The 62196-nt window shown below is 41.3% G+C and overlaps 2 protein-coding genes across 6 annotated transcripts in view; both read right to left on the minus strand.

The window, feature by feature from the left end:
* cica (capicua transcriptional repressor a) overlaps positions 1 to 1708 on the minus strand; it is a 32746-nt gene extending 31038 nt beyond the window's left edge. For 2 of the 3 annotated variants that reach the window (XM_017708509.1, XM_017708506.1), the window contains exon 1: positions 1539 to 1708. The gene's annotated coding sequence lies outside the window, so the exon portion shown is untranslated. The remainder of the gene's footprint in view (positions 1 to 1538) is intronic. The other variant, XM_017708507.1, reaches the window with a different exon arrangement.
* Positions 1709 to 17126: 15418 nt separating this feature from the next.
* Positions 17127 to 57861, minus strand: erf (Ets2 repressor factor). 3 transcript variants are annotated; one of them, XM_037540915.1, is made up of 5 exons: positions 57842 to 57861; positions 26863 to 27097; positions 22080 to 22195; positions 20905 to 21824; positions 17127 to 20804 (listed from the first exon to the last, which is right to left on the minus strand). In XM_037540915.1, exons 2-5 carry the CDS (start codon positions 26892 to 26894, stop codon positions 20244 to 20246), a joined length of 1629 nt encoding a protein of 542 aa, XP_037396812.1. In that variant the 5' UTR covers positions 26895 to 27097; positions 57842 to 57861; the 3' UTR covers positions 17127 to 20243. The 3 variants fall into 3 exon arrangements, with proteins under 3 accessions (XP_037396812.1, XP_017563994.1, XP_017563992.1); XM_017708505.2 differs by lacking the exon at positions 57842 to 57861 and adding an exon at positions 48695 to 49223 and having other exon boundaries at positions 26863 to 27082; XM_017708503.2 differs by lacking the exon at positions 57842 to 57861 and adding an exon at positions 48695 to 49223.
* Positions 57862 to 62196: the final 4335 nt, after the last annotated feature.

Genomic DNA, 62196 nt, shown 5'->3' on the forward strand with positions numbered 1-62196 from the left:
ATATAACAATCATATTACAAGTGATGTAAGACATTGTAATAATGTCAGATGTCACTGACCTTATTGAATGAACTGTTTAAACACTATGTTCCTATGTGCGGCTGTGCTACAGAACTGCCCCATTCTGTTGAGAAAACCACAATAACCACCCTGTTCACGTCCCAGAGCTTATGCAAATAAAAGATAGGATGTATACTGGCGCTACTAATAAAAGCCTGCCATAAAGTAATTTAATAAGAACTGGAGATTACAAAACAAACAAGGAGTGAAAAGGAGGGTTTGTATATACCCAATAACCTAGGAAATAAAACACACTAGTACTAGTCAGGCATAGAATAAAGACAGATATTTAGGCAATGTCTTACTCATGTAACTTGTTATTTCCCGTACACTGCAATGCACAGTCCATTCACCCCAACTCCCCTTCTTGTACTAGGAATCAATAACGTAGAACAGGGGAGTCCGTACATCTTACGCAGACTAATACACCTTCGCACGCAAGAACGCCTTTAAACGTTCCCAGGCAACAAGGCGAACAAAGATAAACAAGTGTAAAGTAGCCTAGCTTCGACTGAAACATGACAAAAACCACTGTTGAACAACCAAACAAAGGCAAGGCCGAGGGAAGTTTTGCTGAGTAGTGGACCGCCTGTATGTGTGTCAAGCACTTTTATTGGCCGTAGTGCCCTACTCTGCGCTTACAACCACCTACTACACAAAGAGTGAAGTCGAGTGACGCAGGCCTCTCTCCACAACACAAGGCCGCAGAGCGGCTCAGCTCTCTCAAAAAGCCGATAAATAACGACCAACACGGTCCACAGCATTACTGCGTGGAAACCTGAGGTGTGTCGCTCGAAGCCCTGCGTATATTTCAGCTGGGAAAATAACAGAATAAAGCCCCAAATTAAAACACGTTTCTGAAAGCTTTGCACGGAACCGTTGCGTGAGACAGCGGTCGGCAGTGATCGTAAGGGTAATCCAGCACGCAAAAACTGATCAACAGATATGTGTGGCGACTGAACGACGCACGGCTCTCGTCCGTCAAAAGAAAGAGACGAGGGCCGCAAGTAAGAGCACCGAGTGGGAGGGCGAAACTGTGTCACAGTTACGCCGTATTATGGAAATATCGAAGTTTAAAAGATGAGAAATCTGTCCTGGACTCGCCAGAATCACCACAGACCTACAATGTGCGAGCAATGAAAGCCACATAAAGAGTTACGCCCAAGTTTGTCCAAATAGTCGCTGTTGTGTCGTTCGAATATTTTCTGGAAAAAAGTTTTAGGCTGACTGTGCACCCCCACCCCTCCCTGTCTATGTGTGCCTGCTGAAATGCTTACTGCCCTCCCTCCCTCGCTCGTCTCACTGCCCTAAAAAAAAAAAAAAAAAAAGATAATCATTTGCGAAACAGATCATATTGAATCTTAGTCGCTAGCAACTGTTTCAGAAAACACCCATCGGCGTAAAGCTGAACACGGCAAGCGGGCAGATGATCACTGCAGTGCTGCAGAAGAAAGATTTGTAGCAAGCTTTCAACTCACCCTCGGAATATTTACAATGACGACCAAATGATACTGAACAAAAACACAAATGGATATAAGAACAGAACCTTCGCGGGTGCGAGCAGGCAGGTTTACAAAATGTTTTCTTCCGCAAAGCCGCCCGAATGAGGAAAAGTATAGCCGCTTATGTTTCGGGCTACACTACAGTCGCAAAATGGTGAATGAAGCCCAAAGCCTTGACAACTACTCAGCTCCACCAATCAGCGCGCACAGTGGCTTACAGTAGCCAATGGCAAGGCGAGTAACATTAGACGAGGCGGAGCGAGCTGTCAAAGTACGGCTGATAGACAGCGCGCTCGGACCAATCAGATTGTGGGAAAACAAGAAACAGCTGGTCAGACCTGAAACTGTACCGTCCAATGGGGACGCAGGGAGCGCCTAGCGAGAGGGAGTGGGAGGGCGAAATGAAGAAAAATAACACTATTCACCAATCTACGGCTGCACACGTCCAGCGCTGACGCCGTGCACATACTTATAATACGGGGCACGTTGTAAAAAGATGGGTTTGCAGCTCAGTATTTTGAGGCGTTGTGTCCAAACACCTGTTGGGGAAACTCAACTTCATCTGTTGAGGATGTTTTGCTTATAGGGAGCTATTCCGATATCCTTTAATATGGCACCGGGCATTAAGTATCAATTATCATGAGTCATTATCATTTTCAGGCTGTACATATGCTACAAACTTTATTACGCAGGCGTGTGTGTGAAATAGTAGCTAGCAGGAAGACGCTAGCTTTCTTTTTGACTCGACTTCCCATGACCGCTTCTACCTTAACGTATCTAGCCAATCACAGAGAGCCGTGTGACGTCGGCGCGCCGTAAATCCCGCCCCCGTCCAACCCGAGTGAAGAATGAGCGCTAACGTCACCAAGACGATGCGGGATTGGTCCATGGACTTGGAGTCAGCGGGCCAATGAGCGGCCACTACGACGAGCTCATTATGCTTGTTGCCATCACCGAGACCAAACGGGAAGGGCTGAGAGCGCGAGTAAATTAGTCTAAAGCAGGGATTACAGTTTAGTACCTCAGAGTGTGACCCATATACATCCCCTACACTGCAGTTCACTTAGTACTTTGGCCCTTTTTTCTTACATGCTTATTCGAGGCTGACTGAGCCTGCATTTGAATGAATGCTAGAGTGTGTGTGGGAGGGGTGGATGTGTGTCGTTTGAGTACACAGTATATGTAAGACATGGAAAATGTTTGTGGCAAGATAACGGTGTGCTAACGCGTGATGGCTCACAGAATAGTCTTGGCGATAATCAGTGTGTGTATATGTCACATCTCAGCTGCATACCGTGTGCAGTTATTACATGCATTGGAAGGTTACATAACTGATGCACACACACACACACACACACACACGCACAGTCACAGAAAGAGATGTGTGTGTATGCACCACGCCCTGGCATAAGCATACATTGCTGCCTTCGCCTGCCTTATTTTGGTCACAATCCTTCAACACCCAGTGGAGGTGGGACCTACATGAATAATGACATATCTGCAATTGCAAATTGCAAGGTGACTGCAGGGTATGAATATTAGCTTGCAACATTTTGAAAGTACATTTCGCAAAACTGTTTTAATTTACTTCATGTCACACACATACTTCATGTACATGAAAATATATAGGACACATGCACTCACAGAGCGCTTTATTAGGAACACTTATACACCTACTCATTCATGCAATTAGCTAATTAGCCGACCTTGTGGCAGCGGCACAGCGCATAAAACAATGCAGATACAAACCGGCAGCTTTAGGTAATGTTCACATCAACCAACAAAATGAGGACATGGGATTCCAGTGACTTTGCTTGTCACATGATTGTGGTGCCAGATGGGCCGGTTTGAGTATTTCTATAACTGCTGATCTCCAACAGCCTCGAGTTTACTCAAAGACAAAAAAATCCAGTGAGCAGCAGTTCTGCGGACAGAAATGCCTTGTTGAAGAGAGACGTCAACAGAGAATGGCCAGACTGGGTTGAGCTGACAGAAAGGCTATGGTTACTCAGATAACCACTCTGTACCACTGTGGTGAGCAGAAAAGCTCAGAATGTACATCAAACCTCGAGGTGGACAGGCGACAACGGCAGAGCACTACGTCGGGTTCAACTTCTGCAAGCCAGGAACAGAAAGCAGAGGCAGCAGTGGTTACAGGCTCACCAAAACCGGACAGTTGAAGACTAGAAAAATGTAGCCTGGTCTGATGAATCTCAACTTCTGCTGAGGCACAGCGTTTGGCACCAACGGCAAGAAACCATGGAGCCCACCTTTCTTGTGTCAAGAAGGCTGGTGGAGGTGGTGTAATGGTGTGGGGAATGTTTTACAGGCACACTTTGGGGCTGTTAATACCAATCAATCATTTCTTAAATATCTTGAACTGTCTTTTTATGTACTGCTGCTGGCCATGTGTATGTCTTCATGGCTGCAATTTACCCATCTTTTAATGATTACTTCCAGCGTGATAATGCACCATGTCACAAACTGGTTTCCTGAATGACAATGAGTTTAATGTTCTTCAGTGGCCTTTCTAATCACTGGTTCGGAATCCAACAGAACACCTTTGGGATATGGTAGAGCAGGACATTTTCATCGTGAAAGTACACCTGAAAAATCTGATATTGCATGATGCAAGCATGTCAACACGGAGCACAATCTTAAAGGGAACGATTCCAACATTTTGTGGAATCCATGCCATGAAGAATTGTGTTTCTATTAAAAAAACTTCATCAACTAGTATTTTTTTTGTATTTTTTCAATATTTGGTGTTCCCACCCTTTGCATTTATTACAGCTTCTACTCTTTTCAGGAAATTTTACTCTTTAAAAATAATCTGCAGGGATAGTTTTCCATAGTTCAGTTTAAGAAGTTTCACTTTCTGCTTCTCACAATCAAAGTAAACCCAAAAACATTCAGTGATGCTGAAGTCTGGACTGTTCTGTGGTGTCCAGTTCATTGTTCTGAAAACATAGCAGCAAAGTATTGAGTTGCCTTCTCACAGTGGAAGGATGGACAGAAATACTTGTGGATGTTTTCAGATCTGAAGCAAGAGTGGAGCTTGACTTTCTTCTGTCTCTCAAAGATGAAAGCTTTAAGTACTGTTTATCTATGGTAACAGTTTTGCTGGTCCACCAGGTTTCCTCAATTGTTAGGAGTCCCATTTTCTCTGTACCGTTTGTTAATTTTTTTAACTCCAGTTTTGGAAACTCCTGCTTTTCCACTTATTTTCCTTTGATTTTCTCCTTCATTATGCAAGTGGATTATCTTAAATCTAATCTCCTCACAATTATCCCTGGAAAATGATTACTGCAAATTAATTAAATGAAGGGTGGTCTCTGATTGTTGCCCAAAACGATCTGTTAAGTTGTAGGTCTCATTATCACTAAAAGTGTAATAGAAAATTGAATAATGTGGTTTAATCAGAGGCCAAAAGTGCTGATTTGATTTGCAGGGAAGTTGACAAAAGTGAAAATCAAAGTAACAGAAGAACCTGATAATTGGTTTATTCATACATAACTGGTTTATTGTTCATAGTGCAACGCTGAGGTGTTAAAGCACACAACTGAAAATGAAGTGGCAAAGATCACTTGGTCATGAAGGAGAAATAGTTTGTGCAATAAGAGCAGCTGAGGTGGGAGATTAAAAGTTTGAGGAAAGAATATGAAGGGGCGCCTTCTGTTTTACAGTGGAAAAGCCAAAGCAAGCAGAACGTTCCGAATGCTCGGGCTAAACGCAGGACGCTCCAAACTCACATGACACTCAGTAACGAAAACCAATCATGGAGGACTGACTCATACACACACAAGCACACACACACATGTAAACAAGCAGCCTAGCTCACATAAAGTAGCAAAGGTGTTAAGAAACCTGGCTTAAAAGGTAAGTAGTTTTTAATGCATAAAAGGTCAAATACATATAATAATAATAATAATAATAATAACAATAACATAAACCAAATACCACATACATGGCATTTAACTACAACAAACACATTCTGAGTTTAGTATTAAGAGCTCTGCCCTTCGGAGGTCTCCTACTTGCATGCATTTTTATGAACAAATGCACATAAAGGGAACTACATGACTGCTGGGATAGGCTCCAGCACCCCCCTGCGACCCTGACGGAGAAGCGGCTTGGAAAATGGATGGATGGATGGGAACTACATGCAAAAAATTGTCCCTGCACATATATGTTAGCTAGGAGAAAATGTTTTGGTCACAAGACTCCTCACATCAGTGCAGCAAAAACAGTTTGCAGGTTATACTCTCCCAGTGGATTAACCACATGACTCTCCTGAAACAACATGTTCAGACTACCCTTTTACACACAGTGTCTATGTCAGACACAGAGTCATTTTTTCCCCCACTAAACTGAACCATATAAAAAAAACATACCTTCATAAATAACCTCTCTAAAAAATGTAGTTTCTATAGACCATCGCTTTGTATTAGAGAAATTATGTTCTACAACCTACTGTACTTAAATTAAAAATGATATTTCCATATCTAAGCAATTCAGGTGTAGTCTGATGGATACAAATGTTTAATGCGATACTATTTACAGATGAATTTTGCCTCAGTGATAAATAATAACAGCCTGTCTTCCATAGTGACTATAGATTGTAAGTAAATACAGCATCATTGACCAGCATCTTCAGCACAAAAAGAGAGCACAAAAAAGAGAAAATGTACAACTGATCTCAGACGAGCAGCTAGAGCAGCATATATAAACATGAGTGAACTAGGCCTTAAATGGTTATGCATGCAGGTTGTAATGTCCCTCTTTGTCCAGTGGAGGGCAGACAAATGCTTGTTCTCACAGAATCAGATCAGTTCTCATGATGAGGAGTATCGAGAGAAATCAACACAGATATTATTGGCCTTGTTTTAGCAAATGAACAGAAATAAAATATGCTGAGTTGCTGAATTAGAAGTAAAAAGCAACCTAGTCAGTTAACCTAGTCAAAAACAGTACTTTAATGGCAGAGGTCAGTAGAGCAGCCTAAGCACATACACAAGTATAAGAGTGCTGCTACTTGGGTGACATAATGACTCAAGTAAAAGGAAAGTAGCAGCTGTAAAAACAAGTAACTTCTGAGTGGAACTGCTTAGCACATTCAACACCTATCAGGCTTTGGAACTGAAGTTTGTTGTAAATAAATCAGTCAGACATGTTAATCACAGAATAGTACAGGTGTTGTCATCAACGTAAAAATAAAATGAAATATTAATAACGAATTAGTAATTACACATTATACAACAGTTTGTTCTGGCCACACAAGCTGACTGGTTGAAAAGCGTTCTAGCTGTGCTGATATAGACCACTGTAGTCGTGTCGTCATTTTGTAGTCGGCGCCACGTTGTTATGCCCATATTAGGAACTCCGGGTCTAAGCTCTCTCTATGGGGAGAATGAATAGTGTTTTCGAAAATCTGCCTCTATCGCACCCTATGTTAAATACAAATGTTCAGAACCTGATACGTTTACTCCTCTGAACATTCTTCCCTCGAATACCACTGAATCCTATGAATTACAAGGTAGTTAAAGAGTTGAAATATAAATTTTGCTAATGTGAGCTAAAGCTACTGCACACTGAGTTCACGCCATTAGACTGGCAGCTTCCTTAACTGATTTCGGCCATAAAGATTTTCATGTTCAGACTGAGGGCAGGTGAAAAGGAGTCAGAACTAAATCACCAGGTTTCACTGCAGTTCTTTAATCTTCATCTGATGCTCACTGAAACACGGTAGATCTCTCCTTTTAGCTGGATTTGAAATTATCTACAAATGGACCTGCACTCAGGCGGATCCAGTACAGACTCAGCTGAATAATCACTGACCTGATAAAGTGATTTAGGCTCTCATAATATCCTACATTATTATTTTTAATACCAGTAACATTTTTCTGAGGACATTTTCTCCGGACATTCGGCAGCTTTTTGTTCCAATTTTCCCGTTCCACCTTAAAGGTCACAGCAGTTCAGAAACGGACTACTGCGACATTTAAGGTGTAAGGTGAAACTTCGAACAAACAGCCGGTGAAAAAGAAGCTGACTTCAGCTTCATGGAGCGTTGAAAGGCCTGATATGAGGATGTTTCTCTATTTCTGCTGAACAACTGAGTGACATTAACTTATTTTGCTGTTTAACAGAACCGACAGGTCAGTATTTTGTCTAGTTTGTTAATGTTTGTGATGGTTAGTCACAGCTGCTGTACCATTTAAGGTGGAACGGGAACATTCAAACAAGAAGCTGTGAAAAAAGAAGCACCATTCAGCCTTGTAGTTTCAACACGGGTAGTATAAGGAGATTTAACCCATCAAAATATCCCACCTAGAGGTTTTATTTACGAGTATGCCTGTAAATATGCGCTACTGTAGAACGTTTCGATAAGATAGCACAGCTCGTCTGAGCACCAGCGCAGCCCGCCTTAGTTTCGTGTAGCATAGTGACATCAAATTGATGCCCAGTAGCTTTAGCTTGTGTTTAGCAATGTTAGTATTATAGCTCTTCAGAGCCTTGTAATTCAGAGGATCCGGTGATACTCTGGAGAAGAATGTACACAGGACAAAACGTATCGGGTTCTGAACATTTTTATTTAACGCAGGGTGCGATAGAGGTGATTCATTCTGGCCATAGAGAAATGCGGCTTAGACCCGGAGTTCCTAATATGGGCATAATGAGGACTACAGAATGACACATGACTACAGTGGTCCAGAGCCGTGTAGAGAGAGAGTCGCGTCAACGGAAGTTCAAAATGCTTGATGGTCACGTGAGTCACGTACGCTTCAGATAGTTCCAGGGAGTTCTTTGCAGACAAATTAAACCCATAAACACAAAGCGACAGAACCGCATCTTTTGCTACTTAGCAGTCAATACATGCATTGATTTGCAATATTTATATAGAAAACCAACATGTGTGTATGTAATTACAACAATATGATATATTTTAAAGTAAAATTCGCTACTATTTGACGATTAAACAGTAAGTTTGGGTAAATGTCAACATGGTTTCAGAGTGTGTTGTCATTGTTTATTGCTTTGAGTTTTTAATATTATAGATATTATGTTCTTAAACTTGTGTGGTAGTTAAGATCAGCCATTTCCTAATGTTTATTGATATACTTAGAGGGAGGGGAAGGAAAGCAATGTTTCAAAATTGGGATCAGATTCATTTTCTAACATTAACACATCTTTAATTAATGGTTGTTTTAGTAATCCCAGGGCCTAGATCATCTTAATGACTTGATGACTACTGTAAGCTCTATGATTTTCCGAAAGGACAGAAGGAGAAGGAGCCAAAGAAATGTATTTGGCTTGCATATGCAAAAATCTACTATTTAAAAGGGTACATTAAAACACATCACACCCAGACAGGACAGGACATCATAAAACACATCTATTTATATTTGTACACATATAAACTTATTTTATGTGTTTTGTATTTTTACTATGCACATATTTACTACAATGGATTCATTAAGTAAAGGTAACTAACTCAAACATGAATAGCCTGGCAGGCAGTTTGTCTGTGCCCTTTTCTCCACGTTGTCCTTGCATATAGTCCACAGCATGGTTTGCTCTGCTGCATGGAGATGGTTCAGTCACTCGGAGAGGAGTAAAAATGTTCGGTTTGTTCACTGAAACAGAGAAGAAAAACTGCTGGCTCAAGTCAGCAGGAGCAATTATTAAATTACTTACTGTCACTAAAGATTACAACAACAACGACAATGTGATGTTACATATGTTTCACAAACAGAAGCCACACCACTGGGAAGCTTAATGCTTTGTTTATTAAAAATAAGGAGCAGGTAAAGAATTGCAAAACCCAGGGAGTTGAGACTCAGGGTGCAGGGTGGGGGTGCTGTCTTATTGTAGGGAGTCTTTAGGCTGAGATGAATCCCCTCGTGGTTCTTGCCATTAATCCAAAATCAGCTCAACTGTAACATAATGAACAGATAATAGTCAACAGAATCACCAAGCCTACAAACACTCAATCCATAAGTCTTATATTTGTTTACTCTTTAAGGTCTCCAATATGCGCTATAAATCCATATCAATAGAGACCTATCACAAAAATAGCTTTGTTTTTACTGTGTAACTTACATAAGCTCATACTCCAAAATGGATAACGATATCCTAAATTTACCTCCTTTACCATCTCTCTACAAGCTCCTGCCCCAATATTATATTTAACTCATATTTAACTCCCACTCACCTGTGAAAAATCACGTTTAGAAGGCATTTTCTAAGATTCGACAACGGTGGGTGAAATGACACTAAGAGCAGGTAATAAACAGTTACTAGGCTGTTTCTGGTTAACATTATGGGCTGCTAACTTTACTCAGTGCCCCAGCCTAATCTGTTATCTGTTAATATTCCCTAAATCTACTAATTTAGTCGGGGATAATCCACTGACATGCTTTAATATACATGTTCATTTAATTAAATGTGCTTATTATGTAAAGTGATTCTTTAAATGTCTTATGCTTTAAAAGTGCATCACAACTGGTCTATTCTGCTGTAGCTCTGCTGCGCTGCTAGTATTGGCTGCTGACTTCAGGGAACTATTGAGAGGCACCACGATCCGCTACAGCAGGAAAAAAATGGTCTCTACGCTACTCTTTCTCTCTCTCTCTCTCTCTCTCTCTCTCTCTCTCTCTCTCTCTCTCTCTCTCTCTCTCTCTCTCTCTCTGTCTGCCTCTCTCTCTCTCTCTCTCTCTCTCTCTCTCTGTCACTCTCTCTCTCACTTTCTGTCTCTCTCTCTCTGTCTGTCTGCCTCTCTCTCTCTCTCTCTGTCTCTCTCTCTCTCTCTCTGTCTCTCTCACTCTGTCTCTTTCTCTCTCTCTCTCTCTCTCTCTCTCTCTCTCTCTCTCTCTCTCTCTCTCTCTCTCTCAGTTCAATCACATAAGAGGAAAAATAGTAAAAGTAGTGGTTTGGAGTGAAGGGGGAAAAATCAATAAATAAAATAAATAATAGAAATTTAAATAACTATAAAAACATTACAAACAGGGCAGTTTTTGATATCATTTGTTTGTTTGTGTGTGTGTACTGTATTATATTTATCACACTCAGTGAGGTAGTGCAGCTCCGTCTCTACAGTGTTACTGTCGCACTGCTGGCAGAGTCTCTGCTCTTTAGGCAGCCAAGATCTCTTATAGCGGCCAGTCTGCGTGGCCAGGCTGTGATCACTGTGGACTTCGTCAGGGTGGTTCTGTGTTTAGTGTCAGTCACTGTGTTCAGGTAATCCGCTACAGTGTACTGATGTTTTAGGGCCAGATAGCACTGCACTGTGCTCTGTGCATGTGTCTGTGCTTTCGAGTGGGTGATGTAGTTTTGTTTTTGAAGAGTTATAATTTGGTTTGATCTGATTTTGTGCATTACAGGCTGGTCCTGATGGGTAACAGTGTTAGTGTCTGTTAGTGAACTCAGCGTCAGGACCAGCTGTGTGAGGGGGCTCTTCTTTTTGCTCAGCTCTTGGCATTGCAGGTCCTTGAAGTGGTAGGAGTGGGGGTCACTGTGTTTTAAGTGTATTCAATATTTAATGGTTCTCTTTTGGATTTTGAGCAGCAGTGATAATTGGCCTAATTCAGCTCTGCAGGTGTTGTTCGTTGCTCTCCTGTGAACTTGCAGGATGTTTTTACAAAATTCAGTGTGCATGATTTCTACTGGATGTTTGTCCCAGGAGTCAAAGTTTAGGTTTGAGAGTGGCCCCCCAGACCTCACTGCCATACAGGAGGATGGGTTCTATAACTGATTGGAATAGTCTGAGCCAGATCTGAATTGGTATTTGAATGTGAATTTGTCATTTGATTGCGTAAAATGCCCTGCACACTTTCTCTCTCAGCTCATTCACTGCTGGAATGAAGTTTCCAGTTGAGCTGAGCTTCAATGCTAAATAACTGAACTCTTTACAGTTTACTAATCTGTGTGTCCCTAAAGTGAAGCAGGGTGTCTTTCCCTGAGATCTGGATCTGTTTTGGAAAATGATTGTTTTGCTCTTTATCAGGTTTACTGCCAGGGCCCAGGTCTGGCAATACTGCTCCAGCAGGTCCAGGTTCTGCTGTAGGCCTTGCTCTGTGGGGAACAGCAGGACCAGGTCATCTGCATAGAGCAGGAACTTGATTTCTGAGTCGTGCAGAGTGAGACCGGCTGCTGCAGAGCACTCAAAAGCTGTGGCCAATTCATTAATGTAAATGTTGAATAGAGTTGGGCTTAAGCAGCAGCCTTGTCTCACTCCGCGCTCCTGAGAGAAGAACACCGTCCTTTTGGTGCCGATCAACCAGGGTGTGTAGGGTGTAAATATGATCTGATGTGCGGTGATTTGGTATGAATCCAATTTGACTTTTACTCAAGACACTGTGCTTCATAAGGAAGTCTATAAGTCTGGAGTTGATGACGCTACAGAGCACCTTCCCCAGATTACTGTTCACCCAGACGCCTCGTTAGTTATTAGGGTCCAATTTATCTCCACTTTTTTAGATGGGTGTTATAAGACCTCGACTCCAGATGTCAGGGAAATAACCTACACTCAGAATCATGTTGAAAAGTTTGAGAAGGGCCATTTGGAATTTTTTGCTTGTGTTCTTAATCATTTCATTCAATATGCCGTCAGGCCCGCTGGATTTTTTAGGTTTTAGATTTGATATTTTATCTCTAAGTTCCTGCTCAGTAATGGGGGAGTCCAGGGGATTCTGGAACCCTTTTATTGCCAATTCTAATGTGTTTAATTTTTCAGTTATGTTGTTTTGTTCAGGTGTGATTGGTATTTATGGACCCCTGTATTAGTGTCAGCTGTGCCTGTGTGTGTTGTGCTTTTTTGATTCTGAGTGTACGTTTGCAAAGTCTCAGAGTCTCACAGTATTGAAGGCATAGATCTGCGTTATTTGGGTCTCTGTGTTTTTCATTTGATAATTTCCTTAATACTTTCCTAATTTTCTGACATTCAATATCAAACCATTTATCATCCGTTGTTTTTGGGGGTTTGTTTCTTGATTGTTTCAGTTTACTTGTTTGAGCAGCTGTGGTAAAGATGTGACTGATATTTCTGACTGCCAGATTAACACCTTCTTTACTGTGAGTGTATGTGGTGTCCAGAAAGTGGTCTAAAAGTGTTTGAATTTTGGGGTCTCTGATTGCTTTCTGGAATTCCTCTGTGCTGTTTTGGGCCCATCTGTATAGTCTCCTGATACTGTACAGCTCGCTGGGCTGAGTGTGTGCTGTGCTGTTAGTCTCTGTCCTTTTAATGAATGCAGTAATTTGGCTGTGGTCAGACAGAGGGGTTAGAGGTTTAACAGTGATCGCACTGAGAGAGAAAGGCTCTAAATCTGTTACCATCTCTCTCTCTCTGTCTCTCTCTCACTCTCTGTCTCTCTCTCCCTCTCTTTCTCTCTCTGTCTCTCTCTGTCACTCTCTCTCACTCTGTCTCTCCCGCTCTTTCTCTCTCTCTCACTCTCTCTCACTCTCTGTCTCTCTCTCTCTCTATACATGGCTCTGCAGTGCTCTGTTTCACCATAACATCACGTTTTTTTCACAAACACTGTATCACTCGCTGAGATGCTGTTGCTAAGCAATGGCTTTGATAGGAGACGCTCAAGCTATTTGAACGTTTTTACTTCATACTTTGCGCCCAAACAGAAAATGGGCACTTTCAAGATTCCGTTTGACCGACAGCCGATTTGGTCAGACTCTGAAGATGAGACGACACTAACACTGAACATTAAAACACATTAAACGCCACATTCACAGCCCAATTTATTTATTTCTTACTTTATTAATTTAACTGCTGTATAAAAGCAATAGAACACTCGAGGTCGTGTGTTGTCGCTATAACATCACTTTGCCTGCAACTAAATCACAGCCGTGATGTTATTTGGCCATAACACGCCCTCTCTGGCTCTGTTATAAAAAGCTGATTCCATTTCTTACCAGTATACTTGAGTGGAGTAAACGTAAAGTCATTTGAAAAGGAACTTAGGAAGGTGCCAGTCCATCAAAAGGTTCTCGAGGACATGTAACTGGATGAATGTAACTAGTCACTGCATGCCTCTGTTTAATGGTGGGGAAATGATGCAAGAATGAATGACCCTGGGTTTCACGGAGTATTTAGGAAAACCTTAAAATGAGTATGTGAACCCCCTCTCCAAACAATAATAAACAAAAATAAAGCAATGATAAAAGACAACAAATGACAAAACTAAGACAGAATGGGCTGCTGAAGTCAGCCTTATTGTACTAGTCTGGATACAGCATCTGAAAATTGAGCAAAAATCCACAGACAAGCCATGATCATTTTATTTGATCAAATATGTTTTATAAAAATAAATACATTTGATTCATTCATTAGGTCATAAATACCTTAAAAATAATGAATAAGCCGTTATAACAAATAAAAAAGGACAATAGTGAGTTATTAGGTCTGTTGAACAAGAATATCTGAAGGAGATGAGGAGGTATAATGCTGACTGATGGTGAAGACAAAGTAAGCGACAAGCAAGATCTGAGGTTTAACATTATAGATGTAGGTTTACTATTTGATAAGCAACATTCATTTATAACTGCTTATTAATGATTTTAATGATAAATAATTAGTGTCTATAGCCAAATTAACAACAACTGATGAAGTCCCTTTAAACCATTTCATAAGGGCAGTCGTTTTGTAATGTAATATCAATAAAAATTTTCCCCATATAGGACCAGTGGGTCACTTTGACTCTACCTTGACTCTTATTATGAAAACCAGCCTTTTTAACTTCTACAGCTTAAACTCAATCCAGTGCTGGTGAGAGCGAATGGGAGACGGGGAAGATGAAATCACAGGGAGATTCAGGGTTCTGGTTCAGGTCGTAGGCCCACATCATGACTTCACACACAATGGTTGAATTAACAGGGAAAGTGGGTGGCTGTCAATCAAGCTGTGCACTCAGCCATCTTAGGCAACTTAGGCACTCTCACTCTGTCCCTTGCACACACGCTAATTAGCCCCCTTTGTTACTGCCCATTGCTGGCCTACGACTCCCCTTTCTCCCCCCAAGCCTTGACCTTTGGCCTTGCCCCGAGCAAGTCAACAAAATCTTCCCAGCATGAGTCTCAACCCCCTCGTCACTCCCGCACTGAGAGAATGACTCCTGCTGAGTGTGATTGGTCATGAAGTGTCTGATTGACAGAGCAGGGTTACAGAGGCCTAGAACAGTGCTCGGATTGACAGATAGACACTGAAGAATGCTAACAGCTCGACAGTGACAAAATGCAGAATGCGTGCAAACTGGACTTGTTTGTTGGAAGATGGGTGGACACAGTAAGTGCTCTACAGCTGTTGTGGCGTGCTGTGATGGGGGGGGGGTCTGTGGTTTGGGAGACAAAGTTGGATTTGTGACGACGATGGATGCTTTGTATTACTCTGGCGGTGAAATATAATTACTCATATGCCTGCAAAAAAACTCCAGCATATGATGGACCTTGGACAGCGCAAGCCGCCTCACCGCTCATGAAGTGAAATCCAGGCACCATTTAAAACTTGATTCTAAGGAACTGCTTCTAAAACATCTCAGTCATCAGCCACCCCTGTTTTCTCCTCCCAGTGTAAAATGAAAATGCATCACTGAGTCTTTGAAGTACCTCAGTGTGGGGCCACACTCTCTAAATCTCTCAGTTGGAAACAATGAGCCAAACACACGTAAAGCCTTCACACAACCCTGCCGGAAAACGGACGACACACAGGGGTTACCTGAAGGTTTCAAATTCACAGCCCCGTCGAGCCCCTGGAACCGACTTCTTGGCTGCCCTGCGATGATGACCAGACTTCGCGACAAAGGAAGAACAATGCCAGTTGGCTTCAGCAGGTGGCGCTGTTTTCACAGCAATGGCGAATGGCAGAAAGGGCATAAATAAATTCTTTGAAAAATGTGTTTTTTCTAGACAAAATCGGTTTAATGCAGTTTCTGGTGATACATTTAGAGTTTTACAAGTAAACCAATCATTTGTGACCGTGTAAAAAAACGTTTTAGGAAAGTTTCCCGAGAACTTCCCGTCCGATAGGTAGACTTCCTGGTTCACAGTCTCGGGCTACACCTACCGACGCCTGGTTGGAAGCGCTGATGGAGGCTTTGCTGTGCTCGCTCACTCGAGCACCGGTGATCACCTACTTTCTGATCCTGTATTAATGTAGCTGAAGAAAAACACTCCAGGTTCTCCGCAGACCCAAACCAACGCGAAGCAACTGGATGAAAATCTTTCACTGTTTCAAACAGAAACGATAATCGATTATTATTCTTAACAAAGCGTGGCGTCCGAATGTCTCCGTGTGGAAGTCTGCATGCTCTGCAGCCACACATTTACACCTGAAAGCAGAAGTATTTTTAAATTGGGACACTCTGCTCATCTGAACATTTAAAAAGCAGCAATGTGGCCAGTCCAACGCTTTCGTTGAGATCCTGTTCCTGACACACCTAAGCCAGGTAATCAACAGTGATTCTGGCTCAGAGCCGCTAGGAAGTGCAAACGAACAAAAATGTGGACTGGCTAGAGGTGCCATGGCTGTCTGGAAGTCGTTTTCTGCATTAGGACGCATATAAACCTATTAATAAGCCAGTAAAACACTGGTCAGGGTCATTGCTCCTTTATGAGAAATTCGCCTGCATTTTCAACCTGTTCTAAAATAATCATTTCCATGGACAGTGATTTCAACATGTATTCAGGAAACCTGTTGACTCAACAACAGGCAGGTACTTAAAATTACTGGCCAACTATACACTACCGTTGCAGGAGGTATAGAGGTTAAGCTGGAAAATGCTGGACTACTCTTTTAATGAAATCTCCCCCTCAATACCCATCATCAAACTCTAAACCAGTAACCACAGAGGGACAAAAGCAGGGTTTATCTCCGTCTGCCTTTATGTACTGTAGTCAGTGTTTGGTTGCAGACCTGGTAATGACCAGGATTTATGACTGCTTGAGACCTAACCAGCCCTGGGGGTAAGAAAGGTGAGTGTGCAACACTGCAGCAGCTAAGCTGCTTCAGGCTGGTGTCTTTAAAAATTGTTACAAGGGAGGTTCTCGGTCAGATCCTAGTAGAATCTACACAATTGACCATATTATGAAAGAAATGCTTGTCAGACAACAACCCCCCCCCCCCTTAAGGGGCCATCAAGATGAAAGCTTTAAGTAGTTTATCTGATGGTTACAGTTATAACATATCTAGATCAGTGGTTTTCAAACTGGTCCTCTGGGTCCCCTAGACAGGCCACAGCAATCGCTTATTTTGCTTTATCTTTCCCCTTTCCAATACAAGCGGGTTACCTTGAATTGAATTTCTGAGGAAATATCTCACGGAAAGTGGAAAACTTAAGAGGCTGTTTTGAAAATCAAATAAATGGAGGGTGGTCTCTGACTTCTGCCCAGTAACACACAGCAGCTGCTAATAATACAGAGAGAACGCAAGTCAACTTTGGCATGATGCAAGGTATCCGACCAGGTCTGAATGCAGAAAAGAAGGTGGCAGTTAAAAGGATTTCAATTGTAGCCTATTATTACACGTAAGTAAATGCAAGAGAATGACAACGGAGACAATTTGATCCACATTTACCGGTTTTTAATGAACCCTGATTACAGTTTTAATTACAAGAGGGGAAAAAAAAGAAAAACTAGAGTATACACGTTTCCTCTTGATGTCAAGTCTCATCTCTTTAGAGTGTTACATAACCGCTGAGAAAGTGTGTGAGTGTGTGTGTGTGTGCGCATGTGTATTAAAGAGAGTGATAAATGGATAGAAAAGGAAGAGACCTTATACACAAAGAAATACAATGTCTTTTTCTTACATAGTCCCCAAAAATGGAAAAATATATGTACACAAAAGAAAAAGAAAAAAAAAACATTAAGGTAAAAATAATGTGATAAGATAATGTTACCCCTTCCCCTTTACCTGTTTTCTTTTTTCCATATAATTACAAATAAAACCAGCATAGATACAATGCCAGAGAACGGTATTTGCCGTTATGTAGTTTAAAGGAACAAAAAGACTGGAATATGCCATTAAAAGGTTTTAAATCTGGTGAAGCTAATCTTCAGGAAAGGGGTACAAAAAACAGTAAATCACTGTTAAAAATAAATGGTAATATTAACAAGAATAAGCATAATAAAAACAGCAATGTTTATACTGAAGAGAGGAAAAAAAATATATGTATATATGGTATTGTTTACAAGTACGAGTAAGGCAGTTGTCAGGTTGAGTACAGACACTGAGCTGGTTTAAGGCTGTACTGAAGAACGGAATCCAACAAGGAGAAAATAAGAGGAAGGTGAAAGAAAGTGGGGGGCACTAAGGCTGTGGGCAAAGCTTGTTCTTGCTGATTACTCACAGTATGTACTCAGCATAATGAACACTTTTTGGTGCGGACAGTTGAGTGCGAGATATGCAGGGCTGCAGTGGGGGGGGTGGGGGTCAGAAAAAATTTGACTCGACTCGGACTGTATTGTAGAAATTGTTGCAACTTGCCTCTCGGTGACTACAGGCAGTTCGATTAAATGATCAATTATGTCAAATATGTTTGCTAGCTCAAATTCCCATCAACTTTCTGAAAAATATTTACACCAAGCCTGTGAACGAAGGTCTAAACTAAGGCCATGGCTGGAATGGTCCTGCGCCATTTCCTCTGAAGACGGGTGGATGCTCTGAAAACAGTCCATGACCAAGTTATGTTGAGACAGCACTAGAGACGGACATAAGCACTGAGCTGGAGTTCCAAACCAAAAAGAATCATGTCAATTGCCTTCATCCAATTTTTTCCCCTCCTTCACTCCCTGGGAGAAAGCTCAATCTGGAGCTCTCCACAGAGACCAAAAAAGAATAGGCATACGTGTGAACACAGGTGAGTGTGTAAGAGGACGTAAAAACAAGATTCAGCTCTGATGGATTGATCATTTACAGTCATGTTGCCTTTTCTCCAATAACACTTCATTCTAAGTAAAGCACTGTAGGATCCCAGTAACTAAATATCTTGAGGTCACCTTATGTATATTCTCCATATATTCTTATTTTTTGAAAAATAAAAATCTTATCAAAACCAGAGTTTTGAATATAGATCATCTGTATCAAATATATAACTAATATTTGCAATACATAGAGAACATGTGGGCTTTATAGTTTATCTAATTTAGGATATTTCCCTCTATGCTAAAAAAAATATAAAACAAAGGCATAACAGCAGTGTTTGAGGTCATGTTTCTAAGGCTTCTGTGGGTGCGTTTGACCACGGGAGAGTACTCAAAAGCTTAGGGCAGTAAGTCTCCTATATGGTGTACAAAAAGGCACAGTCTCACTTTGTGTTCTTTAAAAGGCTTTCTGAAATACAGACTATATTCTAAGTGAACCTATATAGTCGAGGTTAGGTCATAGTGAAGTATGCCTGAGATTTTTGCTCTCAAATCCTCCTTTTGTTGTTTTTTTTCTATTTTTGTTTCTCTCTTATTTCCCCTACAAGGTAGCCAAGAGCTTCAAAAAGCATTTGCTAAAACCTTTCATTCATCACTATCATCCTCAGGTTCAAGAGCAACTTCTTTTACGGTGCACTATTATTTCTTTCAGCATTAGAACTGCTCACAAACACGAGAGATGGGAGAAGAAGCAGTCATCATATGTGATCCATACTTTGTTGCAGCAAGGGTTCATGTCCATCTTAAATGAAGTGAGAAACACACAGACCACAAATCTCTTTTGCTTCAGGGATGTATGTACATGTGGGTTAAAAGGTCTAGTGGTCCCTTTAACAGGCTGATCTGACCAAATAGGATTGGGACCCCTTGTTGGACCCAAAGGGCATTAAAAGGCAGTGCTTAGCGGTTAGCATGTTAGCATCAACAGATCAGAAGGCAGTGACTGTACGTGTAGGTCCTGTTTTGGGAGCAAAGGTAATCTTGTTCAACAAAAGGCGAGACTGTTCGGCAAAGGTCTCCAGGAGGACCTGAGTCTTGGTTAAGAACTGCATGCTGACCGGAGACGACCATTTTACAAGTTCACATCGGTGAAAGTGGGCCATCACCCTCTGACTTCCCAGAGCGTCTAACTTCTAATGAAGTCTCACCCACTGTAACTCCAGATGCCATGAACACAGGAGAAAAGGTCAACAGGGTGAGAAAAGACATTTCTCAATTTGTTTGGAGAGTGCCCACCCCTCCTTCACTCATTGCGCTCAGTACTGTAAACAAGTGCAATGACTTCTAGTTCAGGCACTTCTATTTTATCTTTAATCCATTTCGAGAAGGCATTGCGAGTGTCCCCATGTCCCAAATGATAGGGTCTCTGATGACAGAGGTGCAGAGGAGTAAAGACATCCATTTTATGGTACACATCTGTGTCTATGAATGGTCAAGCCAGTGAGTTGCATCGGTAATGTGAACAGAAGGGTGTGTGAGGAGGATTTTGTAATGGTGGCAGGAGGGGTCAGTATAAGCTATTCTTAGTGTCTCAACACCTTAAAGTCAGAGAAGCTGTGTTTCTGTCATGTTCGACTGAGCACATGATACTTCAGACATTCATGCTAGGAAAGCTGATATGAGTGACCGTGTAGAATTGTTCTGTTTTCAGCCAATAGTTCTCAATGCACTTTAGTTCGTATCCAAGTCAACATGAACTAAACAGAGGCTTGTGGGAGCATCTTTCTACGACGGAGAGCACGCATTTATATCTTCTCAGCAGCCATTATTCTCTAAAGACAGTTGCGCCGTCGCTCTCTGCAGCTCAGAGCTCACTCTCCTCTGGCCCGTGCCCAGGGGCGCAGCCAAACTTACAGGGCTCTTTCCATCTCTGTTCTCTTCCACCCTTTTAGGCTCTGCCTCTTGGACAGGCTCCTCCTTCTCAGCACGGCTCTTCTTGTCCTCAGCTTCCTCGGCTTCAGCTTCCATGCGTTGGTCCTCGCTCCAGCGTCGTTTGAAGCGAAGCTTCAGAGGGATGCAGCGTGTTCCCCCGGGACTGCTAGGAGGACCCTGGCCCAGGCCCAGCTCTCTGGGCTCAGCTTTGAGGCCCAGCAACGCCAGGCCAAGGCCAGGGCCAGCACCAGAAGTCGGGGCAGCTGGGGTCTTGAAGACATCTTCCTCAAGATCGTCGTCGTCCACAATGCCGTCATTACAGGGCAGAGGAGCAGGGCCTCCATTGGAGTGGGGTGGGGCAAAAACATCACAATTATCATCTTCCTCACTAATATCGGTGACTTCCACCTCTTCCTCAGATTCTACGTCTGAGATGGGCTCAACCTGGAAAAGAGCAGGGTGGGGTAAAAAAGAATAAGTTAAATTATCTTTAGTCTTTACCTATGCTAAAAAACTGTCTCAGAAAAACACGATAAATACAAACCTTTATTTTTGGTGGCCCTCCTGAGCTGTTCACTAGTCCAGACGATGCAGAGTTAGAACACTGGCTGGACGAGGAACCTAGTCCCGAAGTGGTGATCGAAGGGGTGTGTCCTGCCCCAGAAGCCGGGAGGCCTTCTCTTTGTTTGCGGCCAAGTGGTGGTGGTTGTAGCTTGAATTTGAAGGGTGAGAGGTGAGGCTCCTCAGACTGGTGGTGGTGTAGGGGATGGGTCGGGGGGTGTGGACCTGCTGCTGCTGAGCCTCCAAGACCCTTGTCCGGGCGCTGTGGCTGAGGGATGACTATGTTGGGGTAGTGCAGAAATGCGCGTGGGCTCAGGTGGTAGTTGTAGACGCTCTGGGTGTGAGCCTGCAGGTAGCGCTTCATGTCCTCTGGATTGAAGGAGAAGTGGGAGCCCAGCATAGGAGATAGGGATGGGGAAGGGGTGTAGGGAAGGTGCGAGGTAGGGGTCATGGAGAGGGCTGGGGAGAGAGGCGGGGCCAGTAGACCTCCAGGACCAGGGAGAGGGGACACCGGGAAAGGGGAGAGGGGCTCGGGGTGCACCCTGTGAGGGGGTGCATGAGGGCCTCCGCGTGACAGCCCCGGTGGATTGGGAGGGGCACCATAGACACGAAAGAGGGAATCATGGGAGAGACGAGGGTGGAGGAGATTCCTGAACACACGGTCAGCTGGGCGGTCATCGCCTGCAGCCACACCAGCTTCCTCCAGCTCAGAGTTGGTAGAAGTCCCATCACTGCAGTCTGAGACAGAGCCACGTGCCATTCGGCGGGCCACAGCACTAAAGACACCTGGACTACGCAGCTCCTCGCTGGGGGAAAGCACATCTGATGGTGTGGATGGAGGAAAACGGAAATGGGTGCCCACTCCTGAGGGGACAGGAGGAGCACTCTGGGGAACTCCTGAGCCTTATAGTGACAGGAAGAGAGAGAAAGAACGAAAGAGAAAAATAAGCCAAAAGAAAGGAAACCACAGAGGACAAAGAAAAAAAAAATATATATAAACGGGTATGTACACACACACACACACACACACACACACACACACACACACACACACACACACACACACCAGTTGCATAACAAAGAAAGAAAAAAAAAATGCTTTCCCCAAAAATATTTTGTTTATACACAACAACTACTTGGCCACAAAAATCTATTTACCTGCAGATCCCATGTCTATGAATGGATAGTTGACCAGCACCAGCTTGTTGAAGTTAAACTTATAGGTGAATCTCTTCCCTTTGGTCTTGTGCAGAATCCTTTTGTTGTAGTAGTATCTGGGGGAATAACGTTGGCATGGTTACATATCTGTGAAGGACATCTAAATTCAGTGCAGTTTACCTGAGCTTCAACTCAAGTGTCAGAAGACATCTGCAAAGCTAGGGGTAGTATTAAACAGTGGAACTTGCAGCCCAATTGTAAGCAGAAAAAGTAAAATCATCACCGACAGGCTCCCAACACTTTGACCTCTCCTGTAACAATCAAGTTCTTTTTCCTCTGTGATGAGGTCATGATCCTTTTTTTCTATTAGTGGTCACAATGTTGAGTTATTCTGTACCAAGTCCAAACAGGCACTCTCAACTTTTGCTGATGGAGGGTGAGAATGAGCTCAAAGACTACTGGGCTGAAGTATAAAAAAGGTATAAAGGTATGAAAGCAGTGATTAATTAAAAAAAAATAAAAAATAAATAAATGTAACGACACAAAATGCGTAGCATCCCAAAACAATTTGATATAGCAAAATTAATAAGTACCTGAATATGTGCCCTGTTTGTAATGTTAGTGTGTATCACATGCACAGCACACATACATGGATGTACATATTTTCAATCTGTTGTGTACAAAGTGTCCTGTTTTTGTGTGTCTTTAGCTTTAAAACATTCCTGATGCACTAAGCTGCATTTGTGCAGTTGAGATGCATTTGGATGCATTGTTACACTGTTAAGGGAAGCAGAGGTTTTCAACAAATACATACTGAGTCAGAACAGAGTAAAGGGCACACATGCACACACAGGTCAAACATGCTGAGGCACACAGAAACACACTCTTTGAAGTGCATTTGAACTCACTTCAAAAAAGGACACAAAGAGCTCAAGCATGTCTGTTCTCATGTGTGTGCTGCTGTACAGCATTCACTTCCAAAATGTACATAGTGCCAATGCAGCCTAAGCACTCAATCCATCCTTTTTCTTTCATTAAACTCAGTGGAACACAGAATAACATTATCATGGGTTATGTTTGCCCTAGACAGAAAAAGACAGGGATAAGAACATGACTAAAAACACGATTTAAAAACTTTATGGAAGGCAGGGGTCCCGTTACATCCAAACATAAAGCTAACAAAGCTTTCCACAATAAGACAGTTATACCAACATTCAAATACGTAGGTGGTTCTATGACTGTGTATGGGGATTGCTTGCTGCTACAAAGCCTGGGCAACTTGAACCATGAATTTGCTCTTTACCAGAAAATCCTGCCTTGAAGCGCAAATAAGGTTACGCAGCAAGACAATGATCCAAAGCACAAGAATAAGCCCATATGTAAAAGTCTCAAAAGAAGCAAAGGTTCTGGAAAGCCCTGACTTGAACCTGATTAAGATGCTGCAGCATGACAAATGGGCAGTTCTGGCTTGAATGCAGTTGTTACTGCTAAAGTTGTTAGCAGTTGTTACATAACCAGTTAAGTTTAGAGGCAATTTCTTTTTCACATGGGTGATATAGGTGTTGCATTTTTTCTCCACAACAAATGAAATGACAATTTAAAAACTGTTTTGTTGTCTCTTCACGTTCTCCATGCTGTGTCTTACATTTTATGTGAGGATCTGAAAGCTTTAGAGCGACAAATATGCAAAAATAGAGGAAATCAGAAGGGGACAAATAGTTTTTCATGGCACTGCATGTTCAATGACAGATGTTTTGTGGTGGCCACTCAGCTGTGAAGTGTGATGTGACTTTGTTAGCTAATCCTAAATTGTTGCTCACCCACATGCGCTATAATTCAAAGCATGTAGAGTTTGTCCCCACCTTTGCTTCTATACTTCTGGGAAGGCTCTAAATTAAGATGCTGGAACATTCCTGTGAGGATTTGACTGCAAACAGTCACAAGATGATGTTATGGACCACAAACGCCACTCCAACTCTTCCCAAATATTATGCAGGTCTAATGCTCCACAGGTGCTCAGCAGCTTTGAAAGCGGGTGCTTGAAAGACTCCCCTCCTGAGTAATTTGTAACTTTGTCTCAAAGGTAGAGAAATGTGCGAGTGGTTGAATAGAACAGGGTATGCTTAGCTCCTAATGCATTTCACATTCAAGTACAGTTCTGAAACAGACACCCTTCCCTTAATTTATTAAACTCAATGAAGTAAGCACAAAACAATGCAAAGACTAATGTAAAGAAAATCTACATCTCTGAGCTCCAGAAAAGTGAAGAATTTCCCCAGAATCTCCAAAAAGGAGTCAATCAGCACTATCATACTCATTTTCATGCTTTTCCAAGCTTGTTCAACTAACGTAACTATATATATATATATATATATATATATATATATATATATATATATATATATATATTTTTTTTTTTTTTTTTTTTTTACCAGATTCTCTCACCAATTTAGTATTAGGACTCCCCCAATCACACTATACCATCAACGCTAGGAGGATGAAGGCAGCACAGGCTTCCTCGAGACCTGTGAAACCAGCCACCGCTTCTTTTCCAACTGCCACTCACGCAACGCCACGGGACAGCCGAACGCGCTCGAAGGAAAGTGCCAACCGCCAGATCTGTTATGTCAGCTAACAGACGCCTGCACTGACTAGCCTCATGTTGAGTGATGGGGGGGAGAAGGGGGGCCATCCTACCCACCCAGAGAGAGCGAGGCCAATTGTGCTCTCTTGGACTCCTGGCTGCGGATGGCTGTAGCATCACCAGGAATCGAACTCACAATCTCCTGATAGGGCCAACGCTTAGACGGTTGCCACTCGGGAGCTCGAGATACATTTAGTAATATTAACTTACAATTGAAGGTAGCTTCATTTGGTCAAAACAACTGGACACTTGTGTACCAATCCAAGCTGTCTGTCTGTTTGCTTCTTTTAAGAGACTACTGAATATCATGAAACTAAAAGTCTAATTTCTGGTAACTGTCCCTATGTAATTATTAAATTTGTGTTGGCCTCTTGGATAGCAAAGTGGTGGAAAAATATAGTTTTCCTGACAGCGCAAGAATAGGTAACCTGTTTAAATATGCAAAGAGGTATACTTTATTTCTACTCTTATATTTGCGTCTACTTTAATTTCTATTTTTTTATTTTCAAAAAGTGGACTGCATGTTAAATGTTAATTAAAATTATAACAAGGCTCAAGTTCAACAACTAATTTTTTAATTTCACTGCTGTAATCTGGGTCACGTTCACTACAATAACCTACATTTTGGGGGAAAGGTTACAGTTTGCTCTGGTCTGCCATAGTACCAGAGGCACAACTTAATGCAGCACACTTTTTTCGTTTTTTTTTTTTTTTTTTTGGGAAGTACAACTTCTACACGGTGAAGTTAGTTTTACATCTAAGCCTCCCCGAATAAACAACAAAATGAGCATAAACTCCATTTAAACTCAAAACAGTTCATTTAAACCATTTAAAAATTATTTTAAAAGATTGAAGTGTATAAAAGATTTATAGTGTTTATAGTGTTTGTTCAGTTTGATGCATATATTCAGGTTGGAAAGCCCACGTGATTTAAACAGCAAAAATTCTATTAAATTTACTGTGTTCACCTAAATTTACAGTTGTGTTGGTTACAACTAGCCAGTCTGTTACAAATAACCCTGCCTTAGAGGTCTACAGTAACACTCACACTGTTTATGGCTGCGCTAGAAACAAAGTTTATGCTTTATCTTATAGCACAGATGTCACGTGTATATTAGAAACAATATGTTTGGGATGTGACTCAACGTTAGGCGTTTTTACTGGTCAAAAGAAACATGAACCTAATCGGCTAACTTAAACTGTCTAAAAGAAAATCCAAAGGACCTTGTACACAAAGTACAAAGGGTAGAGGGAAGAGAGAGTGAAAAATCTTAAAGATGTAGTATGAAACATTTGACTGACTACAATGATACTATGTGCCAAGAAAAAAAATCTCATTATGTCACAGCCATATGCAAGAAGCAAGAGAGATTTGTTTTAAGGAAATTGACCTCTGTAACTGCACGTTTTAAGAAGATTTAAGGAGACTGAGCATCAGGAAAAAATTTTAAAATAAATTGCGCCTAATGTAAAACTGTGCCCATGTGTGTTTGTGAAAGTCACCAAATTAGGTGATCTGCATTCCATGACAAACATAGACACACACAGACATAGACACATGGAGCACAGGCGAGATCCCTCTGTTCTTCAGTCCTCTGTGAAACTTCAGAAGCTCCACTGCCACATAAAAGAGCTGCCAAGTCCACAACTTTACTACACTCCCTATGATGGATCGGGTCCCTCTTTTTTCTCTCCATCGCTCCCTCCTGCCTCTTTGAAAAAGGGAAAGAGTTCTCTTCTCAGAAGCAGCGGAAGTGCGCTCATCCTGTTAGAGAAGGCTGATGCGATTTTGATTATTATGGGATGGCAAGGACAGGTTCAGCGGGTTTGAGTGGGCATTTGGTGTTGCCGTGGAGACTAGTGCAAAGACCTGAATAACATGTAGACAGTCAGAAGGACTGCGGCGCAGAGCGAGAACAGTGAATGTGGATAGGGAAGGAAAAAAGAATTAAGATTGAATTAACAAAAAAACAAAAGTTAAACTTGCCCTACAGAAAAGGTTCTCACCATCTGATTTTCTCTTAGTTTCATCTCAGTTTTAAAACACCATAATATTAGAAAAGGGAAGTTCAAGTCAAGTGGAATCATTCTACTCATAAGCATCTTTCAGATCAGAACAGATGACAAATACATCCTCACCTGAGTGCTCGGCTGAGCTTGTCATAGTTCATCTGCGGTTTGCACTTGCGGACTCCCCACAGTCGTGCCACCTCATCTGGATCCTTGATCACAAACTCGCCATAGTCGCCCTGCCAGGCAATGACATCGTGGTACTCCTCTTTCCTCAGCAGCTCCAGAATGAAGTGCCAGAGCTGGATCTGTCTGGAGCCTGGGCTTGATTCAGGCTTGTAGGCCCATTCTGGGAAGGCAAACCCTGGGAGGTTAACAAGAACAGTTTGGCACAATGAGTACATGTATCTAAATTAACTTCTTAATCAAGCAAGCTGCCACCAAATGTACCCCAAGCGCTATTATCTTTTTTCTTATGTACGAGATGATTGGTGAATAGAACCCATTTGATCTCTAAAAGACACTGACAAACAGGAGACTAGATTTCTTCATATTAATGACTGGCATGTACAGTTACTTGACACAATCATCTAAGTGAAATTAAGTGAATATTTGAAGGACATCAATGTGTGGGAAGTGTTCATTTCACTGTACTTTATCCTCATTTTTCAGAAGATCAAATACGAATGGCACAAAGTCAACATTCACTTTCTGCTTCTGACTTGATCTCCTCAGTTCAGACTTGGTTATGGTGAGCTGGTTTTCAATAGCCATAAAAGAAATGCACTTAGTGTGAATGAAGCCATCACTGGAGTGTGCATTTAATATCTATGTAAGACATATGTTGTTTAAGTCACTAAGTCAAGTGTGTGAAGAGTAGAGCGGTAATGAACAGTCAGTAGAAGCTGACAAATAAATTATGAACTAAATCCAGTTTTTAAATCAGTCTGGTATCTATTGCTGATCAGAAACATTTTTTTGGGTTATTAGGCTAGGTCACCACTAGCATGCAGATATAGGATATCCAAGGCATCAAGAAACTTTCACGCAAAAAACTGTCAGTCAAATTTCAGTCAAAACCGGCAGTTCTTGGCAATGTCAAGTAATGAAGCTCACCAGTGACAGATAGTTAGGAATCTTCACAACCACACTAAACTGTTTCAGACCTCTAATTTAAGGTGACAGTCTTAATTCTCTTGTCCAGTCCAAATACGTTTTCTACTGCTCTGGTTTGCTAAAGAGCCAACAGCAGCTAGCGTCAGTTCAATTTAATTCCTGACGATGCTAGTTAGGAAACTGTGATGCCAGATTGGAAGGGATCCCCCTGATTATCAATTCATTAGTGATGCTTTTTCATTATCTTGTAGTCCTTCTATAAAGTTGCATAAATAAAAAGCAACATAAGGGAATAGAGTTTATGCAACTGACAAACAGCAAATCAATGATAAATTATGATAACACAATAATAAAAAAAAAAAAATACTTTCAACAATTTCTAATAGCAAATATAGGTAGTTTTATAATACAGGCATAGAAGTCTGTTTTTAAATGGTTTTAAATAGGACTTCCAGACAATAGTTCATGAGTCAAAGTATGTCTATTGGCAGTGGCTTAATTAACGACAGCCTTATGAATTTGTGCATCACACACATTCTGGAGCGCAAAAGCTTTTCTGTTGTTTCTGAATACATGTTGATGACACAGCTTAAAACAGGAGGAAGAAGAACTCTAGTGTAGATAGTTGATCTTGGTGAAAACTTCAGTTTAGTTTTTCAGTTCTAGAAAGAACATGAGAAAAAGAGAGGAGGAGAGAAAATACTACTACTAAAGCACTACTTCCTTAAATTATAAAACATCCCAGTCTAGACATTGAGACAATTCTTAAGTTAGTAATGACACCATATAAGGAACCACACACAGTAAAGAACAATGACCGGGTCTTTAACTTGGATCCTATCACTTACCTCACTGTGTGGCTAGTGGTCCAAAAATAAATAGCAAATCTGGGTAGTTTTAGAATATGGGCATAGAAGTCTGTATTTATGTTTTTAAATAGTTTTAAACTGAGCATCCTTGAGGTGGCAGTCAAAACAAAGCTTAAGCCCACAGTCACACAGGGGTGGTAGAACAGAAGTGTGTTCTAAACTTGTAATTGACACAATACTTAGAGTAGAAGGTCACACTGAACTTGAAGCAACTCTGCATTTTCAGCATTGGCACTGTGTGTTCCGATCACACACAAAAAAACTAACCAAATAATAAATAAATAAAACCACAACAACTACTTTTACATACGGTGTGTCTCAAGAGACAAAAACACCTAGAAGCAGAAACTGTACAGTATTAAAAAAAAAAGCTCACTATAGGATTTAGAAGTTCTCATGCTCGCACAATTTAGCCTTCTAATATATACTGCAATACATTCTCAACCAAGTCATTATTTCTGTCAGTCACATCTAAATCAGCCCAATTGCCATCAAAAGAAGAGCACAAGGTGCACGTATCACTGGACCAAGGTGCCTGAAAATGTCTGGCACAGTAGCTAAAGGGAGTGCAGGCATGCATGAATCTTCAATGAGCATAATACTGCAGTAATACAGAACTGTGCCTCATAAAAGTTAATTGTTAATTTGTTTTGGTTTTACACATCCTGTCTATTTAACAGCATGCATTACTCTTTCCTAATGACTCCATAGAAAACATTGCTCTGTGCTACATGATGCTTAAGGACGGGAGAGATTATGTCCTTGTGATGCAAGTGTATGCTGTTGTAATCCTGCTTCTGAAATGAGGACTTCCCAGACAATAGTTCACGAGTCAAAGTACGTCTATTGGCTGTGGTTTGATTAACGACAGCCTTATGAATTTGTGCATCACACACATTCTGCAGCGCAAAAGCTTTTCTGTTGTTTCTGAATACATGTTGATCACACAGCTTAAAACATGAGGAAGAAGAACTCTAGTGTAGATAGTTGATCTTGGTGAAAACTTCAGTTTAGTTTTTCAGTTCTAGAAAGAACATGATTTTTTTTTTCCAATCACACTACTTCCTTTAATTATAAAACATCTCAGTCTAGACATTTTATCATAATTCTTAAGTTAGTAATGACACCATATAAGGAACCACACACAATAAAGAACAACGGCCAGGTCTTTAACTTAGATCCTATCACATATCTCATTGTGCGGCTAGTGGTCCAAAAATAAAACAAAATTCCCACACTTAAAATAATAATGAAAAAAATAATTACCAAGTCCTGGCACACAGTGTGTTTTGCTGACTGCGGTGCCAGGTGTTGCAGTGTTTTTGGTGCTTGACTACTTATAAAGCCCATCTCAGTGTTAGCTGGATAAAGCAGAACAGCTCGGCTTTACCATCAGTGCTACCACTTTGCCAACCTCATGGGCTGTAGGGAAACACAGAGCAGGGGCAGGAGGCTGACTGAGGTGCCACAGGCCATTTCTCAATGTCCACGAATACTGTTCTGCAACCGATGATGCAGACTGACACTCACTAAAGGTTGTAGCGTTTGGCCAAAAGAGCTTAACCTGTGTAAAGGCTATGGCTGGACGTAAATATCTGACCGTTTTAGGATTCAGTTTTTTGTTTTTTTTTTGGCAAAATGTAGGCCATCAATAAGGCAAACTGTAAAATACTGTAACGTTCGGCATTCTTGCAAGAAACTTAGGTGATGCATGGTTACGGTCCATGATGCAGCTTTATTTTTAATTTGCGGAAAATGGCACTAAAACACAATGAGAAGAAGAAGAAGAAAAAAAAAACAAACAAACAAAAAAACAAAACAAAAAAAAAAAAACACAGCTCTCTGCTCTAAACTGGAAAACAACCACTCCGGCCATATTCATGTTCATCATCATAAAAGTCTCTGTACAAATGAACCTAAAACAGCCCAAAAGTTTATTTAAAAATACAATGTTGCAGCAATGCCACAATATATTTTGTCAACTGTACTATATACACTTTTTTAGCACAGTTTGAATATGGAAATACACTATATTGCAAGTATTCGCTCGCCTGCCTGCCTTCTCTCTCTTGAACTTTAGCAACATCCCATTTTTAATTCATAGGGTTTAATATGATGTTTGCCCACCCTTTGCAGCTATAACAGCTTAAACTCACTCCTAAACCTTGTGGAAAGCCTTCCCAGAAGAGTTGATGGTCAAATTCCCATTCTTCCCAAAGTGCATTTGTGACGTCAGGCATTGATGCTGGACGAGAAGGCCTGGGTCGCAGTGTCCGCTCTAATTCATCCACAAGGTGTTCTATCGGGTTGAGGTCAGGTCTCTGTGCAGGCCAGTCAAGTTCTTCCACACCAAACTCGCTCATCCATGTCTTTATGGATCTTGCTTTGTGCACTGGTGTGCAGTCATGTTGGAACAGGAACGGGCCGTCCCCCAACTGTTCCCACAAAGTTGGGAGCATGAAACCAAAATCTCTTGGTCTGCTGAAGCATTAAGAGTTCCTTTCACTGGAACTAAGGGGCTGAGCCCAACTCCTGAAATACAACCCCACACCATAATCCACCCTCCACCAAACTTTACACTTGGCACAATACAGTCAGACATGTACCGTTCTCCCGGGCAACCACCAAACCCAGACTCATCCATAGGATTGCCAAACGGAGAAGTGCTTTACACCACTGCATTTGATGCTTTGCATTGCGCTTGGTGATGTAAGGCTTGGATGCAGCTACTTGGCCATGGAAACCCATTCCATGAAGTGCTCTATGCTGTTCTTGAGCTAATCTGAAGGCCACATGAAGTTTGGACGTCTGTAGAGAGTGACCACACTATGTGCCTCAGCATCCACTGACCCCGCTCTGTTTTACGTGACCTACCACTTTGTGGCTGAGTTGCCATCATTCACAATTGCTTCCACTTTGGTATAATACCACTGACTGTGGAATACTTAGTAGTGAGGAAATTTCATCACCATTCTTTTACAAATGTCTGCAGAAGCAGTCTGCAGGCCTAGGTGCTTGGTTTTATACACCTGTGGCCGTGGAAGTGATTGGAACAACTAAACTCAATGATTTGGATGGGTGAGTGAAAACCTTTGGCAATAGTGTATACACACCATCTCATTGCTTTCTCACAGCAGTGAATGTCACCCTAATGCAGTGCTAGAGAGCATGTATTCCCAGGGTAGTTGCAAACAGTGCCCTGCCATACTGGACCCTTATTAGGGTTAACCCATGCACGCCTATCCTTAAGCCCACCACTAAGATAGACTAGCAGGCCTGACAGAGCACTCTACAAGGAAAGAAGCTAGCCTGGAGATTCAGATTTTACAGCAGATGAAACCGCAATGCACCTGTAACACAGGTGACAGATGTGGATTTTCTGAACAACTTTTTCTGCCCCCTTCCAAGGATCAGTACATCCCTACTTCAGCGTATTTTAAATATCAAATGACCACTTTTTTTTTACTATGTTTTCAGAGCAATCTAGCTGATCAGTACAGGTACAATTCGGACACTGGGGCTTCGCTAATCACTCTATTGATGTTCACATAGCAGCAATCATTCTGCTACTTTCATAAGCCGAGATCAGCTCATCTTATGTTTGAGAACTGATGTGTCGATGCTGGTCATGAAAGATTTCCCACTTTTTACTGCCAAAATCCGACAATTTTATAATGCAGTCTTGACTCAAACACAGTGTGGGTGCTTTAAACAACTAAGAACCACATATTTTGATACATTTGATATTCTATAAGTCCGAAACTGGCAAGACCGCATAATATTTTATTTCCCTTACCACCTGAACTTGACTATTTGGAATTTTAATTCAATCTGGCTTCTTATTTGGGAAACAAGTAAATATTACAAAAAAAAGGTTGGGACTGAAGCAGGTATTAGAAATACTACATTTTAGACCTGACAGAGCTTAGGTTTTGACAATTATTAAGACTATTTGGGCAAAAGGAGAAACACTGTCGGCTTAGGTGGCCTATTATTGTGCTGCACAACTGCGGACTGTGATTCTAGTCTTTCTGCTGCGTTACCACTCTGTAATTTAGAACTCTCCTGAAGTTCAGTGCACTTTGTAATTTTACGTCAGATGCCAAGTTTTGTGGAACAGAACATCAAAACAATACCCAGAGATGTAGTTAGAACTGGCCTCACACCTACAGTACATTTTGTTTGCTCGCTGTAATTGACAGACAAGTCACACCACACAGATGGGGCTCATACATGACTAGTCGAGTGTGTGTGGGACAAGACCTCGAACATGTGAGTGGGCACGCAAACACACGCAGCATCCCACTGTGAGTGTGCGTCAGTGCTGACTCATGGCGTATGTGCGAGTGTTTGTCATTCAGCTTTCACAAGAAGTGCACCTTTTCCCTCCGCTCTCATCCTTTTCTCTCTCTCTCTTTTGCTCCCTTGCTCCCACACCATCTCCTAGCAACAAGACACTTCAGTGCTATAAATACACATGTAGCTGAAAAAAGGCAAAACAAAATTCAATTAATCCAGAAAAAAAAACACTCATGAACTGGAACTAGAGGCACCGTTACTGATTTTTGAAGACCGCTACAGATCCCAAATACGTTGTTGCTGGCAGACACTGAGCAAACAAATTTTCCCCAAACTGTTTGCATTCAGGCCTTTTCGATTGTGTAGATGCCCTCAGAAGTATGCAGTAGCCGTCTTCAGCTTTAGCAAGTAAAATAAAAATAAAACAACAGACAAGCTCCATAACTCCGTACCTTGAGCCACTTTGTGGGGAAAAATTAATTATGGTGTCTATATCTACTAGACATACTCTAGGGCTGCAATGGCATGGTGCTGTAAGGTAGAATCGACAAACTGAACTGAACAAACTAAACAGGTGAAAGAGAAAGAAGTGAAGAAAATCACTGAAAGTAAAGATCAGCAGACATGTGGTTATTGACAAAGAACACACCCCTATAATAATAATAATAATAATAATAATAATAATAATAATAATAATAATAATAATAATAATAATAATGCAATACAAAATTATTCAAGTACACAGTTGCACAAGCTTAACAGAGGTCTTTTGGGCAGAGTTTCAGGAAGAGCTTTATAAACTACCTGAAGAAATTCCAAACAAACTAGTGCACCATATCACACCTGGCTTTAACCTAAGACCACAACGCAAACTAGAGCGTACACAAACATGCTCAAAGTGCAATAACAGCTATAACGGGCATGTCCCCAATGTCTGTGGGCTCTGCTGGGACTGCCATTTCTCAGATGGTTACTGTCACCAATGGATATACAGAGTTGATAGACCACCTGACAAAACATGTACACACACCCACCCACACATTCACACCTCACCTGGTAAACATACGCGTAAACACCCTGACACAATCCTTACCTGATACAAGTAGTGCAAACCCGACTTACTGGTATCAACTGCGTAGCTGACTAAAATATGATCTGCAGAATTAACAGCATCAAACAGTGTTACTGTTGGATGCCTCAGGTACTTTGTTTTGGTTGCTTCTCTCTAAACAGTAGGCTGATTTTTCTGGTTTGCACAGCTTGCCTGCCTCTGTCCAATTTACACACTGACCAGAAAAATTCCTATTAAAAGGAAGATGTATTAAATTACTATTTATCAGTTACGATCTCTCACAACTTTTTCAAATACATAAAGAATTAGGGCTGAATGGTCAGTTGTTTTCTTTTAAATTGTGAATTTAGTACGCATGTACTTGTTAAACTGCAAGAGTTGCAATTACTTTCTATCATTGTATTAAAGTGTTAATCTTAGTTTTAATTGGCCTTTAATTGGCCAGTTTGTGAAGTGGCAGTCTGGGTCATTACATTCAATTCTCAAATCTGAAAGAAAGAAAAAAAAAAAAATGGACGTGCCGATTTTCTTGGTTTAATTAAAAAAAAATTTTTTTTTAAATGCACAGCTTAATTTACAATAATAATTACATTTTATATCACAATTTTAATATTTATAGTATTCAACTATGTCATTAAGTTGACCACTTCTCCATGTTGGCAGGCAAGCTTTAACTGCGATTGAACAGATCCCAGCACAGCAAAGTCAATCGGCCCCTGGAGCTGCTAAAGTCGTCCCTATGGCTGATCTAACGCCATGTCCCAAACTACATACTTCTGTTGCTGCGTAGCTACTACACAAATGAAGATGCATCTAATTGTACAAGCGCTATTTTTTGCATACTATTCAGTGTGCTAGTATGCAGTTTGGAATGTGAAAACACCACAGTTGGAAATTTAAAAACGTGTTCACAAAAACGTTTTACTGCCTTTGCTGGATTGGTTATGGGTTAGAAAAAAATTATTCTGAAAATAGACGCCACATACAAATAGTTAATTTTCATTTTATATGGGCAGTTACAAAAATCAAAACAACTGGAGCATTAGTAATACCAATTGCTAAGCAGATAACTCAGAAGTTAGTCAGTATTCAAGCACTGAAAATGACTCTGTGGCTGAGGGCGTCACTAAAAACACTGTACTTCTATACAAAGTTGGGCTGTAAAAACAAATTAGAAAATATTAATGTATACGCATATTCAAATGTAGAAAGTTACCATGCGCATGTTTAAAAACTGGAACATACCTGGACAGAAATTATGTGACCACTCCCAACAGCTACCAAACGCAGAGAAGAAGAAGAAGAATGTTACTGTCCATAAACAGCTATTTTAGTTTTGAGTTTAAAAATGTAGGGATACTTTCAAATCTCGCAGCTCTTTGACAGCTCATTTTGAACAAAGCTGTATGTTCACTTTATAAGCTGAATAGTACTAATAGGCAGACATACATTCTTATACAAGGTAACTGGAGGGTCTGTGACGAATGGCAGACGTTTTCTGACAACACTCCAAATGTGCCTGCTTTGCAGCAGGCAGCGGAGTGAGCTGCTAGCTCTGCAGCAAAAAGATCAGGCTTCAATATGTACAAATATTTGACAAACCAGCTGACAGTCCTAGTACACATCGAATCTGTCCCACACTGTTGTGATCAGTGTTTCATTATAAAAGATTTCTTTATGGAAAAGCTGTGTGACATCAGCAAGAAAGGGAGGGGGAAAAAAAACCATAACATTGCAACTCTAGTGTGTGTACCTAATGGCTCCAACATGTTTAGGGCCCCCACACTCATTTGCGCTTTCTATCTGTGTTCCCTCTATCCATTCCCCACTTCCCTCCCTTCCTCCCATTCTTTGTAAGGTCTATATTTAGCCAGAGGAAAAGGTCGGCCTCCATCTGCTAATGATGGTGGCGACGGGGAAAAAGGTAAGGTAGGTGTGTGAGAGAGAGAGAGAGAGAGAGAGAGAGAGAGAGAGAGAGAGAGAGAGAGAGAGAGAGAGAGAGAGAGAGAGAGAGAGAGAGAGAGAGACTGACTGTGTGTGGGATGAGTAATACAAAGAGCCAAGAGCTGCTGCTCCCCCTCAATGTTCCATTTACAATTTACTGCAAAAGTTCTCTGCTCAGTTTTGGAAAGTGAAGGAAGAAGTTTTGTGCAGTTTATACACAGGCAGCATGTGTGTATAAATGACTACTTTCAGAACTGACCAATTTCCAGATTACACTGACAACACCTTTAAAGCAGTGGGTCCTCGCTACAAGCCAGTGTACAGCTTCCACAATAATAATAATAATAATAATAATAAAAACCTACCATTTAAAATGCAATGAAAACATTTCTATTCGTGTTGACCTGCTTGTTCATCAACAAAAATGAAAATCCAACTTGCGTCTGCTTTTGTAAAATCAAAACACATAGTTCAACTAAGTGGCTGTCACCAAAACAGATCGAATTTTATGGCTACTGTGGAAAGGGGTGAAATGCCACCACGTACTGTACATTTTCCAAATGTTTACAAAATTTAGCTAGCAAATCATTACGGGTGGAACTCTCAGACTACAAAAGTTAGATTAGAGTTCACTAAACACATCATGAAGTCAATCAAATTTAGGAAATAAAATTAAGATATAAATGTTAATAACTAATATTATGTTATTAACATAATATGTTAATAACTTTATAACAGTGTTAGTAGCACTGCACAGATTGTCAGTGTCTTTGCTCAGTGCATCATTTTGAATAACTTTTTAATTGTTCATGGACAGAGCTGTCTGTAGGGGTTGTGTTTCACATACCATGGACAGTGTTTTCTACAGTGTGAGTATATAAAATCAAAGGCTTTGTTTGTACATGGTGGCCTATTCAAACATGCAGTGCAACCAGATATCAAGATTTCTGAGAAGAGAGAGAAAAAAAAAAAAAAAAAAAAAAAAAGTGTATGCCTGGCTTTCGAGGACATTCAACTACAGCTTAACCAGCCAAATAAGAGACTTGAAGACAGATGAAGAGCATGAGAGCAAAACTATGAAATGTACTTACAGCTCTATTCTGGCATAGAACACTCAATCTCCACTGCAATTCCACAATGATCCAATGATCCAAGGTAAATAATGTAACAGTCTTTCGAGTTTCAAATCAACTAAATTTAATCAATCTAACCATTAAGGTACATTGCACTCATTTACACCAACAACTACTAAATTCCAAAATAGGTCATTGGCTATCAGGCGCATTATCGGCGAGTACTTATAAAATAAAACAAAATACATTAATTAATTAATAATAATAATTTTAAAAAAAACACATTCAGTGTGAACAAAATGGCATCAAAGCTTCACCAACATTTTCATATGGCGGCCCCACTCTGCTGACAACACTGTGCTGATCCCAGATTGGGCATAGTTGGGCAGCAAACCGACAAACTTCCATGCTAGGACCAATAAAATATAAGATGCAATGTAATCAATTCAAATCAATTCATTTCAAACTCACTAACTGTACATCCATTTTCAAATCGACCCATTATTACATCCATGCATATTTAATTCTACTTCACAAGAAAAAGAAGTACCAGATGAGAACAACACCAAGAACAAGAGGACAGCTAAGCAGAAGGTACCCAAACAAAGGTAAACTGGGGGAATGAGAGAGGGAGGAATGGTAAAGAACAAGTGCAGCAGAAGAGAATTAATGCAAGTTGAGAGGATAACATCAAAGAGTTGGGCAGTCAGCTGCAGGTGCACAGTGCCAACCTTCAGCCCTCACATGATCCGTGCAGTGCACCCTTACATAACAAACAGACTGTGTTCACAGTGCAGCCGTGCCCACCTTTGCCAACTCTAACAGCTGAGGTCCAGGGTTGTAGCCCCAATAGACTGCACAGAGTTCCAGAGATGCAACCCTAATGGCTTGGCATACACAAACGTGTTATATTTGTTACACACACACACACACACACACACACACACACACACACACACACACACACACACCTCCGAGTGCCCTCATGAGTGATCTTGCTGTGCTCAAGAGCCCACCATGGTGCCAACTGGAGCAAGCATGCAGATATGCTGTGGGCGAGTCTCCAGTTACCAATAACACTGCCAGGGTGGCCAGTCAGAGACTATAGAAGAGCACACTGATGGGGTAATAAGAGTGGACCAACAGCAGACAAAGATGGACTGAGAATTCATGACCACTTTTCAGTATCTGAAAGATGTGTTTGTGCTTGATTACATTCCTAGGTGGACGATTTCAGTTGTTCAATTTGCAAGCAGTCATCTTCAATATAAAATAATCACCTTATCCATCAAATGAACACCCTTACCACTCAAAAAGACCACCGTTAAACCTACATCAATCTAAAAGAAGAAAAAAAAAGGATACAACTAAATGACAGTAAATTGTTACTTTATGCTCACAAACATTTAATTCAGGAAAGACTGGAGGTCTTGCTTGGAGTGGAGGAAAAGTTTCAGTAGCCTGAGGCGGTGGACTGGCATGTGAACCTTTTGTTTTCATGGCAGTAGATTACACTGGCTTGACAGTACAAAATTTAGGCGCACTGGACTCCAGATAAGTCCTAGTCACAACAGCGACCATGTGTAGCCTGGTCCAATGTGCTTGACCCTGGGAACTGGGAAAGCTGTTCAAGAGCATTTTAACTCGCAGTGAGAGACCTGAGGTCAGAAGACAACAAAGGATTCAGAGAGTGACCTGGCCTCCTCAGCAAGTCAATTTGACATGTATGCCATGCCATGTGAGTACCCAAGATGCAGCAGAAGAGTGCTGTATCTAAAGCTAAGGCCTACGCCTAATACTTTTATAACTGTACCTGCTAAAGCTAAACATCAAGGAGCAGTTATTTTCACATCTACAATCTTCATGTCAACACCAGTGAAACAAAAACTCCAGTTACCGGCAAACGGTGGTGGAGACGAGGCTCCAGATGTCCGGGACGCCACGGTGCGACAGCCAACTCTGCCCAGACAGAAACCAGACGCATCACAGGGGAGTTCCTCGCAGGGCTATGATTAAATCAACCATAGATGGTCAGGCAGGGTGCGTTTCTGGGCCAATTTTCCTGCTATGTGAGGACTGCTGAGCATGAGGAGCAGTCTGCAACTGCAGCCTGCCAAACAACTCCACTAACAGGCCTGCGCAGGTCCATAGTACATTCAACACGTTCAGTAACAGCACATCATAACACTCTGTGCTCTACTGTGTATACTAGAAACTATCTAAAAAAGGCCACTTCTTGACTCCATGTTCAAATAACGCACAACTGCCACCATTATCTTCAATTCATGATCACATGGTATTTTTTTTTACCATCATCAGGAATATTGGTTTACATTAGTCTTGAGCTGTGATGCAAGTAAAAGCAACTTTTTGGCAGTTAACTAAAAGATAATCTAAGATATATTTAAAAATTACTTAATTCAATCTTCAGTTTTCACAGCTGTTCATCCTATACTTCAGTTACTAGACACTCTGGTCATATATGGGTAGCCTTCACTCCTGATATTAAGCAAAAGTCATTAAAAATCAGCTTAAGACGCTGGGTGATGATGCTCCAAATCTTCCCAATAAAGCTTAAATGCTACTAATATCTCACCATAGATAACTCATCAACCTGATCTGGTGTTGAGAACAACTCCATGTGTGAACTAACTGACTCACTTTTTCTTTCCACAGAAAACTGAAAACATATGTTCAAGACTCAGCAACTCTTGTGAGGTAGCCTGTAAAATCATGACCTGTCACAACCATTTGCTTGAATCAACCAGTGAATTTCAATTTTTTTGTAGGACAAGGCAGGTATGGGCTATGACTGTATTTTAATCATCCCTTCACTAATTGCCCCCCAAAATTAAGATGCCAACATGTGAAGGCTGAGACTCTGTTAAACACTCTCATGGAAGACCTTTTAACACAGCTCATAGCACTGAACCTAAGTGGACTCGGTTCAGGACTCTCTCTTAGAGGGTAGATGGAAGTCAGCCAGGTTGAACCTTGCTCAGGTCAAGCTTAACTTTTTCTCCTATAAAATGATTCTGGGAGTCTAATTTTAACTGTCACTGCCCTGTCTGTGTCAGTTTATAGCAAAACTGGCTGAAGAGAGTGTGTCTCCAGAACTGCTCAAAACAGAAACACTTACTGTAGTCATGTAAGACGGCCAAAACAGTTTTGTGAGCAATAAACATGATCCACATATAATCTACTGTCTTGGCTGCTCTTATGGCCTTCACTTTTCGGTCCATTTTGAATGTAGCAATCTCACTAGATTTCCCTCCCTGTTGTGGGCTCTGACTTATGTTCTTGTCTGCCATGTTAAAATAACCTATGTTTATCCCTTTGATTCTGTGACTCCACACAGAAACATTTCATTTCTGCTGAGCCACGCTATCCTGAAGAGAGGATGAAAGACCCCTAAAGGAACTTAGTTTCATGAACAACTGAACTGTTTCTACTGAGAAAATTTGCACAAAATTTTATATTAAACTATTTGAAGAGAGGATCCAAGTAGCCTATATCGCTGAAATTTTGGGCAACACACACACACACACACACACACACACACACACACACACACACACACACACACACACTTTCAAAGCCACTTCTCCCTCAGGGTCACAGGGGGGTGCTGGAGCCTATCCCAGCGGTGACTGGGCGGAAGGCAGGATACACCCTGGACAGGTCAATTTTGGCCAATAGTGTATCAGGAAATAAATTTACAATAATACTAAAAACATTCTAACCTACAAGCCTCTTAGTTTATAAGCCATGATAGAAAGCAACAAGTGAAAACTGAACGGAAAAACAATTTGCTAGTTTGAATACTGTCGTTCCTTGTTTTGGGCATATACAGCAGTGTGAAATGTCCTTTCAGATACTGGCACCCTGGTGTGATCCACACTAACAGCAATAGGCCCCATCAACCCCTGAGGGGGTCCAAGAGACAGTCATCTGGGCCCCATGCAATCGTCTGGAGTGACCTGGCTGATGGGTGTGCTTTACACAGAAGCAGAGGCAAAGGTGTAAAAAAGTGTGGGTGAAAGGAGACCGAGTATCTGAACATCAGTCTGTAGAAAAAGATCAAAACAAACAAACAATCAAACAAACACAAACAAAGGCCCTGCAAGTGATGCAGAACAACTACCTTCCAACCTTTTGCATCTGACTCCAAGTCAAGCCAACTGCTCCAAGTTCTTTTCATGATTGCACATACATCCCCTGACTTTCTCTCTGGACTCCTACTGTTTAACTATTCAAAACTGTACATATGAAAGAGTACTTGCTGTTATTACTGTTTACTATGTAAATCCAACAAGTCAAAGTGACAAGAAAGAAAGCTTGCTAAAGAATGGAGATGGAAGGATGTAAGGGCAGACTGAGTGGAAAAAGACAGAAAGAACGGAGGGAGTGAATGGGTGGGAAGGAGAGAAGGCGATAGATTGCTTCTTTTCAAGTTCTGTGTTGTGGTTAGGTCTCAAGACTCCATCTTTACTTTCATTTTGCTCCAGGCGCACGCACACACAGACAGAGTGGCTGACGACACATGCACTGGCTCCAGCTGTGGGATTAGAACGCTGTCTCCATGGTCGCTCCCCGTTTTCTCTCCCACCACAGGCAGAGACTGCAGCAGCAGCCAATCCCTCTCCCTTAACTGCAAATGGGCCTTTCATTTACGAGCTTTCCGTTAGCATGCAGACACCATGCCTCCTCAAACTATGCATAGCCACATATCATTCACAGCACTACCAGCTTTCCACCAAATCAGAATGAGGCCAAATGAACCATAGAAGACAACCTACTACTAACTCAAGCATTGGCCTACATCAGACATCTGAGTTAACAAATCTGGAAATCACCTAGGGGCCTCTTGCTGATGATAGCCCACTGAAAATCTGCAACTCATGAATAACAAACTCAGCTTTTAATAGCTTAATTTCCACTGTTCTGCAAGAGTGGCTGAAAGTTCCACCGCCTATCTTGGTGGCCTACACAGACTCGGAAATCCACTGATGGGTTCTGAGAGCACCCTCACCTTCAGACAGAGCCCTTTATGAGTCATATCAGAAGGAACCATAGCACCTGCATGGCTCTCAAATGCACTCTTATAACAGAACGTACTGTAGACAGACTTCTCTCAATGTTTCAAACACCACACACAGGCCCGTTTGATCCAAGCCCTGCTGCGCTAACACTAGATCCGCCTACAAAAATAAATTGGCTGAGTAAAAATAAAAGAGGGAGCGAGTCAAAGTGGCGTCACCACAAAGATGGCAACGCAAGAGAGGGAGATTGAGCACGAGTGTGAGAATTAGGAAAGTGTGTGCTGCTGTCTACAAGTGTGCATGAGTGTGTGTGTGTATAATGCAATGCAGACACCAGCCATTAAAGTGGAATGTGGGGGGTCTGGGGCCCCCTATTAAACTGTGTGCGCAAGAGTGTCTTGCACACTACCTCATACAAACCCGGGATTCTTGTCTTCATTATGACCAAATTAAGGCTAGACCTTGTCAGGGTGACAATGTTTTAAGTGATATTCCTGAGCACAAGTTTTTGGGTGTCATACAAGAGCTTGATCCTCAGAGTTAAGGTACATTTATTCGGCTGAGGCCATGGATTACATCACACAGATCTGTATGCAGTTCCCATAAAAACAAATATGAAGAAAAGAAACAAAACAGACTTTGTAAGAGAAATACTTCACCAAAAACCATTAATACCACAAATAACCAACAACAGTAAGAACACGTCACATAGCTTTTTGAAAAAACTGTTTCCCACAAATCTGAAACACTCCACTGGGTGGAGCAGGGTGGGGGGATGGGACAGGTTATTGGAATATAAGGATACTCATCACAGCATTTGTGTTTTCGAATAAAAATATTTGGGTATTTGGATGAGTGAACATTGAACCTTTCTACTTTTTTTTGTTTGTTTTCAGTGGCATCCAAGGCACCTCATAGAAATGGCAAGCCTTTTTATTCATAACAACTATTAAAATAAATTATTTTCTTGCTGGAATGTTAAAAATTATAATTTAAATTGGACAAAAAGTGAATACTTGGGCAGGTTGCTCAAAAATAGTCTGTGTGGGAAACGTATCAATTTCACACTCATGACAGTATGTTGGCATGTTAGTTGTTTGCATTTTGTGTAAAAATATTCCTTTAAATCTGTTTCTCGCTGTGTCTTCTTTTCAACCATGTCAAAAACTGACTCAAAATCACAAGCACTCTTCAAAACGTCACAAACAGCAACCTACTCCTGTCTCACCCTCAGTCTCAGCACAAGCAAGGATGCTTTTGAAAATGTCAAAGTACACAACTTGTGCTCTCACACACACAAATCATGCTGTACGACCACACACACACACACACACACACACACACACACACACACACCAAAGGGAAAGCTAAAGCCACAGACACATAGGGCGAGCACTGACAGACACAGTCTCGACAAAACCTCAGAGTTCCCACCAAACCATGGCTTTCAGTAGACACAACACTCCAGAAGCCTCGGTCACGCAGAAACCACAGCCAGAGAAATCTCTGTCCTTCAGCCAGAGAAGACAAGAGGAACCTGTGCATTCAGCTCATCTTGGCTCCCACATAAGCCATGCCAGTAACGAGACAAAGTGCAACCTTTGATATTCAAAGACTTATCCCACAGATTAAGCAAATTTAGACTAAATCAAAAGATGAAAAAATCCAGACATGTTAATCAGGAATTTATAAAAAATAAAAAGCCACATTACTGCAAACAGCACCGTTTTCATCTCAACATCTCTTTACTAAAGCTTATGTACACTTGGGTAGCCTTAACTACATAAATCCTGAGTACTGACAAAGGTGGTCAAAACAAAACTGTCCAGCAAGGCAAACTATGAAGAGAAGGGAGACAGCAGTGATGTCTCAGGTTTCACAGGGAAAGCTGGGCCAAAAGGTGCTCAGAGATAGCACTTCTTATCAGCTCCATAAACCCCTATAGTTTGGTTCCAGTTGACTGGCTTTCTCGTTACACCTCCACGGGATGAGAACATCTTCAGCCAGCATTGTGTATGCCTCTTCAGACCCACATCATGTCAGCATTACACTCTGGCATGTGGTTTTGGTTAGCTCACATTACCTGAGCCTCACCATGTGTTGTGTTTGTCGCTGATCTCTCATCTCGCTCAGTCGTTTCCAGGAAAAACCTGCTTCCTGTACATCACCATGGGTCAGACAGGAAGCACTGCCAATCCACCAAGACTGGTGTTGCGCATCAGCCAGTCAAAATCTTGCTACCTGGGTGGCTTTGCTTTTATGGCAGACAAAGAGGTAACTCAAACGATGACATCAGGAATACTGTCAGCATGCAGAGGTCTTCATCTCAGTGCATTTTAGTCCATGTTGCTGGAGGCACTGCAGAAAGTGGTGTTACACAAGTATGCAAAAATCTTTTGTAGACCTCAAAATAAAAATAAATAAAGAATCAACTCAATTAAGAAAAAAAAAAAAAAAAAAAAAAGACAATTACTGGTGAACAACGAGACTGGAATAATACTGGTATTGACAGACAACTAAACAATAATGGATAACCCTGCACTTTGTAAGACCATAACCTTTAGGAGACACTGGATAACAAAACTAAAATATTTGAATTTTATTTATGGTATTTGTTACTGTCTACAAATGTATATTTCTCCGTAACACTCATGTGTATTAACTACCAGTATCTACACTTTAGTTGCATCTCCAGATACGTCCGTGAAAAACACCAGAGCCCTTTACTGGCACTGAATTCCCACATCAGTGCACCACAACACTTCACTTTCCAAGGTAGTTTCTCTACACACAACATGTACCAGGATGTCTTCTTGGTTTGCAAACAAGCTGCAAACCAAATGCACCACCAAAATTGTAATATGGTAACTAAAACAAAAAATGAGACATAATGGCCACCACATGCTATTCTACACTGTGATGGGACCCATGATGCACTCAGAAAGCATGTGCGCACATTGTCGCTGATGCTCCAGCAGGTCACACCCCCCAAATTTACTCAACCTAAAATCTAAATAGACAATCTTTAACTGCACTGTAGCAACTTTTGTCTGCCTTGAAAATATCTCGAGTCTCATCACTGTAATATTAATAAGCAATAATATGTCTCACCTAATACAGCGTGTAACATGGTAATGCATCACATATTTTGGTATGTAAGGAAAATGACTATTCCCACAGCCTTTAAAAGACAGGGTTTGATAAAATGAAAGGAGTTGCTGATTTCAAGGGGAATAAGGGTAATTTTTGTTTTTGCATGAAGCATTTATCCACCATACCTGTGTTTCAAAACACTTGAGGCATTTTCTTGTCAGCAAAGCAGTGAATCATACCTGGAAAGCTGAATAGCCCACTAACACCTCCACCCAGTTCACAGCCAGCCACAGCCTTCCTTTGAAACTAACAGCACCCACGGCTGCCTTTCCTAAATGCTGGCTAATTGCCCGTATGGGTATTTTCACTTCACAGACTGGAAGAGACAACAATGTGCCCGTTTCCAGATGTGCTGCCTCACATGTGGAGGACTGTTGATATAATGAGTAAAGCAAGTGGAAAAAATATCAAACTGGGACACCATTGGCCTGCGAGACAGATGGGCGGATATTATGTGTAGCTGGTAAAGAGGACCTGACGGACTTCTAAATACTGCTGACTCTAATGCTTTCTTCCAAACGCATCCACCAAAAAAGTAAAACTTGAATCATAAGATTAGTACATATGTAGTGAAAACCTTATATTGACATTAGGAGAAACGAGTTAAAAATTTTTTTAATTGCATTCTCCAATTTACGGCTTAAACTGGCTAAACCAGACCTTCAGCTATGGTGCAAGCCAAGCTAAAATCCATTTGCACATTGTCCAGAGTGAACATATTACCACAGGCTAGCTGGGGTAGTGGACTTCTGTGCAGGTGATACCCAGAACAGTAGCAGCGAGTGTAGTAAAATAGCTGTTTCAGTGTCAGTAATTAACCCCATGGGTACCCAAGCAAGAATTTGCAGGAAGAGAGATTTTAGAGTTCCTGCACATAGGGAGGCATGGGTGGGGTGTACTGCAGTGACAGAGCATGAAAACAATTCAGGACCTTGTAACTCATGTCTCGCCATTATCTGCTCCCCCAAGGTACCCCTACTTTTCAAAAGTAGCATTTTGCTTTCGTCCTTCAATAAACATGATCAATAGACACATTAAAAGTTTGTATTCCATTAATAATAGATTTACCATTTAAAAGTCATTTTGCATTTCTACTAGCACAAGACGCCTGTATAAAATACAGCCCTAATTCACTTTAAGGCCCAACAACACAACCAACTCAAACTGAACATCTGCTCCGGTTAGGCTAGAACACGTTCAGGTCCAATCCAGTATTCATTCAATTAAAGCTGGGAAACTGGCGCCAAACGTGAAACGACAGGAATTCCAATTTCTTCGAAATTTGTACACTTCAAGCAGGTAAGCTTTGGTCTGGTTAAACGTTCACGCATATAGTAATAACTTGGTATTAACTTTTTAAGGGAGCAGTTAAAAGCATCTGGTGATGTAGGTTACTAGTCACATTTACCGCAAAACTGACTTGCGGGGATCACTGTCGTGTACGCGGATTTTTGTTACAATTAGAGTCACTTTTTACTGCCTATGCAGACTCGAGATGTCGTGCCCACCTCTGCTCACCTACACAGAAAGAGGCACGACTCACCAAACGGAGTCCTCCTACCATACCATAAAAAGGTTACTTCATGGCAGGGTTTTGGACCACCAGAGGAGGGGGGTGGGGAATGGAAGAAATCAGCTAATGGTTTAATGCATAAGAACATGACTTCATCGTCGGCGGAATGATTTTTTTTTACTACAATACAAGAAGAGCAACAGACTCTTAAAGCAGCCCACACCGCCAAACTTAACCCTGAGCACGAACAGTATCCGAGCCTCGAACACCTCCCTCCCTCCCTCCCTCCGACTCCACTGAGCGCATACCTCAGGACACAATGCGCTGACTTCTCTCTCTCTCTCTCACACACACGGGCGATGACCAGAAACAAGTGAACTCTAGCTAAATGTTACAAACACAGAACACTTACTCGCAACTCTCACTTAGCCTACCGTTACATTTGTCCGAGTCAAAGCGTGCAAAACACCATCAGACCTTCCGTAAAGCTGAGGCTGACAAACAGGGAGAGCCGAAACACGAGAACTTTGGTTGCCATTGTACGTTTTCTCGGCGGCGAGTTATTATAGTCAAGTCACTCAAGCTGTTAATACTACGAAACCAGTCGCTAATTTGACGAAAGGACATCATGAGAGATGAGCAGCTCCTACGACGTAGAAGTCTGGAGCTTTTACCAGGCAGCTAACGTTACTCCTAGATCACATTTCTGATTCGGGGCAGCAGTGCTAACATTAGCTAAACGGAGTTCAAACTAAAGAGACTCGTCGGTGACGACTAGGCATGCCTTGAAAAACACTTAAAAACGGGGAAAGGTCTGTATCACCGAATCGGTTTAACTACATTGCTGGGCCATCACTTGACACCATGCAACCAGCAGGCCGAACAAAGACGTGTTCTGGGGTTATGATCGCGGCTAGCTAGTTCTGCAGCACAACTTTCTCAAGCCAAATGGTTGGCAGGAGCACTAGCAAATGGTGGATGCCATAAATGGGTCACAATTGCCAGTTACAACCACTACGCGTCCAATCCTCAACATTTGTCTCGGGTTAATCTAACTCGTTGGTATAGTAGCTAAACCACCGCGCAGAACACTGGCTCATTAGTGAAAGCGCCATGGAAAATTAGGCATATGAAAGCTAGCCGATAGCCACCTAGCCGGTCAACGAGGGTCAGCTAGTCAGCTGGGAAGACTGAACGGAGCGGCCGAAAGTTAGGCAGCCAAAACTTGGGCGCCCCAGCGAAGAACTTTTTCGGTTCCGTTTCAAAGCAAGCGTTTCACTCTCTGTCCGAGAACAGAGTAACATGACGGCACGATTACGGTTTACTAAACCCCTAAACTTAGCTGGCTACCTAACCATTCTGACCAGGTGCAAAGGGCGACGATAAATACAACAGAAAATAACTCGCCGAATGTAAAGGCGAACTTTACTCGAGCTAGCTAGGTTAGCTGACTTAGCTTACGCTTTTCTGGTGAAATATAAAGTCGGCCAAAGCTACTTTTTCCGCTCAGTTAAACTTCATACCCGTTTTTAAAGAAAGTTGCTAAGTAAACCGAGCACGCTACCTAGCTAACCTTAGCACAATAAACAAACATCTGTCTTGGGAAGATGCAGCTATTACGCCTGATTACAGCTAATTGAGTGTTAGGTAGTTAGTTAGCTAGCTAACTTAGCTAGTTAGCTACGATGCGTGAAGTTAGCTGGATACCTGGCAGGCTAATGAAACCCGGTCCATTCGCTCGCACTATTAGTTTCAGGGCATTCAATGTGACGTTAAATCAGCGGTCAAATGAGAACAGGTCTGATAAACTCGCTGCACAACTTGGTTCTGAGTAATTAGCTAGCCAGTTGGTGGCTTATTCATTGTTGTTATAAACTTACCCGAATCCCCCGGGGTCTTCATGTCGACAGACGCTATTTCGTTAGCTCGCCTGCTAACTCGAAGCGAGTCAATCACTGGAGCGGTGAAACCGACAAGCTCCTCTCTTCTTGTTCCTCTTGGCGTGCTTAAACGCGTTCGCCGCAAACTCCTCACTGAACTTTTCTACTTTCACTGGCTCTGCTCGGCCCCCTACCGTTCCCCCTCCTCGCTTCGAGGCTGCAGCTCTCGGATCCAGCCCGGTTGGAAAGCGCCGCCTCGGTCCGAGAGAAGCTCACTTCTCTTCAAAGAGCTTCTCTTCAAGAACTGAACTCATGTAGGCGCGTCGTGCCGATGGACGGGAGCTGCCTGGGAGCGCTAGCCCAGGAGCCCGCTCAGTAAATTACTAATTAGTTTAGTCGCCTTGCACTGTTGCATATTCAACACGTCCACGTCATTCTCACAGTCAAAACATACCATGTCCGAAAAAGAGAGAGAGTTAGAAAAAAAATCAGTCTGAGGCGTTTTTTTCCCCTCCTTCTCTTCACTGATTTTTTCTTTTTTCCACTCACTGTGCCACTCTTTCCCCGTCGCCCCCCCCCCCGTGTCGGAGTGTCGTGTTTCGTTCTCCCGACCACACGGGGCCGCCCACGCGAAGCGCGGTGGGGGGAGGGGGGAGGGTCACGCCCACTCGCCATTTGCTCGGCTGGCGTCATTGCAGCTCGCAGCGTTACCGTGGAGACCGCCAACGCCGCCGCGCGTGGATTGTGCGAGATGACGTCACATCGTTGACCCACACGAACAAACGAACGCAACATCGGGCGCACGCGCGGCCCCGACAAGACCAACAAGTGTGGGAAAGAGGAGAGGAGGTCGTGACAAGTGGTTAAAACACGCAAGAGCTATATAGGAGTACAAGACACACACTCTAGGCGTCTGTCAGTAGACACGATTTGCCTCTACCCCACTCATCGTTGATCAGGTCCTGATCACTGCTGACCAGATATTATTAGGGTGGTGGACAATTGTGACACCTATTTTTTGTAAACATATGTCAGCGTCACTACTAGCTTGAGCCAAGGGCAGCTGTGTGGTCCGAAATTGACCACTGATGAAGGGCTGGAGGATGACTAACACAAATTTTGCATCAACAGATGAGCTGCAAGCTCTAACTGTACGCCATCAAGGTTGGTGTTTCTACTGAAAGTATCAGGTCAGCATAATTCTTACACTAGAAAGTGTCATAGCTAATGTCCATCATTGATAATGGACTGGCAACATTCTGACTGTGCTACCACAGATGTAGCCTCTTAGATACACTATAAAATAAATTTCTTTAGCAGGTCAATTTGTGAATTCACTTAAAGTCCTAAGGCTAGCAGAAAAGTTACTTAGCCGCAAAATCAACAAAGCAAAATCTGACACTGTCTTGTGAGTGTAGTATATTAAACTGAGGCATTGTTACTTAGTTTATAGGTCTAATCTGTGGAATTCATATTATTATAACATCTAATATAATATTTTAGGCCCTGTTCGTACTTAGAATTAATCTGTTTTTAAGTGAGCCGATCTCAAGTGGACAGTGAGATGTACTTTCATTTACAGCTGACATTTCTGTGTGCCTTGAATGCGTCTCTACTGACCACTGTTGATCAGATGTCGAGACTGAAAAAGGGTACTGTCCATATTAACTGTGTCAGTCTTTTGCTGTTTGTTGACAGATGTGCTGCAAGTTCTTGTGTATGTACATGTATGAGCTGCTACAAATGTTCAGATCACATGGGCTGCTAACATAATTTGAAAGAGAATCGAGAATTTCCCACTTGTGGGACTAATAAAGGATTATCATGTGTAAGAGACAAAGAAAGAAGCTTGATTCTTGATTACATTTGATTAGGTGGTTCCTTCATTATTGAAAGAATTGTAGTCATGTGTCCCTGATCACCACATCATAGCCCATTCACAACTGTTCTTAGCACTGTCTGCTTATTGACAGATCACCCAAGATGCAATAATCAATAAGTACATTCAATTGTGTGTGTGTGTGTGTGCACTGCATGTAGATGCATCCGAATACCTTAGTACATACTAAAATGTTAGGACATGATGTAGACAAGTCATTACCTAACCTAATACTGTTGCAGATAAGATTTGTGCATGTGCTTTATGTTGTCCCTGCGTCAGTGTTACTTCTCACAGAAATGATTCACCACTGGAAAAGAAATAGGCTGAATGGAATCAGAAAGGTGAAGGTAGGTGGCTATCTCCATCCTTCTGTTGCATCCGTTCTCTCTCTCTCTCTACAGCAGTAGTTGCATGACATGACATGGCATGAAAGCATTACATTTGTAATGCATTTACACATCAATGCCAATTTAACGATACAGTGCTAATTGTTCTCTCTCTAACTTGCACACAGACAGAAACAAATGCACATTCTGTTTTTGCATTGTCAGGACAGGATGTGTTTTAGGGCCCAGAGGCACCAAGCCAACACGGAAGAACTAGGGTGATTGATTATTTATCTTCTGTTAGCTCACTGTCACCTGGTCTCCTGTGAAAATTTGTACTCCAACACAGTGCAAAAACTACAGCTGACAGCCAACACTAACAAATTTACAGTACATGCACAAAATAGAACAACTCTGTATAGGAGGTGCTGCAGTAATGTCTGTGGTTATGATAAACCCAGAGCGGGAAAGTGAAAGCAAACCAGAGTTTACTGCCTGGTGCTTATTGAGTAAACAGATACCTTAGAATGTGCTACATGTGGATTTTTTGTTAAAAAAGAAAGCATTAGTGAGCCAGGAGCAAAGGAACAGGCTAAAATATGGTGTCTTCTATGAGATCCTTGCTGCAAATCACCCTGTAAGGTCTGCAATAGTAGCTTAAAAGTCAGAAGCATCAGGTCGGATTTTGCAGGAGTTTTTTGCACCACGTCATATAAATGAAAAGGTCCAGCTCGATCTTGAGCTCTCAAATGCATAAGTTACGTTGCTGTTGTGTTACTCTCTTTCATTTCTCTCCTCACCGCCGATTCTCAGTTCTCTCTCATGACTGACTCCTGATTCATCATGTTCAGTTGGTCAAAACAGTCCTGACAAGAGTCAACTAGAGCCAGTGGTGTGGGACACACTACACAAATTATGACATTAAGGATCTGTCATCAATGCTCACCAATTGCTTGGTGGCATCTGATGGTGTGTCTGAGCTCAAAGGCGCTCTAATAGAAAGCTGGAGGACAGTCTTACCCTTCTGGAGAATGTGGGGTTGAAATGGGTTTACATCAACAGTTTAGTGGTGGTAAGCTTCACAGTGAAAACATGAACACTGAAATGGAATTAAAACAGGAGGAGAAACTCACACCTCAAAGTTTACCTTACCAAGTGATATTAATGTGAAGTTGCTATCTTAGGCCCTGTAGAGCCATTTGGTTCAAGTGTGAGTGAGTGAGTGACTAAGCGAGGCCAAATCGGGTTTGTGGCCTCATTTGTAGATGTTTTCTTTTCCTCCTCTCTTTTGTGGAGCGACCTTGCCGTCCCTAATCAGGATGACAGACAGACGCGCAGCAGAGAAAGAGAGGGGAGAGAGACAGAGAAAGAGATGAGTGAGAATGAGAGGGGGAGAGGTTAGTAAGGAGGGAGCACTTCTCATGGCCTACAAGCCCCGGGAGGCTCCTGTGGCACAGGGTACGACAGACCATGGTTGATCTGCACAGCAATAGTAGAAAAACACCAGGGTTTACCCTTGAGACTGAGGGAGTATTCTGGATGTGCTATATCTTTCAATGGGAATTAGGCCATGCATTGTTTTTGGAAGTCAAATGCAACCCACAGATTTTGCTTTAAATGAAGGTGGTTTTTACTGGTATCAGTCAAATTGTCTCTTTTGGTCAGAGATGTTCTTTTCACATCAAAATTTTACTGCATCCAAGCATCTCAACTACCTTCTGTGAGCTTCTTCAACCTCCCTAAACAACAACAGAATACAGATAATAGTACCTATGTAGTTCTAGGAGCTTAAAGTATGAGAGTTGGTTTGAAATACAGCTATTACACTAATACACATCCAGAGGAGAACAGTTTATATTTATATCTAAATATAAAATACATATACATTTCCTATCTTTATATTCCTCACAGTTGTATCTTTATCTAATATATTTAATTCAGCAAATAAATAGAAATTGTGCATTAAATGTGCAGAAAATGCCTTATTTAAGTTTGTTTCTTCTGCAGGCTGTGTTAAATGAGTCAAAATTATTTGTTCTATTAACTTCAATTCAAAGATCCTTTTCCTCTAAAATGACAATTTTGGAAATGATGAGGATTCATTGAGACGGTAGCATTATCGTCACTGTTCAAAGAATAACAAGTATCTCCAAATATGTTCCTTATTTTCAGGATAAGTTTATGTAAAGAGATTTCACTTTTTGGAGAATTTGTATTGGTTCAATCTTCAGGAAATGTTCATACAATATGTAGCTTTCTACAATGGCATTTTACACCCATACATGGCTCCATACATCATTCTGAATTAAGTTTCTTAAATTTCTGCTTTCTTACTTTTTATTTGAAGCCCTTGATGTTGCAATAGGCTTGCATAATAGAAATAACATCATGTAAGAAATTTTAGGGCCTTAAACTAGGCAACAGTGGCCATACCATTCTCACGTTACGCATTTTGAATGAACTGACTGAAAAAAAATGTAACGTCTATAAAGTCAGCTGACATGAGTGAATGTAAGATTGAACACGCTTGGAAATTTCATCATAGCAACCAGAATTGCTTACATACCAGAGGAACACTGATAATAGCTATCAGCACAAATCAAAGTTATTTATCTGCTTATCATTGCTATTGATCACCAGAAGTGAAATAGCCCAGGCACAACGACTCCAATGTTTGTGTGAAGCCAATGAACATGAATTAACATCAAGTGATCACTAAGCTAATGGTTTAATGCTGCCTGGACAAGACTAAGCACCAACGTGATGGTAATGGTTAATGATTAGCTGGTCACTGATAAAGCTGATCAAAGTGGTGACCTAGATTTGGGGTTAGAGTTGGTGCCAGGCAATCAGAGAGGGTCTGTGCAGGGAGCAGCCAGGAGGAACAGGCCAAGGGCTTTTACTGCATTTTAAGAAGGATTGATTAAGAAAATCAAATGTTAATGTGATTGGGACCAAAAGGGAAGGTGCCCCTCCCTGGTCAACTCCCACACATGACTATAGCTCTTAAATGGCCCCCATTGACCCTGTAAAGGGGGCCCAATATACACGTCCACACATATGCATGCATACAGAATCCAAACACACACTCACATGCACACAAAGGGAGCTTTGTGTGCTGCTGCCGGCAGTTTTTTTTTTCTTTTGTGTGTGCGTGTGTGTAACGTGAAGCGTTATGAAGATGTTGGAAGGTGTCAGGGTCAGCGCCACACTCCTCAAGCCACATTTTCTTTGAACCATCCACCTTTTTTCTGTTGTTGTCCAAAATGAGATAAACTGTGGCACCAGAGGGCTTCCCTGACTTCTGATTCAAGAGAGAAAGAAAGTGTGGATGAGAGAGAAAGAGAGAGACAGAGTGGAAGTTGTGGGTGGGGGAGAGAGAGAAAAGGGAAGAAGCCTCAAGAGAATAAGGGATTAGGAAAGAGGGTCAGGGAGAGAGAGAAAGAAAGGGGCGGGGCCAAAATAGTGAGAGTGCAAAGGGCTAAAGCAGAAGGCCCAAAATGGAAAGGGGATTGGGGGTCGTTGAGAGAAGGGGAGAGAGAGAGAATGTAAATGTGGAAAAGAGTGTGCCTATGTGTATGTAGAGAGAGAGAGAGCGCGACAGAGAGAGAGCGACAGAGACAGAGAGAGAGAGAGAGAGAGAGTGAGAGAGAGTAAGTGAGTGAGCGCAAGTGTGAATGGGGTCTTTGTGATCAAAAGACTTATTTATTTTCTTGGTGCTTGAACTCTTGAGGAAACACACTGGGCCTGTCCCTCTGCTGTCTGCCTCACACACCTCATAGCACTTACCTCTGACTCTGTACAAACACATCCAGACACTCAGATTTATTTACAGCTCCCAACTTAAAGAACTAAGGCCCATGTCTCCCTGTCCAAAAAAACTAAACAAAAAAAAAACTACTAAACTGAAAAAAGATTCCGGATTTGAACTGTGCAAATTAATCTCTATGGAACCAACTCGTGTGAACCAACACACACACACACCCACACCCACACACACACACCTCTCCCTCCCCTTCTCCTTGTCCCAGCTGGTATTCACACATTTGTAATAGGATTAACACACTCTGTTTCTGAGGAAGAGAGGAGAGAGGGATGAGAAGGAAGAAAGGGAGGAAAAAGAGTGGAAGAGTTAGGAGGTCAAAATGAAGAAAATGGAGGGAAAGAAAGAATATCTTGCTCTCTTTAGTACTTCTGAACACTCCAGTACTGATGTTGAATGGATATTACAATTAAGTCATACATGTTTAAAACAGTGAATGTATATTGTTGTCTACACATATGAATTGAGTCACACAGGTCAGTATGGGACTTTAGGGTAGCAGTAAGGTGATAACAAATGTATGGACAAGAAAGAAAGAAAGGGCTATTTAGCAGATAGGGAATGCTTCTCATAGCTACAGGCCAGAGATAACACGAGACACACGTACAGCTATTTTAAGTAAATATTTCAAAAGTGGTTCAGCCAGGTGCCCTGTGACCACTCAATAAAGTAAATAAAGTGTACTGTAACCCCACTGAGAGACTGACTGTGTATGTGTGTGAGGCCACGGTAAGTCAGTGAGGAAGAGAGACTGCGAGAGAGGAATTTGAAAGTTATATTTGACCCGTTTCAGGCACGATGCCAAGTCTGTCTATAACACCCAGCCTGTGAGGGGATAGAGAGGGAGAGAGAAGGACAGAGAAAGAGAGAGAGATATTGGGGGTGAAACGTAAGAACATGAGACATGGTATAGAACATAATGGAATAAAATAGCTTGTCATACACTGTTATTGTACGTTACTTTGAGTTACTTTGAAAATAAAAACTATAATAAAGAATAAAAAAGTAGGACAAAGACCAGATACCTATGCAGCTCTATACATCTGAGGCTCTTTCAAATACTACATTGTAAATACTACACCTATCACCACCTAACAAAAACTGAACTCTCCATTAACATGCCAAGTCAATAAAAACGACTGATGGACCACCATACTGATAGATGAGTAGATGAAAAGAACCTTTTTCATTTAAACTGAGGGGCTTACAACCCTACGCTGACTTGACAGATAGCTAACAGGCTAATCACCCATCCTTTACGACATAGTGTTAGGCTTTGAACAGACATATTTACTGAAGCATTCACTGCAATATAAAAAGTCAAGAAAATGTTACTTGCATGCTAATGTCTGTGTTTTGTTAGATCTGCTATAAGTAATATTGACATAGTATTGAAAAGGGATTTACAACACAGTTAGCTTGATGCTAACATAACCCAGGAAATCGCACAGAAGTGCTAGAACAAATTAGCACGACTGTTGCAGTGGTCACTTGGCAAGCTAAAACATATATTCATATAAAGCATTGATGGTAGCACACAGAAAGCGCCAGTTCTACATGCTAAACGTTATAAAATGATGTTACTGTTGTATTTAAAAGAACAACTTCCTTTTTTTACGGTCCAGTACTGGATCTGTTGGGGTCATAGGATTAAAAACAGCACTATTTTATAATATTTTCATTATTATATTACAAAAATATAAAAAAGTTCATGACATGATTGCACTAAACAACGATGAGTGACTGAATTCTTCTTGGCAGAAGAATTGTTAATTGCATTTATAAGTAAAGTAACTTTTTTCAATGCATATATTTTATTGTATTTTAACAAGTCACCGTTTTAGAAAGGTAAAACATCTGAGGCAGTGTATTACTTTACCATATGTCATTTGTGTCTAAGAACACCTGCTTAAAATCACACCCAAGAACAGACCTTACTCATGCTGCTAAAATCACAATAATCCATGGATATAATGGCTTATTGCTTCAACACCATTGAAAGCGTTTGGGATTACCTGGATCATGAGGAGCAGAAAATACAACCAACTGCTAGGACTGAAATTTGGAAGTGTGGAAAATATCCCTGAAAGCACTTCTGAATCTTAAATACTGAAAAGTGTGGTTGTTATATTTAGTTGTTGAGGCTTTTTGTGTAATTTTCTGTTAATATTTGTTTTTTTCTTGATGTTTAGTACTCAGAATTAATGAGTATACGGATTATTTTAGGAAGTGAAGCATAAGACAGAGGTTAGGATAGGTAGTAGGGTGGTTAGGGCCTAGTGAGTGTGTGTGAGAGAGACAGTGGTATGTGTGGAACGGTGTCAGTCTATATTGGGATGTGTGCGCATGCATGTGTGTATGTGTATGTGTGTTGACAGCGTCTCTCGTGTCTTCCCAAGGAACTCTCCCTTCCTCCTTCCATTGGCACTATACACCACTTCCCCCCTCTTCTCTCCTTTCCTACCATCCTCACAGTCTCTCTCTCCTAATCTTTCTCTCGCCATGGAAGAACCGTAAATAGCAACAAGGCAAAAAAATAAAACCGTCACAAGTGGCCACAAACCCACGTTGCTGCTCTGTTTTGATTGGATATGTTGTCAAAAAGACAAATGGAAAGAAAAAAAAAGAGACCGGTTTCATATTATAGGAGCAAAGTATAGCTCTATTTGAACTCGGGCGAGAGAGGCCAGCAAGAAAAAGAAGAGGGAGAGAATTGAAATGATAGGGTCATGTTAGGCTATATGGGGTGGAAAGTAAACGAGAGAAGGCATAGCTAGTTCGGAAAGAGTGAAACGGTGCCCAGCTCTGAGTCTGGGTCTGGGGACTGTGTAGCAAAGCTGCTTCAACTGGAACCATCTACTCCTCCTTTTAATACATACGGTAAATGGAAAATGTGTGCATGTTTATGTCTATGCCTATGTGTATATCTCAACATGAGTTCATGTGGGTTTAATAGAATGTCATTAAGGTTCATGCCACCTCAGTCTGCATGTCGGTGTTCCGAATATTCTGTTGATGGGCATGCATGTGAAGGTGCAAGTGGATGTGTGAGACAGAGACTCAACGCGTCTGTCGTTTATGTCTGCAAGGGCATGTGTGTGTGTGTGTGTGGGTACCTTGTGAGGTCCAGTGCCAGGATGACTGTGGTGAGCAGCCGGCTTGCCAACACTCCAACCTCAGCCACGTGCAGCGGGCGGCGAAAAAAAAAAAAACCACCCTGCAGCATCTGTTGCCACGGTCCCCACTCTCAGTCTACACAAAGACCAAAGCCATGCTATTAATAACAGGATTGTTAACAATAATAATAACAGCACATCATAAGACCTACGTCATATTGCGGCCTACTCAATGGAGGAGGCAGAGTGAGCGTGTGTGTGTCCCAGGCATTGCAATTGTAGACTGGCTGTTAGCTGAAAAGACTTTGGGAAAACTGTATGGCATATTAATAAATGCTATTCATGACAAATTAGAAAATCGTAAGATTCCACAAAAGGTATTTTTGTCAAAAAGGTCAAAAAACACAAAATGGCCATTTGGATCTAGGCAAAGAATGTGCAACCCCATTTTCAAAAAAGTTGGGACGCTGTGCAGAATGTACATAAAAATAGAATGCAATGATGTGCAAATCATGTAAACCACATTTTTAAAGGAAAATACTACAAAGACAATTTATCAAGTGTTGAAGTTTTGTTTTTCAAAAAATATATGCAAACTTTGAATTTGATGCCAACAAGACGTTACAAAAAAGTTGGGATGGGGCATGTTTACCACTGTGTTTCATCACCTCTTCTAACAGCACTCTGTAAGCATTTGGGAACTGAGGAGACCAATTGCTGTTGTTTTGAAAGTGAAATATTTTCCCATTCTGGTTTGATACAGGATTTCAGCTGCTCAACAGTTCAGGGTCTGCTTTGTCATATTTCTCATTTCATAATGCACCAAATGTTTTCAGACTCTTTTAATATGGAGCCATGCTGTTGTAATATATGCAGCATGTGGTTTAACATTGTCTTGCTGAAATAATCAAGGCAGCATTCTATGTTGCCAAAACATGCATAAATTGTTCAGGATTAATGGTGTCTTCACAGATGTGCACTTCACCCATGTCATGTCCCCCTATACTATCATGAATACTGGATTTTGAATAGTGCACTGATAATAAGCTGAGTGGTCTTTAGCCTGGAGGACACAGGCTATATTTTCAAATGTTGATTTGTCAGACCACAGGACACTTTTCCACTTCACCTCAGTCCATTTTAAATGAGCTCAGGCCCAGAGAAGGTGGCAGCATTTCTAAATCCTGTTTATATGTGGTTTCTTCTTTGCATTTTATAGATTTAACTTGCATTTGTGGATGCAGCGACAAACTCTTTTCACAGACAGTGGTTTTCAGAATTGTTCCTGAACCCATGCAGTGATTTCCACTACAGGATTATGTCTGGTTTTAAATGCAGTGCCGCCGCCTGAGGGCCCAAAGATCATCGCCAGCAAATACTGTTTTTTGGCCTTGTCCCTTGCATACAGAGATTTCTCCAGATTCTCTGAATGTTTTAATGATATTATGTACCGTAGATGATGGAAAGCAAAAGTTCTTTGCTATTTTACACTGAGAAATGTTATCCTTGAATTGCTGCACTATTTGCTTGTGCAGTCTTTCACAGAGTAGTGAACCCCTCCTCATCTTTACTTCTGAAAGACTCAGCCTCTCTGGGATGGTCTTTTTTACTGGTAACATGATAGGGCATAAAAAGTCATTAATCACCAGGTGATTTCTTTAGCATTACACAACTTTACCAGCCTTTTGTTGCCTCCATCCCAACTTTTTTGGAATGTGGTGTTGGCATCAAATTCAATATGGGCATAAAACAACAAAATTTCTCAGTTTCAACATTTGATATGTTGTCTTTGCACTATTTTCAGTGAAATATAGGGTCTAAATTATTTGCACATCGTTGCATCTTGTTTTTATTTACATTTTGCACAGCTTCCCACCTTTTTGGAAAAGGGGTACATTTTACAAGAATGATAACACCATAATTTATATGATTGGGTCATTCTATAAAAAGAGTTTGAGTCCATTTGAGTCCAAAACATTCAATGCAGTGTATAAGAGACAAAAATCTAATAGATAAGTTTTAAGACTAAAGTGTTTTTCAAGCTTAAATATATTAGTTCAAAGTTTCCATACCCATTTGGTACTAATCTTGGGGAATGACTCAATTCTGTACTTCTGCGTAAAAACATATGTAATGACCACTAACCTAATTTACCTTTATGGCAGAGTGTAACATAACATGTGGTTTAATATTCCTCAAATCTGTTCCCATACACCAAATGCAGCTGTCCAGAAATACTAAGTCAAGACAACTGGTGCAGTTTTGAAAAGACTCTTCTAATCAGCAGCCAGTCATTTTGACTTACTATTCCCTGGGAATCTAATGATCTGAATAACTGTAATCACTGAGTTTGGATCAGTCTGGTTCTCAGATGAATTTAAACGAAACAGTGCTTATATTTGAAATATTTTACAACACTCATATCTGTCGTATTAAAATGACCAGCTGTCCTCCTAATCATACAGTAGCCCACCCATTTCTTTCTCTTTGAAAGTCATTGCGAATCTTAAGTCATAGTGCATTTTTCTATAACATGACGTCAGGTCTCTGAGCTTGCCAGACATTTCACTCGATGGCAGGAAGGGTGAAAGAAGGGGGGAGCTGAAAGTGATGAAACTCTGAAAATGATTTTACTGGTTAATATTAAATTCCCCACCCACTGGTGCACGGTGATGTCATTAAAACTCAAAGACCATTTTCCAGATGAGCAATTGTGTCATTACAATTGAATCAAAGATCACTGCTCATTAAAATGGTATGGCATGATAAATTGTGCTTAATATGGTTAGATAAATGAGCTAACACAAAAATCACACAAAAAAATCCATTTGGATTTTAGGTGGACTTGATACTCTAGCCTGTTTGATGTCTCACAGACTGCACAACACCAGCTAGTTTCAGCCTTACTTCAACTATACTTCACTCCTTCAGCTGCTTAAGGCTTTAGCCATTTTGTTCCAACATTCAATGTTATTTCAGTAGCTTCAAGCCTTGGACTCTCACATTTGACCGAGTCGTGTGAAGATCTGACGCTGACAAAGAGGACATCGCCTCAGAATGTGCACCTACAGCCTTTAAGTGGGCATGCCTTTCATGACTCTTGCTTTCGCAGTTAACCACATTGTGTAAAATACAGGTCAAAAGGTCTAAATTATTATTCGTGTACTTGGTCTGCAGCGGTTCCACTGTGGTCTTGAAGACTTATTATGGTGGCATTTTATTGACTCCTCTGCTTATTTATTTAGGAACGCTCCACCGTGGCTAAGCATTTGTCTGATAGCCCCTATGAGGGTCAAGTAAAAGGCCAAAGGGCAAAGTCACTACCCGTTTGGGAAAGCTAAAAGAGGGTTATTGAAATGCTTTGATTGTGGAAATATTTCAAACTAATACGAGAGAGCTGTATTATGAATACAACATAAATCTACAAACGTAGCGATGTATACATGGAAACTGGGGAACAACACAGCCCCCGTTGTCATAGCGCAGCTGTAGTTCTCAACAGTTACAGCTAAAATTCAAATATGCAGGCTATTCAAAATAAGCTAACCGGCCAGACATGTTTGCGCTGGTTTTGTCGAAAGTTAACAGACCAGACAGTATTTACATGAATTACCGTCACAGTTACTCACTGGGCGTCCAAAGGCTTTAACACCCGCGAAAGCTACAAATCCAGTTCTGCTAAACTTCGCTCGTTTGGGGCCTCTTTAAAGACCAGGCTTGGTTTCCATCTAGCGGTGCACAGCGGTACTGCTGATGTCTGTGCTTGGGTGAATTTCAGAGTTGAGGGAGAATTTGAAGTGATACGACACTGAAACACAAATACGACCCAAACAGCAAAATCAAAACAAAAGGATGTGTCAAACAAAAAAACTACATAAGTATGACATACTATTACATCAGCAAGATTTTGAGAATACATGTACTAAACTTTTAAAACTTCTGAAATGTAACATATAACAGTCATAAGCAAACGTTTTAACACCCCTAGTAAAACTAGAAGGGAAAATAAGTTCATTCATCCTCTATAGAGAACAAACTTAAATATGACATTTTATGGATATTTTAGTGCGTATTGTCTATTTATTTTTTTACTGAGTTTAATATATTGTAAAAAAAATGTGCCATAACTTTTGCAGAGGCCACATTTTCTGTTTTTTGTTTTTGTTTTGTTTTTTCCTAATAAGTTTCCTCTGCTTTTACTATTTGGTTGGCATTTAATGTTTTTGTAGCGTGCTTTAAATGAAAAGCTCTGATTCCTTTTTTTTTTTGTCGCTTCAATCTTTGAAACTTGTGCCAGACATATCCATAACATGTGCCAACCAACCCCATGTTGGTTTCTGGTCGCCACAAGTGCA

This window comes from Pygocentrus nattereri, chromosome 1 (genome assembly GCF_015220715.1).
Source record: "Pygocentrus nattereri isolate fPygNat1 chromosome 1, fPygNat1.pri, whole genome shotgun sequence".
NCBI classification, from domain to species: Eukaryota; Metazoa; Chordata; class Actinopteri; order Characiformes; family Serrasalmidae; genus Pygocentrus; species Pygocentrus nattereri.

Coding starts and splice junctions, on each gene's coding strand:
- erf (XM_017708503.2), bottom strand. CDS start 48,716: ATGAAGACCCCGGGGGATTCGG. Junction 21,825..22,079: donor CATAGACATGGGATCTGCAG/GTAAATAGATTT, acceptor TGTCACTATAAG/GCTCAGGAGTTCCCCAGAGT. Junction 20,805..20,904: donor GAGGGCCACCAAAAATAAAG/GTTTGTATTTAT, acceptor GCTCTTTTCCAG/GTTGAGCCCATCTCAGACGT.